Source organism: Homo sapiens, chromosome 2, assembly GCF_000001405.40.
Source record: "Homo sapiens chromosome 2, GRCh38.p14 Primary Assembly".
Lineage (NCBI taxonomy): Eukaryota > Metazoa > Chordata > Mammalia > Primates > Hominidae > Homo > Homo sapiens.
Genome location: NC_000002.12, coordinates 219,886,821 through 219,946,144, shown reverse-complemented (window position 1 = coordinate 219,946,144; position 59,324 = coordinate 219,886,821). Strand labels below are relative to the sequence as shown.

Sequence of the window (59,324 nt, the reverse complement as noted above, 5' to 3'; positions counted from 1 at the left end):
GACTTTCCACTCATTCGAAAAAAAAAAAAGGCATGAAGACCTTCTATTGAAGAAGTCTGGTCTGGGATATTCTTTTTTTTTTTCCTTTTCTTCTTTTTCTAGAGAAGGGCTTCACTCTGCCACTCAGCCTGGAGTGCAGTGGCACGATCATAGAACTCCTGAGCTGAGATATTCTGAAATGTACAAAGTGGTACCAGAGACATTTGAGATGAGTTTCCCTCACCAGCAGTATTTCCCAACTGAGAGCACAGTGGTTGGGCAGAAAGATGTTCTCAGAGAAGCAGTATAGGGTCGTAATTAAAGAGAACAGGCTCTGCAGTGAAACCTTGGTTTGAACCTTGTATCTTCCATTTCCCAGTTTAGAGATCTTAGGCAACTTAGCAACCTCCCTGAGCCTCTAGTTTCCCCATCTATAAAAGACAAAGAATAGCAGCTACCTCACCAGGCTAGTGTGAAGATTAAATGAGATAATGTAAGTATCTAGCACTATGCCTGGCACATAGTAACTCAAGTTAACTGTCATCTTTTTATATTTTGGTTGTATTAACTCTGCCTCATTTCAGTGGAGGATGTTTCTTCATCTTCATTCCAGGAGAGAAAAAAGGATGAGATGGGGGTCAAATTTGGGGCAGAAAATTCTAACACTGGTGAATTCCAAGGCCAGGAAAATCTAAAGGAATGACTCTAAGTCTGGGCACGAACAGAGAATGCAGCCAATTATACCTACTTTTCAGTACTTCAAGTATATATTTATAGCATATGTTTAGGTGTTTATGCTGTATATATAATTAGCCATTTTTCTTCAGCATATCCAGTAATTATTTTATCAAATGCACATCTGTTTTAATTAGGCATGTACACACTTTACTCTACTGTAAAATGTCAAATGCACTGTAAAATAGCTCAGAGTACATTAACACATAAAAACAAAAATTCATGTGACATATCACAAACAGCTGCAAGAAGCTCATAGACCCAACCAGCTGCTACTCGACAACTTCTAGCCAACGGCTGTTCTGTCAGGTCCTTTGGAGATTACTCCCATGCTGGAGCTGCAATTTCTGTTTTCAGTTCTCTTGCTTTGACATGATTGTCAGAAATGATGTGTGGTGACACATGTGTAACTTCGCTGATACCACGCATGCCAACCCATCTTCCATTTGCCAAGCCAGAGAATCTTAGTGCAGATAATAAGACCAAAAACCTCAAACCCAGGAGGGCTTCAGCTGCCAACTGGTACAACTCCCTTATTATACAGATGGGGACACTGAGAACCAGATGGAGGAACTGAGCTGGTGAATGAAGTAGGATCACCCTGTGTCATTCAATGCCCGATCCAGTGTTCCTTCTACCCCACTGGTTTCTAATCGTGACTGTGTCAAAATCATCAAGGGTACTTATATAAAATGCTGATTCCCAGAGCTCACCTTGACCAAGAATCTCATGCAGAAGATCTGAGGTAGAGCCAAGGAATAGATATTCTAACAAAGGTTGCAGTAATCCCAAAGCAGCCAGTTCAGGGTCCTGCATTGAGGGATTGCAGTGGCCACATCTCACTGTGTTTCTCCTGACATTTCTTCATACTCTGTTTCTGAGGTTCTCTCAATTACTAATTGGCAGTCACTGACAGGACTTTAATGGCCTATGACTGTTGACTTGCAGAAATATTGGAATTGACTAGCCCGGAAGGTCACAAAATCTTTTCTGAAGGGAATATTTAGTGGTAGATTATCAATGTTACCCCTTAGCTAAGCCATTTCTAATGGCATTGCACTCTGGCAAATGCTGTGTGAAGAAGCACATAGTTCCCATGTTCAGTTACTTTCCACAGAGAACTCACCAGAAATCCCTCAGCACTGCTGCTAAGCTATAATCTCTGACAGGTTTTCTGACTTGTTGATCAGCAATAGACCAGCCAATAAGTAACAAGTCAGAATAAAGAAAAATATCACCTGATTATCTAAATAAATACAGATTTGGCAGTTATGACACTCATAATTTTATATTTTTTAAAAAACTGCTCAGTAAACTTTGAGTAGAAGAAAAACCATGTAGTTGTATAAAGGGCATCTAGAAAATATAAACACAAACCTATAGCTAGCATCATATGTAATGGTAGAAGAGTAAATACTTTCTTCCTAAGATGGAAACAAATATGTCTGCTTTCATCAGTTCTATCAAACATTTAATACCTGGAGGTCTTAACCCAAGCAATAAAAACAGAAAATATGAGGATAAATATTAGAAAGAAATAGGTAGAACTACCTTTATTTGCAGAAAACATGATTGTCTATGTAGAAAATTCTAAGGAATCTACCAAAATTAAAACCTACTAGAACTAATAAGTGAATTTAACAGGGTTGTTCTACATAAAGTCAACGTTTAAAAAACTCAACTGTATTTCTACATACTTGCAGCAAGTATTTGAAAAATTGAAAATTTTTGAATAACATAATATCATCAAAAACATAAAATACTTCAGAATAAGTTTAACAAAAGATATGTAAGACCACTACACTGGAGACCATAAACATTGCAGGGAAAAATTAAAGAAGACTTAAATGGAGAAAGATACTATGTTCATGCATTGGAAAACTCAATATTGCTAAGACACCAGCTCTCTAAAATTGATCTATAGCTTTAATGCAATCCCAACCAAAATCCCAGATGAGTTTTTTTTTTTTTTTTTTTTTTTGCACACAACCTGTTTTCAAGACTTACTATAAAGCCACAATAATTAAGACAGTACGATATTGGTATAAGAATAAACAAAAAGGGAGGTAACACTCTTTTCAAATGCTCTTGGAATATTCTCTAGGATTGATCCTATGTTAGGCCACAAGTCTTAACAAATTTAAGATGAAAATCACATCAAGTGCGTTTTCCAACACAATGATATAAAACCAGGGGGAAAAAATGAGAAAAATTGGAAATTTCACAAATACATGGAAATTAAACAACAAACTCCTGAACAATAAATAACTCAGAGATCAAAAGGGAAATTAAAAATACATATATCCTGAGACAAACAAAATGTAAACAAAACATACTGAGATTTACAAAATGCAGCAAAAGCTATTCTAAGATGGAAATTTATAGGTATGAATGCCTACATTAAGAACAAAGAGATCTCAGATAAACAACCTAACTACAAACCTCAAGGAACCAGAAAAAGAACAAACTTCAGCCCAAAGTTAGCAGTAAGAAGGACATAATAAAAATCAGAGCAGAAATAAATAGTGATTTGAAAAAACAACAAAAAACATCAATGAAACTAAGAGCTGCTATTTTGAAAAGATAAACAAAATTGACATTTAGCTAGAATAACTAAAGTGAGAAGATTCAAATAAAATAAAAAAGAGGAAACATAATTAATACCACAGAAATACAAAAGACCATAAGAAACAACTATGAACAATTATTTACCAGCAAACTACATAACCTAGAAGTAATAGATAAATTTCTAGAAATACAATCTACCAAGATTGAATCTCGAGAAAGTAGAAAATCTGAACAGACCAATAACAAGGAAGGGAATTGAATCAGTAGTCAAAAACGTCTCAACAAAGAAAAGTGCAGGAGTTGATGGTTTCACTGGTGAATTCTACCAAACATTTAAAGAAGTCATGCCAATGCTTCTCAAATTCTGCCCAAAAATTAAAGAGGAGGAAATGTGTCCATATGCATTTTATGAGTGTAGTATTACCTGCATACCAAAGCCAGGTAGCCACATTACAAGAAAAGAAAATTATAGGGCCACTATCCATGATAAAGATAGATGTAAATAATCCTTTAAAAATACTAGCAAACCAAATTCAACAGCACATTAAAAGGATCACACACAATGATGAAGTGGGATTTATCCCTAGGACAGAAGAATGGTTCAATGTACACGAAGCAATAAATGTGATACTTCATGTTAACAGAATGAAGAATAAAAATCGTATGATTATCTCAATCAATGTGGAAAAAGAATTTGAAAAGTCAAAGTTCTTTCATAATAAAAACTCTCAACAAACTAGTTATAAAAAGAATGTGCCTCTGTGTATATCTATGTAACAAAAATGCACGTTCTGCACATGTAACCCAGAACTTAAAGTATAATAAAGAAATATGGTAGCATATGATGAAAAATTAATATGTAACTAGAAAATATAATTTTGAAGATAACATTTAAAATGGCAATTACAAAAATATAAACCACCTAAAACTAATCTAAAAAGTATATACCCTTTGGAGAAAATTACAAACTGTATTGAAAGACATTAAAAAAGAACTAAATTTTAAAAAATGTGCCTCGACACAATAAAGGCCATATATGAAAAGCCCACAGCTAACGTCATACTCAATGGTAAAATGCTGAAAGTTTTTTCTGTAAGATCAGGAATAAGACAAGGATGCCCATACTCACCTTTTTTATTCAGTATAGTAATGTCCTAGCAAAAACGATTAAGCAAGAAAAAGAAATAAAAGGCATGTAAGTTGGAAAGGAAGAAGTAAAATTGTCTGTTTGCAGATGATATAACCTTATGTCTAGAAATCCCTGAAGACTCCACCAAAAATCTCTCAGAATAAACAAATTTAATAAAATTTCACGGTACAAAAATCAACATACAAAAATTATTTGTGTATCTATATACTAACACTAACAAATGATCTGAAAAAGAAATTAAGAAAACAATGCCATTTACAATAGCATCAAAAAGAAAATCAAATACTTAGGAATAAATTTAACATAGGAGGTGAAGATCTATGTGCTGCAAGGGGAAGAAACTAGGAACCATAAAGGATAAATTGATACACTGGATTGCATCCAAATTAGAACCTTCTGATCATTAAAAGATTCTTTCAAGAAAATAAATGGGCAAGGCACAGACTGGGAGAAAATATGCTCAACACATATATCTGACAAAAAAATTTGTATGCAGAATAATGAATTCCTACAACTACATAATAAAAAAGATACAACCCAAAACTTAAGCATTCCAAAAAGAAAACCATAAAACTGGTCAATTAGCACATGAAATCACGTTCAACTCCATTAATCAACAAGAAAATGCACATTAAAAATCACAATGACATATTATTTCACATCCATGCAAATAGCTGAAATTAAAAACACTAACACCACCAAAAGTAGGTGAGAAAGTATAGCATCTGGAATGTTCATCCACTGTTGGTAGGAGCATAACATGGCACAGCCATTTTTGAAAGCTATTTAACAGTTTCTTATGAAGTTAAACATACATCTACCTATGGCCCATCAATTTAATCCCTAGATATTTCCCCATCTTCATCCATTTTGCACTGGTATAACAGAACACCTGGAACTAGGTAATTTACAAATAACAGAAATAGACTACTCACAGTTCTGAAGGCTAGGAAGTCCAAGAACAAGGCACTGGCAGGTTCGGTCGTCTGGTGAGGGCTGCATCCACAACAGTAGAGGAACATGGTGTCCTCACCTAGGAGAAAGAGGAAGGGCAAGCAAACCAAATGCTGCATGAAGCCTCTTCGATAAGGACCTTAATCCCATTCATGATAAAGGAAGCTTCATGGCCTAATTACCTTTTAAAGGCCCCACCTGTTAACACTATCACATTGGCAACACCTGAATTTTAGTGGGAACATATTTAAACCATAGCATTCTGCCCCTGGCCCTCCAAAATTCATGTCATTCTCACAGGCAAATTACATGCATTTTATCCCAATAGCCCCCCAAAAGTTTTAGCTTGTGCCAGAATCAACTCAAACGTCTAAAGTTTAGCATCTCATCTAGATATCATCTAAATCAGATGTGGGTGAGATTCAAAGGTGTGTTTCATCCTGAGGCAAATTGCCCTCCAGCTGCAAACTTGTGAAATCAAATAAATTACGTGCTTCCAAAATACAATGGTGGAACAGGCACAGGACAGACATCTCTGTTCCAAAAGGGAGAAATGGGCAAGAAGAAAGGGGTAATCAGTATCAAATTAAGTCCAAAACCCAACAAGCCAAACAAAATTAAATCTTACAGTTTGAGAATAATCTTTGACTCCAAGTCCCACCTTCCAGACACACTGGGGTGGAGGTTGGGTCCCCAAGATTCCAGGGGACCCTGCCCCCTGGCTTTGCTGGGAGCAGCTCATGCCTCACCTCTTACGGGCTGTAGTACAGTTCCTGCAGATCTCTCTGGCTGGTGTTACACACCAGTGGCTCTGCATGTCTGGGATCTCAGGAGTGGCCCCATTCCCACAACTCCACTAGGGATTGCCCTAATAAATACTCTCTATGGTGGCACCAGCCCCTTGGCTATACTGGGTATTGCCCTAGTGAGGACTCTATAGTGACTCTGCCCCTGCACCAGGTTTTTGCATAGGTCCTAAAGCTCTATGAGGCATCCTTTGAAATGTAAGTGGGGGAAGCCATACCTCCACAGTTCTTGCACTCTGTGTACCTGCAGAATTAGCACCATAGGGACACCACCAAGGCTCATTGCTTGTGCCCTCTGAAGTGGCTTGAGCTGCGTCTTGGTGTGCCTGAGCCACAGCTGGGGCAGCCACAGAGCATTGCACTGGAATGCAGGGAGCAGAGACATAAGGTGGCCAAGCAACAAGATCCAAGGTTCCACGGGTGCCCTGTACTCCTCTCTTGAAACCATTATGCCCTCAAGGCCCTGGCACTCTGAGCCTGTGATGGGCAGGACAGCCTCGAAGTTCTCTGAAAAGCTTTGGGGTCATTGTCCTGATGAAGAGTATCTGGCTTCCTTCTATCCATACTAATCCCCTTATCAAATGGTCACCTGGTCATACCACTGGTTTTCTCTCCTAAACATGCCTTTTTTACTCTTTACATGGCCAGGCTGAGAATTTTTCAAATTTTGTGTTCTACTTCCCTTTTGATTATCAATTCTGCCTTTAAGTCATTTCTGTTTTCTCACATCTTGCTGTAAGTAGTTAATAGAAGCTATGCAGCATCCTGAACACTTTGCTGCTTAGAGATTTCTTCTGCCAAATATCCTAGTTCACTGCTTATATCCAAATATCCTAGTTCATTGCTTTTTTAAAAGTCCTAGGATTTGGACATACTTCAGCCAAGTTCTCTGCCATCATAACAAGGGTGGCCTTTCCTCCAGTTTCCAATAACTTGTTCCTCACTTCCATCTGAGGCTTCATCAGGATAGTCGTTACTGCCCATGTTTCTATGAGCATTCTGGTCACAACCATTTAGGTGATCACTAAGAAGACAGAGCCTTCACCTCTCTTCAAGCCCTCACTAGAATTGCCGTTAATGCTCTGTTCACAACCGTACAGGCTTTTTCCAGCATTCACTTGAAAACAGTCTCAGCCTCTACCCACTACCCAGTTCCAAAGCCACTTTCATAATTTTAGGTTTTTGTTGTAGCAACACCCCCACTTATTTGGTACTGATTTCTGTCCTCATTCATTTTGTTGCCGCTACAACAGAATATCTGAGCCTGGTTAATTTATAAAGAATAGAAATTTCTTTCTTGCAGTGTTGGAGGCTGAGAAGTCTAAGATCAAAGCACCAGCAGGTGCAGCTGTCTGGCAAGGGCGGCATCCTGCAGAAGGAGGAATGCTGTGTCCTCACCTGGCAGAAGGTGAAAGGGCAAGTGAGCCAAAGACTGCGTGAAGCTTCTTCTATTTAATCCCATGCAACAGGGACGAGACCTTGTGATCTAATAACCTCTGTAAAGCCCTATCTCTTAATACTATCACATTGGCAACACCTAAAGTTTGGAGAGAATACATTCAAACCACAACATTCCTCAAAATAAATAAAGACAAATTCCCTCCCCCCCCCCAAAAAAAGGGTACAAGAATGTTCACAGCAGCTTTATTCATATTCTTCAGAAAACAGTGCAAATGGTTATCAACAAAACAATAGAAAAATAAATTATAATATATTAATACAATGGAATACTACTCAGCAATAAAAAGTAGCCACTGAAATATGCAAAGACATAATGAATCTCACTGACATGCCGAGTGAAAGAAGCGAAGCTGGATACAAAAGAATGCACACTATAGGATTCCATTTATGTACAGTTGTAGAGTGCGTGAAACCAAATTATGGGATTGAAGTCAGGATAATGATCACCTCTAGAGGATGACAGAATTGACTGGGAAGGAGTTTTCTGGGGTGATAGAAATGTTCTATACCTTAATAGGGGTATAAGTTACATGGATGTTTATATTTAAAAAATTCATCAAACTGTACAACTAAGATCTATGGTTTTCACAGCAAATAAATTAAACCTCAAATTTCTTTTTATTATTATTATTATTATTATTACTATTATTATTTTTTTTTAATTATACTTTAAGTTTTAGGGTACATGTGCACATTGTGCAGGTTAGTTACATGTGTATACATGTGCCATGCTGGTGCGCTGCACCCACTAACTCGTCATCTAGCATTAGGTATATCTCCCAATGCTAACCCTCCCCCCTCCCCCCTCCCCACAACAGTCCCCAGAGTGTGATATTCCCCTTCCTGTGTCCATGTGATCTCATTGTTCAATTCCCACCTATGAGCGAGAATATGCGGTGTTTGGTTTTTTGTTCTTGCGATAGTTTACTGAGAATCATGGTTTCCAATTTCATCCATGTCCCTACAAAGGACATGAACTCATCATTTTTTATGGCTGCATAGTATTCCATGGTGTATATGTGCCACATTTTCTTAATCCAGTCTATCATTGTTGGACATTTGGGTTGGTTCCAAGTCTTTGCTATTGTGAATAATGCCGCAATAAACATACGTGTGCATGTGTCTTTATAGCAGCATGATTTATAGTCATTTGGGTATATACCCAGTAATGGGATGGCTGGGTCAAATGGTATTTCTAGTTCTAGATCCCTGAGGAATTGCCACACTGACTTCCACAATGGTTGAACTAGTTTACAGTCCCACCAACAGTGTAAAAGTGTTCCTATTTCTCCACATCCTCTCCAGCACCTGTTGTTTCCTGACTTTTTAATGATTGCCATTCTAACTGGTGTGAGATGATATCTCATAGTGGTTTTGATTTGCATTTCTCTGATGGCCAGTGATGATGAGCATTTTTTCATGTGTTTTTTGGCTGCATAAATGTCTTCTTTTGAGAAGTGTCTGTTCATGTCCCTCACCCACTTTTTGATGGGGTTGTTTGTTTTTTTCTTGTAAATTTGTTTGAGTTCATTGTAGATTCTGGATATTAGCCCTTTGTCAGATGAGTAGGTTGCGAAAATTTTCTCCCATGTTGTAGGTTGCCTGTTCACTCTGATGGTAGTTTCTTTTGCTGTGCAGAAGCTCTTTAGTTTAATTAGATTCCATTTGTCAATTTTGGCTTTGGTTGCCATTGCTTTTGGTGTTTTGGACATGAAGTCCTTGCCCACGCCTATGTCCTGAATGGTAATGCCTAGGTTTTCTTCTAGAGTTTTTATGGTTTTAGGTCTAACGTTTAAATCTTTAATCCATCTTGAATTGATTTTTGTATAAGGTGTAAGGAAGGGATCCAGTTTCAGCTTTCTACATATGGCTAGCCAGTTTTCCCAGCACCAGTTCTTAAGTAGGGAATCCTTTCCCCATTGCTTGTTTTTCTCAGGTTTGTCAAAGATCAGATAGTTGTAGGTATGCGGCGTTATTTCTGAGGGCTCTGTTCTGTTCCATTGGTCTATATCTCTGTTTTGGTACCAGTACCATGCTGTTTTGGTTACTGTAGCCTTGTAGTATAGTTTGAAGTCAGGTAGTGTGATGCCTCCAGCTTTGTTCTTTTGGCTTAGGATTGACTTGGCGATGCGGGCTCTTTTTTGGTTCCATATGAACTTTAAAGTAGTTTTTTCCAATTCTGTGAAGAAAGTCATTGGTAGCTTGATGGGGATGGCATTGAATCTGTAAATTACCTTGGGCAGTATGGCCATTTTCACGATATTGATTCTTCCTACCCATGAGCATGGAATGTTCTTCCATTTGTTTGTATCCTCTTTTATTTCCTTGAGCAGTGGTTTGTAGTTCTCCTTGAAGAGGTCCTTCACATCCCTTGTAAGTTGGATTCCTAGGTATTTTATTCTCTTTGAAGCAATTGTGAATGGGAGTTCACTCATGATTTGGCTCTCTGTTTGTCTGTTGTTGGTGTATGGGAATGCTTGTGATTTTTGTACATTGATTTTGTATCCTGAGACTTTGCTGAACTTGCATATCAGCTTGAGGAGATTTGGGGCTGAGATGATGGGGTTTTCTAGATAAACAATCATGTCATCTGCAAACAGGGACAATTTGACTTTCTCTTTTCCTAATTCAATACCCTTTATTTCCTTCTCCTGCCTGATTGCCCTGGCAAGAACTTCCAACACTATGTTGAATAGGAGCGGTGAGAGAGGGCATCCCTGTCTTGTGCCAGTTTTCAAAGGGAATGCTTCCAGTTTTTGCCCATTCAGTATGATATTGGCTATGGGTTTGTCATAGATAGCTCTTATTACTTTGAAATACGTCCCATCAATACCTAATTTATTGAGAGTTTTTAGCATGAAGGGTTGTTGAATTTTGTCAAAGGCTTTTTCTGCATCTATTGAGATAATCATGTGGTTTTTGTCTTTGGCTCTGTTTATATGCTGGATTACATTTATTGATTTGCGTATATTGAACCAGCCTTGCATCCCAGGGATGAAGCCCACTTGATCATGGTGGATAAGCTTTTTGATGTGCTGCTGGATTCGGTTTGCCAGTATTTTATTGAGGATTTTTGCATCAATGTTCATCAAGGATATTGGTCTAAAATTCTCTTTTTTGGTTGTGTCTCTGTCCGGCTTTGGTATCAGGATGATGCTGGCCTCATAAAATGAGTTAGGGAGGATTCCCTCTTTTTCTATTGATTGGAATAGTTTCAGAAGGAATGGTACCAGTTCCTCCTTGTACCTCTGGTAGAATTCGGCTGTGAATCCATCTGGTCCTGGACTCTTTTTGGTTGGTAAACTATTGATTATTGCCACAATTTCAGCTCCTGTTATTGGTCTATTCAGAGATTCAACTTCTTCCTGGTTTAGTCTTGGGAGAGTGTATGTGTCAAGGAATTTATCCATTTCTTCTAGATTTTCTAGTTTATTTGCGTAGAGGTGTTTGTAGTATTCTCTGATGGTAGTTTGTATTTCTGTGGGATCGGTGGTGCTATCCCCTTTATCATTTTTTATTGTGTCTATTTGATTCTTCTCTCTTTTTTTCTTTATTAGTCTTGCTAGTGGTCTATCAATTTTGTTGATCCTTTCAAAAAACCAGCTCCTGGATTCAGTGATTTTTTGAAGGGTTTTTTGTGTCTCTATTTCCTTCAGTTCTGCTCTGATCTTAGTTATTTCTTGCCTTCTGCTAGCTTTTGAATGTGTTTGCTCTTGCTTTTCTAGTTCTTTTAATTGTGATGTTAGGGTGTCAATTTTGGATCTTTCCTGCTTTCTCTTGTGGGCATTTAGTGCTATAAATTTCCCTCTACACACTGCTTTGAATGCGTCCCAGAGATTCTGGTATGCTGTGTCTTTGTTCTCGTTGGTTTCAAGGAACATCTTTATTTCTGCCTTCATTTCGTATGTACCCAGTAGTCATTCAGGAGCAGGTTGTTCAGTTTCCATGTAGTTGAGCGGCTTTGAGTGAGATTCTTAATCCTGAGTTCTAGTTTGATTGCACTGTGGTCTGAGAGATTGTTATAATTTCTGTTCTTTTACATTTGCTGAGGAGAGCTTTACTTCCAACTATGTGGTCAATTTTGGAATAGGTGTGGTGTGGTGCTGAAAAAAATGTATATTCTGTTGATTTGGGGTGGAGAGTTCTGTAATGTCTATTAGGTCCGCTTGGTGCAGAGCTGAGTTCAATTCCTGGGTATCCTTGTTGACTTTCTGTCTCGTTGATCTGTCTGATGTTGACAGTGGGGTGTTAAAGTCTCCCATTATTAATGTGTGGGAGTCTAAGTCTCTTTGTAGGTCACTCAGGACTTGCTTTATGAATCTGGGTGCTCCTGTATTGGGTGCACATATATTTAGGATAGTAAGCTCCTCTTGTTGAATTGATCCCTTTACCATTATGTAATGGCCTTCTTTGTCTCTTTTGATCTTTGTTGGTTTAAAGTCTGTTTTATCAGAGACTAGGATTGCAACCCCTGCCTTTTTTTGTTTTCCATTTGCTTGGTAGATCTTCCTCCATCCTTTTATTTTGAGCCTATGTGTGTCTCTGCACGTGAGATGGATTTCCTGAATACAGCACACTGATGGGTCTTGACTCTTTATCCAACTTGCCAGTCTGTGTCTTTTAATTGGAGAATTTAGTCCATTTACATTGAAAGTTAAATTGTTATGTGTGAATTTTATCCTGTCATTATGACGTTAGCTGGTGATTTTGCTCGTTAGTTGATGCAGTTTCTTCCTAGTCTCGATGGTCTTTACATTTTGGCATGATTTTGCAGCTGCTGGTACTGGTTGTTCCTTTCCATGTTTAGCGCTTCCTTCAGGAGCTCTTTTAGGGCAGGCCTGGTGGTGACAAAATCTCTCAGCATTTGCTTGTCTGTAAAGTATTTTATTTCTCCTTCACTTATGAAGCTTAGTTTGGCTGGATATGAAATTCTGGGTTGAAAATTCTTTTCTTTAAGAATGTTGAATATTGGCCCCCACTCTCTTCTGGCTTGTAGGGTTTCTGCCGAGAGATCCGCTGTTAGTCTGATGGGCTTCCCTTTGAGGGTAACCCGACCTTTCTCTCTGGCTGCCCTTAACATTTTTTCCTTCATTTCAACTTTGGTGAATCTGACAATTATGTGTCTTGGAGTTGCTCTTCTTGAGGAGTATCTTTGCGACGTTCTCTGTATTTCCTGAATCTGAACGTTGGCCTGCCTTGCTAGATTGGGGAAGCTCTCCTGGATAATATCCTGCAGAGTGTTTTCCAACTTGGTTCCATTCTCCGCATCACTTTCAGGTACACCAATCAGACATAGATTTGGTCTTTTCACATAGTCCCATATTTCTTGGAGGCTTTGCTCATTTCTTTTTATTCTTTTTTCTCTAAACTTCCCTTCTCGCTTCATTTCATTCATTTCATCTTCCATTGCTGATACCCTTTCTTCCAGTTGATCGCATCGGCTCCTGAGGCTTCTGCATTCTTCACGTAGTTCTCGAGCCTTGGTTTTCAGCTCCATCAGCTCCTTTAAGCACTTCTCTGTATTGGTTATTCTAGTTATACATTCTTCTAAATTTTTTTCAAAGTTTTCAACTTCTTTGCCTTTGGTTTGAATGTCCTCCCGTAGCTCAGAGTAATTTGATCGTCTGAAGCCTTCCTCTCTCAGCTCGTCAAAATCATTCTCCATCCAGCTTTGTTCTGTTGCTGGTGAGGAACTGCGTTCCTTTGGAGGAGGAGAGGCGCTCTGCGTTTTAGAGTTTCCAGTTTTTCTGTTCTGTTTTTTCCCCATCTTTGTGGTTTTATCTACTTTTGGTCTTTGATGATGGTGATGTACAGATGGGTTTTCGGTGTGGATGTCCTTTCTGTTTGTTAGTTTTCCTTCTAACAGACAGGACCCTCAGCTGCAGGTCTGTTGGAATACCCTGCCGTGTGAGGTGTCAGTGTGCCCCTGCTGGGGGGTGCCTCCCAGTTAGGCTGCTCGGGGGTCAGGGGTCAGGGACCCACTTGAGGAGGCAGTCTGCCCGTTCTCAGATCTCCAGCTGCGTGCTGGGAGAACCACTGCTCTCTTCAAAGCTGTCAGACAGGGACATTTAAGTGTGCAGAGGTTACTGCTGTCTTTTTGTTTGTCTGTGCCCTGCCCCCAGAGGTGGAGCCTACAGAGGCAGGCAGGCCTCCTTGAGCTGTGGTGGGCTCCACCCAGTTGGAGCTTCCCGGCTGCTTTGTTTACCTAAGCAAGCCTGGGCAATGGCGGGCGCCCCTCCCCCAGCCTCGCTGCCGCCTTGCAGTTTGATCTCAGACTGCTGTGCTAGCCATCAGCGAGACTCCGTGGGCGTAGGACCCTCGGAGCCAGGTGTGGGATATAGTCTCCTGGTGCGCCGTTTTTTAAGCCGGTCTGAAAAGCGCAATATTCAGGTGGGAGTGACCCGATTTTCCAGGTGCGTCCGTCACCCCTTTCTTTGACTTGGAAAGGGAACTCCCTGACCCCTTGCGCTTCCCAGGTGAGGCAATGCCTCGCCCTGCTTCGGCTCGCGCACGGTGCGCGCACCCACTGGCCTGCGCCCACTGTCTGGCACTCCCTAGTGAGATGAACCCGGTACCTCAGATGGAAATGCAGAAATCACCCGTCTTCTGCGTCGCTCACGCTGGGAGCTGTAGACCGGAGCTGTTCCTATTCGGCCATCTTGGCTCCTCCCCCAAACCTCAAATTTCAAAGAATAAATATCAAGCAACACAGATACCCATTTTACTGAAATAGTGCCGCCTCCTCTTCTCTGATTCATTTCTTAACTTCCTTACCAGTGTTCCTGTCGCCTATCAAATAATTGACTTGCACTCAAATCCTTGTCTCAGGTACTGCTTTTGGGAAATCCTTTGCTACTAAGAGATGGAGCTGAGATCTGAAAACAGCTTTTTCTAATTCATCACACTGCCTTTGGCAGTCATTTACAAATAAAGACTTTATTATATCATTATCAATCTATGACAGGTCAAGTAATCAGAAAACAAGAGAAAAAATGATGCTTTTGAATCTATAAGGTTACACTGGCATGTGTGTGGGTGGGTGGGTGAGTGGGTATGGGTGTGTTCTCCCTCACTTACGGAGAAACACCTGCTCTGCTTTTAAGTATTGTACTAAAAATCCTCAATGCATTCTAAAAATTAGACGTGATCAGGCCACATTCTCTGAATGCAACACAATAAAACTGGAAATTAATAACAAATGTGATATGTTTGCATATTTGTCCCTTCCAAATATCATGTTGAAATGCAATTCCCAGTGTTGGAGGTGGAGCCTGGTGGGAGGTGTTTGGGTCATGGGGACAGATCCTTCATGAATGGCTTGGTGCCCTCCCCGTGGTAATGAGTGAGTTCTCACTCTGAGTTCACACAAGAGCTGGTTGTTTAAAAGAGCCTGGCATCACTCTTGCTGCCTCTCTTGCCATGTGATATGCCTGTTCCCACCTCACCTTCTGCCATGAATGGAAGCTCCCTGAGCTTCCTGAGGCCTCACCAGCAGATTTCTGCAATATTGTATAATATTTTTGTTTTTAAATTTATTTTTCTTCATACACACATATATATATACACACACACATATTTATAGGATATGGTTAAAACTGTGCTTTCATATAATATATAACCACATATATTTGCTACTATTTTAATAGAAGGTAAGATAATAAAGTTTTCAACTCAAGAAACTAAAGAAATGGCAAAATGGAACTCAAGCAGGGGAAGAAGATAATAAAGATAAATAAATACATAAATGAATTAAAAATAGAAAAGCAAAGTTGATAAATGATACCAAGAATTGGTTCCTTGAAAATTCAGTAAAATAGATAAATCTCTGAATAAGCTAATCAATAAACATAAAAAGCAAAATCATAAGTAAATGCATTTAGAAATGAAAGATGATAGTGGAATACGGAGAAGATTTTTAAATTATAAGTAAAAAACGTACCCGGTATGTAAACATATTAGTAAATTTCAATGAAATGGATAACTTTTGGCAATGGCAGATGAGGGTGAAGAATAACAAATTGAATCAAGAAGAAGTTGTTTTATTTTTAATTACTTCAATAAAAAATCAAGTGATCCTCTAGGTAAGTTATAAATTTTCAAGTATCCATTGTTTTCAGACTTTTTGAAACCAGTTATGTGGTGTTCAATCCAAGATTCTTAACCGTGAAGGCCTTTTAAACTCCCTGATTTTGCCCACATGCTGTGGACACCAGCATGAAAGTGATTTTCTGTAACGTAATTGCACCAGGGAGAAAGCCCAAGTGATGCCACACGATTTAGAACAACAGAGGTTTCCAATCCATAACCTTGGCATCTTCCTAAATCTTTTTATAATTGTCCTTGTCTTGCCTTGGAATACATATTCGGCTCCTCATGCATGGGGAGGCAGGCAGCATGTTTAATCATAGTATAACTGGTCAGAACTGCTTTGTAAATGTAAGTGTGAATCCCATTGTCTCTTCTTCTTCTAATCAATCATCCAAATCTCCACAGGCCTTATTAGCAGGGAGTCTAATGTCTCCCTTTTAAGACTCCTCTCACCCTTTGATAATCCACACCGGCTGTGACCTTTTCTCCGGGGCCGGTGGTTACACCTCTTTCTAGGAACATCAGCCATTCCCTCAGTACTCAGCTCCTCTGAGGGAGCCTCCTAACTGGGCCCCCCAAATCTAGCTCTAAGTGCTTTGGTTTCCATCCAGCTGTAAACCACGTGTAGTGACCACATCCAGCTGCCACATGAGCTTAGAGAGCTCAGTGAAGGAGGAACCAGGATCTACCAACACAGAGTCCGGGGGCTCCTTTCCTCCCCTAGGATCTATTGCCCAGACTTTCCCTTCTGAGCCCTAAAAATACAAAGAGCCTAACTAGATAACATCTCCCCCAAACAAAGGGGCTACTCTTCTAAACTGGTCCCCTGGCACCTTCTTCCTAACTAACGCTCTGAGACTTTCCAGGTGATTCCAGAGCCCAGGTGGTCACCTGCTCTTCTGAGGGCCACCTTCATGGGTTTTTTGGCATAGGAAAAGATGCAACCCGCAAGTGTACCTATGCCCCATTAAAAGTCACTCCACATCCCTATCCAGTCACACCTGCCATCTTATCCCCATGTATAGGTTAGTAATTTGAAGCTCAAAGACTTTTGCCTAAGGTCACTTGGCTAAGCTTCCTTTCCTAGATTTCTCTCTTCCTCACTAAGCCCTTGTCCTCTTATTTCCCTCCATCTCTTCTTTTCCCCAGTCAACTTCCTCTTCTCTATCTTTGCCTTCATCAACAAATTTATTGAGAACAAATACTAATCCAATATTGCAGCAGGACACAGATGGTAAAGGAATAAGACATTTATCCACGATCTCACAAAGTTTGTAATCTAGTTATAAAAACAAGATTAGCAAATGACATGAAGCAGCCTTAAATAATTGGATACTAATTTTATTTCTATGTCTCATTCTTTCTCCACCACAAACTCCACTCTTTCCCTTGTCTCTTGTGTTAGAAAAGGTTGACTCTTTTTTTATATTTCATTTTATATATATATATATATAGTGTGTGTGTGTGTGTGTGTGTGTAATCACAAAGGCTAAAATATACACTGCAGTTTATAGAACAATAATAAAATGACATCTATGTACTTTCCATTATACTTAAGCAGCAAAAACATTACCAGTCAATGATTGCCTCTTAGTAGGTAAGATAATTTATTTCTGTGGGTGTTTCAGAATAGACAGGATTTGGAAGACTGAGCATTGTCCCAATTAGAAGAGGTATACACACACAGACACACACACAAAAGAAAAGAAACAGTGCAGTCAAATCTATGTATAGCCCTTCAGTTCAGAGACAGGGTATGGAGCTGATGGCCAAGAGTAACAGGGCCTTGATCATAATATACTGTGAGAGTTCAAAGAATTTGAGGGCTAATAAAGAGAAAAATAACCCCCAGTGAGTTTTACTGGGAGACATTTGGACAAGGTTGCGTTAGAGGAGAAGCCCTTCATATCATGGGACTGTCCAGAAGGAACTACTGCTCTGAAGAGGAAGAGAACCAGGGAACTCTTGGGAGAGAGGGGGACCAGAAGGGGGAGCAAAGAGGAGGGTTGCGTCCAGGAGATGTTCCTCAGCAGGATGGTGGAGTGTGTCTAGGTCAGAGAACGTGGAAGGATGGGAGCTGCTTGGATCCTGTAAGCATAAGGCCCTGCCTTTCAAAGGCCAGCAGGTGGGAGGTGAGGTTTTGCAGGATATGCAAAGCAAGCAGGCCCTAAGTGGCTAAAAATCTGCTTGTTTGGGCTATTTTTAAAATAATTGGATGTGTGAAAAACTGAGTTTGGCACCAATAGGCTTTTGATCTAAGAAGTCTCAGCCGGAAGTGAAGAAATAAACAACCCAGGGGCCAATATCCAGAGACCATCTTTGGCCCATTTATGTAACACCTGCTGAGTATGTGCCCATCACCCCTCTTGGAAGAGGCCCCTATCACGTGCCCTTGGTTGCTGCCTCCATACTAACCCCTCTCCCACCCACAGAGCCCAGTCTATCAGCCACCAGATGATGCTGGGGCGAGAGGGGAACTCTTATTGAAGGGGGTAACAGCAGCAGACCTGCCCAACAGCTCCAAGGATGCCCTGTGTATCCAGGGCAGGACAGGACTCTCTCCCTGTCTCAGACCATCAGGGTTTGCTGACCATAGGTAAACTAATAGTCCTTCCAGGTATCTCTAAGAATCAAAAATAGACTCTTCTATTCACACACACACACACACACACACACACACACACACACACCTGTCTACAGACTCTTTTTGCAAACTATAGACAAATAAAGAGGCTAAACATCCAAAAACTAACAGTTAACAATAAGATTCTCCTCATATCATTCAAGGTTGAAATGTAGAAATAATGGTGAATTTTTCCAAAACTTTCTTTTGAAATAGGGCATTTATAAGCTGATGCTATCCGATGCTAATTGGTAAGGAAAAAAATTCAGCCATAAAGCATTTAATAGAATGCTTGGTAATCAGCATATTTCTTAAAAGAATGTTTCTTTTGACAGAATCAGATACAAGGAAATTTTTAAAATGAGAAGTATCAGTTCAGCCAGTAGCCCCGATGAGACAAGATTATTCCTCTAATGTACTTACTAGGAGTTAGCTGTCTAATGGAACTTCTGTGGCAACCCTTCGAAGAAAATTGCATGGTTTTACAGGGGATACTCTCAAATAGCTTATCCTGATAACGGCTTAAAAAGAGCCAACACCAGAGAAAGGCTAGACCTCCAAGGATGAGACCATCTCCCTGCAGAAAGTGAGCTAGAGAAGTGAGACAATTATCTGAATAATTTCATCTCACCTTTCCTCCCTCATCTTATCTCAGGAAAAACTTCAGAGAGCCCAGACAAAATATGTATTTTGTTTGTTTGGTTTTCCTTCTGTTTTTCACATTTGCTTAATTATCCAGGTAAATACATTATTTGCCACTTTACCCAGAGAAGGGCACAGGATCAAATAACATCATTACATCTTTACCAACTACAGAAGAAAAAAAAATCTTCTGTAGCCCTACACCCAGGTAATGTGACACATTTTTGTCAGTTTTCTTTTTCCCAGTGGGTGAAATTTAACCAATACTTTTGTTAGCGAAAGTCTAGTCGTTCCCCAGAGGAAAATTACAGGAGTGAAGATATAACCTCTGCCATACCACATGTGAGCTTAAAAGGATAGATTTCTAGGTCTAGCCACCGTTTTGAAATTAGGTTTTAAAAGGAATAGGTTTGTTGCTATGGATTTAAGGGGCAGAAGGGCTAACATTCACTTACTGTTCTCAAAAATAACAGTGAGTGAGAATATTTCCATCCTATTACAGCTCTGAAGGAGGATAATAATAATAAAAAAAAATCCCTGTTGGACAAAAGTGAAGCAATGATGGTGGCCAATGCTAACAACATTAACTTTGCATTATTGAGATTCACGCACTCGCTTCATTACTGAAGCATCCTCCAGATTAAAACAGACATAACTGGTAGCTTGCAACTAATCGTAAAGGGCTGCCTGGCCATCACTCTGTCAACTTCATCTCCATGACTATTTCCCCTGACAGTTTCTTCCAGGATATTTCAACCAACTGTAAAAGCTGCCTTCTCCTTCTTTTCTCCCTTTAAAGAAAAAGGCTGCCAGAGAAGTACGGTGCATTAGGGTAGACTTTATCAAACAGCTTAATCCATCTCTGCCTGCCTAGCATGGCCTAGGGAGTCCTAATTAATCAATAAGCATCTATTGAGCATTCTAATGTGCATAATAGTCCTGACTCAGGTGCTTCGGAGCCTTCAAGGATCTAGTTAGGAAAATGGAGCACATTGTCCCATAGAGAGTTTCCTGACAGTATGAGTTAGTGCATGGGGAACAGGAAGTCACATTTGCTGAGGGTTCTTAGCTACAAACACTGAGCTAGATGCCTACTATACATGATTATTTCATTTACTCCGTAGTAGTCTGCTAGGACTGCCATAACAAAGTCCTACAGACTGCATGGCTTTAAACAACATAAATTTATTTCTTCATAGTTGTAGAGGCCAAAAGTCCAAGATGAAGCTTTTGGTAGATCTGGTTTTATCCCGAGGCCTGTCTCCTTGGCTTGCATATGGCCACCTTCTCACTCTTCCCTTTCCTCTGTTTAGCACACATATCTGTGTCCAACTTTCTTCTTCTTACAAGGATCCCAGTCTATATTGGATTAGGGCCCACACTAAAGACCTAATTTTAATATAATTACCTCTTTAAATACCCTGTCTCCAAATACAGTCACATTTGGGGACTAGGGATTAGAACTTCATATGAAATTGGGGGGTAATATAGTTCAACCCATGACATAATCCTACCATGGGGGTGGGAGACTATGTCAGACAGGACCCTTTCTGTTTAAAAATAAACAAGCAAAGAAAACAAAAGCTGACTCAAACTATGGGTTCAGATGAGGTTCAGCTGTGAATAACAGAAAACAGTGACAGTCACTTAAATGTAATAGACATTTACTTCTCACTTTCAAATGATAAAAAATAGTCCAAAACTGGAATAGCGTTCATGGTGGCAGAAACCTAGGCATCTTCTATGGTTTCCATTCCCAAGGTCACCTCATGGTCCAAGATGGCCGCTGAAACTCCAACCATGAAGCCTATATTCTACTGTGTTGATTCTATTATCAGAAAGGCTCTCCCCTCACAGTTGTAAGATGGTTGCAGCATCCTCAGGCTTTATCTGCCCTAAGTTTCAAATCCAGTAGAAAAGAGCAAGAGCCTCTTTTTTAGAAATATTAGCAAAGTAATACTGTGTTTCATTGATCCTGATTGTGTCCAAGGCCCATTGCTATGGCCAGGGGAATGTGATAAAGTGGTGCCTTGGGCCTGGGCACCTACCCCCATGTTGGCTCAGAGCATGGCTGGGATGGGCCCCAGAGGGAAATTTCCCCTGATGTTGTACTAGAAGGACAAGTAGGCTAGGTGCGGTGGCTCACGCCTATAATCCCAGCACTTTGGGAGACTGAGGCGGGCCAATCATGAGGTCAGGAGTTCGAGACCAGCCTGGCCAGTATGGTGAAACCCCATCTCTACTAAAAATACAAAAAATTAGCCAGGCATGGTGGGGCGCACCTGTAATCTGAGCTTCTTGGGAGGCTGAGGCAGGAGAATTGCTTGAATTCAGGAGACGGAGGCTGCAGTGAGCCAAGATTGCGCCACTTCACTCCAGCCTGGGCTGACAGAGTGAGACACCGTCTCTAAAAAAAAAAAAAAAAAAATAAGGACAAGTAAATACTGCATGGTACAAACCCCAAATGCCCATGGAGTATTACCCACAAAGTATAGACAAACGCAATCAGACTCAGAGAGGCTGTGGCTTGACCAGGTACCCACACAGCTGGTGGAGCTAGGATTCAAACGTTGGCTGTCTGACTATGAAGTCCTTCCTCTTTTTACTCTGCTGCATTAACTGCTTTCAAGTCAGGGGCTATCACTATGGGATGGAGCAAGGTGGGAAGACTTCCTGAAAGAGGTGAATTAATGAAGGACAGGTAAGATTATATACCAACAAAACTGAGGTAAAAGCATCACAGACAAGGAGATTTTCTTTGTAGTGAGCTGGTGCCTAGAGGCAACCTGTGAGGTGGTTATCTTAGCAAAATACCAGGGTACACTGAGCATCAGCCGCTGCTGAGTGAGAGTTTGCAAATGCCTCCGATTGTTAATAAGCTTTCTGGGGTGGAGGGAGAGTGTTTCAGAGCCAAATGGCTTGCAAGAAACCTTTCCACATCCCCTTGGTGAGTCACAGTAAACATCAAAAAATAAAGTCCCTGAGAAGTCCTAGAAAAAGTTATTTCATTTGGCTTAAGTATAATAGTATATCCGAAACAACTTTTGTTTGTTTCCCGAAGATTTGTTTATTGGTTGATTTGTCTTGAACACCTATCAACATCTTTAATATTCTGAAAAATCAGTGTTCTTTTGGCTGCATTTCAGGGCATAAGAATTGCTGATTTAATCCAAAGCTTTATTTCCAGATGTGGAAGTTGAAGTTCAGGGACATTAAGGGATGTAGCCAATATTGTCCAACAGGTGAAGGGCTGCCCAGGGACTAGAACCCAAGCATCTACAGTCCCAACCTGTTGGTGCCTAACCCATTTGTAATAATTTGCATGTGTTGGTACTTTCCAAAATACTTTTATATTAAATTATTTTATTACTGTGAGCATGACTAAACTAAGTCTACCAATGTCCTCATTTGACATTTCAGTTTCTACCAAGTAGTAGCAGAGAGGATCACCTAAGCAGATGATCAGTTCTTGAATTTCCAAGAACTCTGTATGTATGTGTATGTCACTGCCTGTGTACGTGTATTTCCATGAGCTCTTGCACATACCCACACACCAAAGGCAAAGGCACTCAGAGTTAAATTACTTCCCTACCACCATTCAGTTAATATAGGGCTGGGTCTGTTTCTGTGCCCTCCATTTTCTCTATATAGGTTTTGAATAGATACATTAATCAATCAATCAGTGTTTATTGAGTGTTTACTATGCTCTCAGTACTGTTCCAGACCCTGCAGGGCACACAAAACAACTGCAAATCAATCCAATGATCATATATTGAATATTTACTATGTGTCAAGCCCTTATACTAAACATTATGGGAGGTACAAAGTTAAACAAGCTGTGGATCCTTTCCCAAGCAGCTTACTGTCTAATGAACGACATAAGTGCTCAAATAAATACAACGAAAGGCAAAACATGATCTGAGAGAAACATGGTTGTTTGTTTGTTTAACGGGCGTTTGAGCTGGGGTTGAAGCATCCAACCCGATCTCATTGGTTGGGTGGATGGCAGGACTATCCCTTCTGCAGATGAGAAAAGCAAAGTTCTAAAAGCTTCTGGGCTCCTGATTTTGCAGCTGAACACAGGAAAGCCTCTAACAGAGGTTCTTAACCCAGGCTGCAAATTGGAATCACCTGGGGAGACTTTAAAACACAGCTGTCTGTGGTTCCATCCCTGACTCTCTGAATCAAAATCTTGGGGCTTGGTGCTTTAGGACTGCATTATCTTGTTAAAACTTCCCCCAGGTGATTTTGGTGTGGCCAGCGTTGAAAGCTGCTGTCCTCGAGCTATTGCAGCAGGCCAGATGCCCAAGGAAGAAGGCCAAGGCAAGATGGGCTAATAGAAACAGCAAAGAAGCATTGGCGTGAAACATGGTAGAGAAAGACTCAAGGTCCTGATGAGAAACTACATACAGGGTGTAAAGAAGAAAGCATAAAGGTGGCTTCAAGAAACGAGCAATAAAGCCCTCGCACAGCCTTGGAGAATGTGCTGGGCGAAAAGGGCAAGGGTTAAAAAGAAAGGTCAAGAGTCCAGTTCAAGTGAAACTGTGGGCCAGGTCTACCCTAAGTTTTCTTTACCCAAGGTTTGTGAGGGAACATAGCCCAGAGATTTGGGCTTGGTTCCCCAGCTAGTTTTTAAAGCATCTTGAAGGCCACAGTTGCGCAGGGAATCCACAACCACTACTCTGCAAACCCTTTCTTAACACAGCTGAACACACCTGGGGAATCTTGAAATAACAGGTGCAAGAAGAGCTAAGAGCTAGGGTTTGCGATGTACCAGGTCCACACTAAAGCTTTGGCTATATTATCTCATCTAATCCTCACGACAATCCCAGCAAACAAGCCCAGTGGTTATCCTATTACAGAAGAGGAAACCAAAACACAAAGAAGTCAAGGAACTTGCTGAAGTTTCCAGAACTCATGAGCTAAAGGATTGAAATGTGAATTGATCAAATTAGTGCTTTAGTCTGCTTCATTTTCCTTTGTAAAAAAACGTATATTGTGTGTATGGCCTTCATGGCCTGATATTTGTTGGCTGAATTTTTGCTGGATTTCTATTAGTGCCAGAGACTGAGCTAAGTGGGATCCCAGATCCAGTCAGAGGGTATCTGGAAGTTGATGAGAAGGAAACAGGGAGCCCCAGAGGATTTCTGAATGGAAAAATAGGTATCATTTATTCTCACAACAAAGCTATGAGAAAACTGAACTACAGAAAGGTTAAGAATCTTGCCCAAGTACCGCTGGGAAAAGAGGCAAAGGTGGGATTTGAACCTAGGTTCATCTGAGTCTAAAACTGCATCTTTTTACATCATAGTCCTGTACTGCTGCCCAGTGTATCTGGGTCTAATCTAGCACCCTGACCTGTTTGATGGGCAATTGTTGGCAAATAATCCCGTTAATGTGTTTCTCTACCACCATCCCCAGACCCATCTTCCCACTCCGTCCTCTCTCACCTGCTCCACCACACAGAGGCAGAAATCTTGGCTCTGACCCTACCTACAAGACAATCCTCTCCTTAAAAGGCCTTACTGGCTTCAGGTGGCAATTAGGACAAACAGCCAATAGCCTCTAGTGGCCTGTGAAAAATGTGGTTGGAAACAAAAGCCTGAGAGAATTTTTTGGCAGCACTAGCAGCCAGTGGGAGCACAGGAGACATTTCACTTCAGTGAAATGCAGGAGGATTCAAATTCTGCAATCTCCACATGCCAGGTTGCCACTAACTAGTTTTGTTTTCTGGGGCAGAAAGCAGGGAGGTGGGACACCTTCCAGCTGCGTCCAGGCTGAGGCCAGCCAGGAAGGGTTCAGCCTGCCACTAGCTGCTCTGTCAAGCCACCTGGCTGCCAGACGAAGGGTTTGGCCAGAGCTCTCCTGGAAGTGGAAAAATAACCATCTCTTCTCACCAGATGCAAGGTTAGGCTACGAGCTGGGACAAGTGCAGGACCCCTCTGCTGAGGCATGCGGTGGGAGAAGGGTGCCTGGGAAAGTGACTGTTATGGTTACAACAGCATTTGCCAGTTGCTCATCAATTACATGAGCAGAGAGTACCAGCAAGATAATCTGGCCCCTTGCTCCTCCGAGTGCGGTACCCAGTTGTGATGGTTAGTTTTATGAGTCGGCTGGGTTACAGGGTGCCCAAATAGTTGGTCAAACATTATTCTGGATCCTTCTGTGAGTGGTTTTACATGAAGTTAACATTTAAATCAGCGGGCTTTGAGTAAAGCTGTTGCCCACCATATTGGACCTCTTTCAATCAGCTGAGGACCTGAATTGAACAAAAGACTGATCTCTCGCAAGCAAGAGGGAATTCTGCCACAGACAGCCATTGGACTCGAACAGCAGTAAAGGCTCTTTCCTGAGTTTTCAAGCTGATAGTTCACCCAGTATATTTTGGACTTGCCAGCCTCCATTACTGAGTGAGCCAATTCCTTAAATCTCTCTCTGTATATATATATCCTATTGGTTCTGTTTCTCTGGAGCACCTTAATGAATACACCAGCCCAGCAGCATCAGCGTCTTCTGGGAGCTGGTAAAAAATGCAGACTTTCACCCCCAACCCCAGACCTACCAAATCAGAATCTGCATTTTACCAAAATCTCCAGTTGAACATATGGACATTAAAGTCTGACGAGTGTTAATCTAGAGCACCTCTCTTGTTTTACAGATAAAGGAATAGCTCTAAAGAGGTCAAAAGGCTTTCCCCAAGGTACCAGCCCTAGACCTTGGCAGACCTCACACATGTACAGCACTTTTCTATTTAATCATTAAATCCTCACAGCAGCTGCACGAAGTGGGCAGAGCAGAAATATCCCCATGTTACTTATGAGAAAACTAAGAAAAAGAGATATTAAGTAACTTTCCCAAGGACATACAAAAATTAACAGAGCCAGGACTCCAGCCAGGGATGCTACCTCATTTTGTCCAGTGGTCTGGGACAGGGATCTGCAGGATTTTTCTGTTAAGAGCCAGATGGCAAATATTTTAGGCTCTGTGGACCATACAGTCTCTATTGCAACTATCCAGCTCTGCCATTGTCATAGGAAAGCAGCCACAGTCAATACATGAATGGGTATGATTGTGTTCCAATAAAACTTTATTTATAACAACAGAGGGCCAGATTTGGCCCCGAAGCTTTAGTTTGCCAAGCCCTCCATCTATCGCTCTATTCTTGAGAAGGTAATCCTTACACAGCCTTCCTACCCTATTCGAGAGTCATTGAAAGGAGGAAGGGACTGAATGGGGCTTTGTCCTCCCAAGGAAAAGCCTTCCCAAAATCTCATCTCGCACAGGATGTTTGTCCAGCAGACAGGGAGGCTTTTATCCTGGTCCAAAGGGGGTCTGAACAAAACAAGGTAGACATCACCAGGGATGCTGCATATGGTTGTGCAGGACTTTCCCTGAGGGGGCTGCAGTAAGGGCTAAATTCTTCCTACTCTGTGCTCACCACGCTAAGACCCTGGCTCACGATGCGCCAGCTGGAGAGATACATGCCCTTTGCTAATTGTTCTGCCCAAAGGGATTCCCTTCTGCAGGCTCCCTCCCAGAGGGGATGCCTTTTCTACTCTGCAGGAAAGAGCTGCATGCTAACAACAATCCTGGTAAGTCCATGTCCCACTACAGGCTGAGCTGTCCCACCCCAAAGACATCCCTGCAGTGAAGGCCACTGCAGCTGCTTGGTGAGTACGCTTGTGTTGCAGAAAGAGCACAAGGGACAAAAAGAGGAAAGAAATCCTAGTAAGCGATGTCTGACTCAGGAAACAAAGCTGGAGACCATCCTTTAATGTTTGCATTCATTAATGTTCCCGTCAATTTTAAACACGGGTAGAATTTCCAGACTTTGCAGATCATTTAAAAGCTTAAGGGATTATCAAACCAGTCATTTAAAATGACATTTTCACTGTGCAAATATTATTCTATTAAAGAGCATGCATGGCACAGGCCGAGATCAGCTTTGGCAGGGTTACAGGGCCTTCCTCCATTGCAAACCCCACTGTTTCCTCATAAAGCTGTCAAGCCCCCGCTTAATGAAACATATATAAATGCAATGATGTTAGCCATGTCACAGCAAGCTAATTCATTTTGGCTTTTTCCCATTGTGCTACCCTATTAAGGCTTTTATTATTGTATCCTCTTAGGATCACCCCCCCAGCAGGTCTGCCATTGGCCCAAAGAGATGAAATCCAAGAAAGTGTTTAATTTCCAAACAGGCCAAACATCTTAAATAAATAAATAACCAACAAACCTGGTTTGAGTGTTATGGTAACATGCATAAGGCAGACGATTGGGGTTTTATTAGGAAAGAGATACTATAAGATTAATAAACAATCCTGTTCTCTTCCCAAGTTCCTTTGACCTGATATAGCTGCTAACTTCGGTTCTTAGGGGGTAGGTTTCCTTCTTTAATGACTGAAAGAGAATTCACTTGGCATGATCAAGGCTTAGCAAAAACCTTTTTAAGCTCCATTTCCAGATTGTCTTTCAAAAAGTGTATCTTTATGGTTTTTCTGGCTCTGCCATTTCTGGAATGCTCTCCTTTTGCTCGTGAAGTCTGAGAGATATGGGGAGAGTTCTTTTGGTGTGGTTTTTCCCTTGTAGTCCAGCAAATAAAAATGATTTAGATGGAAGATGTGGAAGCCTTCACAGACCCAGAAACATCGAGTTCAAACCCTTTTAGGGAACAAGAAGGAAGGCTGCCAAAATGATGGACCTCATGAGGATTCATGAAGCTAGGGGTGATTATTCACTAACTGTATTCGAGGTTCCTGGACTACAGCCATCTGAAAGTTCCTGTCTTCTTTTTAAGGGAAATAGGGGGCAGGTCTTCTCAGGAAAACAACTGTTTCCATGACTTTCTTCTTGGCATAAAATTACCTCCCCAAGCTCACATCCCTGAGGAAAATTCACAAATTGGCCCAAATGACTGGATGTCACTATTTTCAGCTGCAGAAATCTGCTCACGTCAATGACAAGCTATACATACTGAGCCACTTGGGAATGACTTTTACAACAATTCCACCTATGACTAGGCTTTGACAATTGGGCCCAGGAAGGAAGATTCTTGGAGGAATCCACAAGTTTGGGTGTTCCTAAGAGGAGGGAGCAAGTTCTCATCTCTTCTTCCAACTTCCTCTTTTGTCCTCATTCCAACAACCAGCCCAAACACATAACACACACACACACACACACACACACACACACACCTGTGTAGTGTGCTGCCGGGTGCTGCATTTGAACCTGACTCCAGCCGCAGCTCCAGGACAGCCCAGCATCTTAGCAGACAATGCTATGGACCACAGGACTCTAGGGAAATGCTTGTTCAACCTCCATCTCAACGGGGGCCACTCCTGCAGTTTTAAAGAGAACAGTATTTCCCAGGATGCATCTGTGAAAAAAAAAGCCAGATAATTTGGGATTTGGAGCAAACTTTTTTTTTATTTTGGGGAGTCAAAGTACCACTTAGTAGGTGATTCAAAACTAATTTGCACATTGAAGGCTCTGGAAAGTCCTGCAGTAAACATACCTGTTAAAATTTGTGGGATCTAGCATTTGGCAATCTTATCTGACTACAGAAAATTGTATTCAAGTGACATCCATTACCAAGGAACAGTGTCTTGGAAAGTCTAGTAGAACATTGATTAAACACAAACTACCCCCGAAGAAAGAAGCTCTAAGGGCATTAAGTCTGTAATTCGAAAACAGTATATTTTCAAGCCAGCATGGGAGCTTCTAGGAAAGGGAGAAAGATGCCTGTATATAATAATTCTGATTCTTTCAAAAGCCAACAACCTACTCTCCCTCCACTGTACTGTTAACTAAAGCAAATACCACATGGTGTGTGCAGCTGTATACAACTGACACAAAGGCATTTGTGTACAGACCTTCCAAGCCATCAAGGGAAGAGAAAAATTTGTTGCTGGGAAAAAACCTAACTGTGCACTGCCAACACCAATAGTCTTCCTCCACAACAGACTTGGTGCCCGTGCCAAAAATCACTCTCGGTTCCCTTTTTAATTCTGCCCTCCTTTATCCACTAAGACTTGGAGAAGATTATTTTGATTGGAATTAGACAGCCACCTGCAGCTAGATCTTTAGCTGTTATTAGTGTTCTGTTTAAGCCCTTTCACAACAAGCTCATTGAAAAAGACAGTGGACTTTTGAAGTTGCCCAATACTATCTCTGGTGATTTTCTCAAGTTAACAACCTCCATACCAGCCAATTGTGCTAGCTGGGGGAGGTGATAATCTCCTCCCTGGGGTGGTGGTCAGGAATTAAAGGGTCTGGGATAAATTACAGCAGCAACCTCTGCCAAGAACTCTCTTCTCCTTGATCTCGCCCCATACTCATTTAATGTATTTTTGTTTTAACACAATGTTCAGGTGCTTTTCCACCATCCCTTTCCTAAATTCCTCCAGTAATTCAGGCCTTTTTGTCCTTTCCATGCATCACCCCCACTCAGAGTGAGCCTTGTAGGTGCCCAATTTCTAATTTGCCTCTAAACATTGCTTACTTAAAATGATTTCTATTCAGTTACCTACTATTTCTTTCCAATGGAGAACACAAACTGTTCCCCTTCCTTTTCAAAACCCAACACTCCAACCTTCAATACCCACTACACTTGTAACAATATGTCTTTGTATTTGCTTATCCATTTAGAGCTTACAAAGAGGCTTCAAATACAAATTCCCCGTTGTCATTCACACGGCACTGTCGCCATGGTTCGGGGACAAGCCCTGTGGGTGCTTATTATGCGACTCATTGAACAGGGAGCCAACTTGGGTTCCATTTTTCTGGATCAGTACCTAAAGGAATTCAACCAAGTCTGAGCTGGCCTCCATGATGAATGACGAAAAGAAAGACCAGTAACTTATCTCTAGTGGCTCAAGGCAGAGATGACAGAACCAAAGTTCCAAGACTCAGAAGAGCCACTTAATTCCTTGTAATGCTTAAGATGAAACTCATTGGGTGGCCACAGTGTCTTTGATCCCTCAAACTTTGTTCTCCCTTCTCTTGCCACAGCTGAGACCCATTCTACCAATATCCACATTGGGCTGCTTTTCTGAGAATACATAGCGGGATGGTGGGTTTCTGCTTCTTTCTTTTAAGAATTTTTTCTAACCAGTGAGTCCTCATCTTCTCCACTGTTAACACTTTTCTTTCCACAGGTAAAAGTAGAAATTAATATTAAAAGAGTTTTTTAAAAAATGGAAGAACTCAAAGAAAAATCTCCTAAAGCAAGAAGTAAATTCACCACGATTTAAGCCGTGGCTTTACCACTTACAGGCAGCGTTGCCTTGGACAAATTACTTAACTTCTTTGAGCTCTAATTTCCATGTCTGAAAAATGGAGATAATAATCATACCTCCCTCATAGGGTCATTGTGAGGACCAAAGGCATGAATAGACAGTTTCTAGCACCAGATAAGCACTAAATGGCATTTAATTAGTATTTCTTCTGTCTGAATTACTACAAAAATAATAATAAAAATCAATAAGTAATCTATTTTTAGTACAGTGAGCACCCACCCAAACCTGAGGGCTGTTGACAGCTATGCCATAGCCCTCCTCTGTCACAAAAGGTCCCTTCCTTCTCTTACAGAAGCTCCAGTTATTTCCAAACTTGTGCAAGATTAAATAGCCTATAAGTGACACAGGAGGGGTTTGAACCTAAATCCCACTGACTCCAAAAATCTATCCCCTTCCACTGGACCACCATCAAATGTATCAGAAAGAGGAAACTCACCAAAGAACATTATTGTACTTTGATCGATTGCTGAGAGAAAGCAAATGTCAGGTGACCCCAGAGACAGAGCTTTTAGTAGTACTTTTATGCAAAGTCACTAATCCCCAGACCCCTCCCCACTTCACCCCCAAAATCATTAAGCTAGAATCAGGACAGCTAACATGAAAAAGGGAGGAGGGAAATCAAGCTCACATAGAAGCATTCTGTAAGGCAAATTACACAAGCGAGAAAGATAGACTGTCTCTGCTAAACCTGCACCCTACAATGTTTCAGAAACTTCTAGAATACTGAAAGATCCATGCTGGCTCTCATAAGCCAGGACAGTGGTAGTAATGAAGCCCAGAGCTGAGCAACAGCCAGCATGGGGCCTGGGTTTGTTTTTTATTTTGTGGGGTTTTTTTTGTTGTTAACCCTGCAAATGACAGGCAAATAAATCTGCTTGCTATGCCTAAGAAAATGCTGAAAATATCTTCCCTTCAACAATCTGCAGATGCCCAAGAGCACATCATCATGGAATAGTGCAGTCCTAACTGAGGCTCCTCAAAGGCCAGGACAGGGCCTTGAAACTGGGACACTGAGAAGGGAGCCATAAGATCTGTCTGTCTGTCCTCGCTGGTGCTGGCTTCTGTCGTGCCCCACACCAGCTACTCATACGAGAGCTGAAATGAAGACAGCCTGGACAAGCCAGCAGGTGGGTGGCTCTGTAGACGGTTTCAGGGGTGTCAGCTGTCAGCCCCACTCTGCGCTTCCACAAAGAGCTGCACACTCAGCACCTTGAAGTTCAGGGCAGTGAGGAGGGCTCAGCCCTCAGAACCAGGCAGATATGGCATTGGATCTTGGCTTGGCCAAGCTGCATAGGGTATAAGCTAGTACTTGATTTTGACGGATAAGGCCACTGAGTCAAGCTCAGTCAGAGAGTGAGTTTGTCAAGGCTAGTACTGCAACCCGGGTCTCATGGCTGCACCACACAATAATGCCTCCCCAGGCAATGGTGCCCCGAGGCAGGAAGGTAACCCACAGTGGGCAAAGGTAGGGCTGGCAGCCACGTAAAGACACAAATTGAGACATACAGCCAGCCACTGCAGACGCACTCTCAGAGAAGGAGCCATAAAGCGGCTCTGCTTCCTGCATCCCACTTTCCCACAGCGCATCCTCCCTGGGAACAATGTAAGCCCAGCCAGAGGGCATAACGTGGAGAAAGGATGCCCTCCTCTTCCTGCCTCAGACCATTCTTCAGTTCCTGGGCCTCTCAGCCTTGAGAATCCAGAGTCATTAACAAAAGGGCCAGAATCATCAACTGCGGGGCAGAGTGGAGGCCGGTGCAGGACTGTGGTGGTGTGGGCTTCATTCTCCTGCCTGGGTCTGCTTAAAGTCAGGGATGGGCAGGAAACTTCTAGGGGACCCTCAAGGAATGGGCAGTCTCACTGGAGAAAAATAAAATGCACAGACAATAGCTGAAGAAAGTTACATGCCAAAATGAAGTACCGTGCCAAACTCGAGCTTGTCAAAGGTTCTGAAATGAGATGAAGCCCTACCGTGATCACTGGGGAGGGTGTTGTGACCATTCTGATGATTGGGCTGCACTCAGAAGTTCATGATGCAGCACAGAATTTTAAACAGAGCCGCCTCTGAACCCCTTTAATATGGTTCGGCTGTGTCCCCACCCAAATCTCATCTTGAATTGTAGCTCCCATAATTCCCACGTGGAAGGGACCCAGTGGGAGATCATTGAATCATGGGGGCAGTTCCCCCATACTGTTCTCATGGTAGTGAATAAGTCTCATGAGATCTGGCGATTTTATAAGGGAACAACTCTTTTGCCTGGCTCTCATTCTCTCTTTGCTGCCACCACGTAAGGCGTGCCTTTCACATTCCACCATGAATGTGAGGCCTCCCCAGCCACTTGGAACTGTGAGTCCATTAAACCTCTTTTTCTTTATAAATTACCCAGACTCAGGTATGTCTTTATTAGCAGCATGAAAACGGACTAATACACCCTTCAACACCACACCTCATCTTAGGACGAGGCTACTGTCCTCTCTACAAATCTCTCTGCAATGTCTCCCTTCTGAATCTCCTGTCCCAGATAACGTGTCACACACTGTGTGGTTGGAGAACAAGGCATGCTGGTCCCATGCAGCCAGATAACTCCCAGCATTGCCCTGGTTCCCCCAACCCTGGGAGCCAGCCTCAGGTCTAAGCCCTGGTGCGGATTTATAGACCAGGTGCCCGGTGTGATCAGACAGACAGGGCCTTGCCACACAAGGGCCTGGCACTGTTTTACTCCTGTTTCAAATTAACATAAGCATTTCTCAAGGCACACCTTGTATTAAATTGGAAAATAAAATCAAAAGGAATCTACCTTCTAGCCAATAAAATGTGAGGCACCTTCATCCAAAGTCAGCCTCTTTCTGCACCCAGTTTTATTTTGTAAAGTTTCTTCGGGGGCAGACAAAAAAGATGCTATGTCCTCCCTATGAAGTGCTGTGAGTAATAAGTGCGAGAGGAAAAGCACATAATTGTTTCTCCCTTGCAAACACAGTGACCTCATTTAGAGCATTGCTCTTCTCTGGCGGCTGGAATGTGAGCTTGATTTCTGGCTGGGAAAACGGAGCCCAACTTCTAACAACAACCCAGGCCTCGGCAACTCCTTTCCCTTTGTTCACCTGGCAAGGATACTGGACACAGAGCCCTTGGGTCTTGCTGCAAGTCTCATCTACTGCAGTTTGCAGGATGAACATAAAGTGAGAGCTGCCCCAAAGGGCTGAATGTCACGGTACAGGAGACGAGATTTATAGAGTGTTTTCCAACAGCTCCATCAGCTCCAGTGCAGGAAAAAATACATGTGTCCCAGTGGCAAATTCTAGTTGTTTTTCCCTTCTGAAGAGATGTATGAGATGGCGAGCAAACACTGAACACAGAGCCAGCACTGGTAAGAGTGAATAATTCCTGCTTCTATTGCTTACAAGTTCTTAGACTTTAACTGTTCATCGCCCTAAGTCGTATTTTTATGCCTGAGACACTCCGCCCCTAGCAAGGCGATTGGGTGGAGAATCATATTTTAAGGAATCTATCTAAATGCTCCCAGGGCTTCCAGATATTTCTGGGTCACTTTTATCCCTGGTAGATGGGACCAGCGTGTGAGCCATCATCCTGATTTATCCGCAACCTGGAATTTGGACAAGCTGAACAGAACAAATTAAGTTAAAATATTAGCTGTAAAACAAAGCCGTGGTTTCATTCCATGTCTCCCGGCTGAACTTTGAGAAGGGTAGCCTCTGAATCCAGCATCTCTAAAGATATCCTTTCTCATACACATTGAGGATATCACCACTTCTGAGGGATGTATCTTGGACAAGTGGCTTAATGGAAAGAGCTCTGGATTTGAAGGCATGGGCTGGTGACCACGACCTTGGGCATACCACTTTAAGCATTTGGGCACTAATTTAATCAAATTGAAAGCAACTAAAAATGGTAGACTCAGTCAGAGGTTTCCCAAATTATACCTCACTGATTTGTCTACCTCACTGGTTTCTATTAGCTTGGTGCAAAAGTGATTGCACCATTGAAAATAATGGCAAAAACCGCAATCACTTTTGCACCAAGCTTATCTATGGGAGACTATGCAAAAATCTTAGTAGAGACAGGAGTCAGGAGAACCACATCCTTTTCCCTCAAAGGCCAGCATAGTCTAAAACACGTGTGGAGAACAGCCTGCCAGCTGAGCGTGCTGGGCTGCTTCCCTCACTCAAGAGAGCTATTCATTGCTCTGTTGAAGAAGGAACTCACATTTCTCGAAGGTCAACCAGGCACCTCACACACATCCTCCTACACAGAAATCCTATGAGACTGGCACCATTATCATCCATCTTTATTTTGCAAATGAGGAGCTAGAGGTTTCACTGTGCTAAGCAATTGTGAAGGTCACTCACCTAGAGGTCGTAGGGTCTGAGGTCTGCTTGTTCCTAAAGGAGATGCCGTCTCAGATTGTAACACTATCAAGTGCTATTACATTTATTAAAGGACTTTGTAAACTGAGAGATGCAATGCAAATCTAAGAGACTGTGACCTGAGAGTTATTTCACAACAGCTACAAATTCAGTAAGAGTAGTTCACTCAATTTCAGAAGTTCCCTTTTGACAGTCCTCTCTCTAGTTGATGTTAAGTGTTGCTAATATAGTAGATACTGACTAAACTATACAAGAAGTCAGATGTGCCTTCAGTAGCAGCTCCATGTTTATGAACTGAAATTTTAAAAAACTGGCCCAAGAGCATTGCCCGGTAGACCCTTGATCTTATGGCGGGCCTGGCTTGGTGGGATGAGGACACCCGACCTGAAGTGTAGTCTCTGCCCGACCATTATGTACAAGATTTTGCACTGGACCAGCACTCTGGGACCTTCTTGGGATAGGGACCCTGCTTTAATTATTCATGTATCTCTAGGGCCTATCAGAGTACCTGTCACATAGCGGACCCTTAATACATGTTTGCTTGTTGAATGAATGAGCACATGGAGAAATTCTGATTATAAAGGAGGCATTGTGTGGAATGGAAAACACTGGACTAGCATTCTGAAGACCTGTGTTCAAGTTCTGGCTCCGCTAATTAACCAGCTCAGTGCCTCTGCAAGTCAGTGAACTTCCTCTGAGTCTATGTCCTCATCTATCAAAATGGGGTAAAAATTTTTCTCTATCCATCTCATAGAGATGCTGTATCAAATGAAGGAATATTTGCAGATGAACTTAGTTTAAGTCTATTCAAACATAAGTTACACCATTTTATTATATAGAGTCAAGAAACTGCAGCATGTCACAACCAAAGCCATTGCTTTTTGCAAATGGGAAATCTGATGCCCAAAGAGAAGAAGAGCAGATCCCAGGCCTTTTGCTCACTGCTCTGCCTTACTAATGCCATATTGGCTAACCTCATGAGTGCCCTTGCCAGAGCTGGTAGGTCTTCTTCAGGCTAAACCCAAGGCACCCACTTCACTGGGTGGCCCATAAGCTTTTACAAGATATCTGGGGATACACTTCAGAAGCAGATTGGGCATAAGGCTCTTCATGTGTGACTGCCTCTGTCTTCTGAAGGTTTTTGGGGATGTTGAATGGAGTTTTTTCCAGAATATGGGAAATACGGTTGAAGCCCAGCCATTCAGTTTTCCAGTATGCTTGGGTAGCTCCACAATCTGGCCCCAGTTTCTTTCCAAAGTGTCAGTCTTCATCACTCCCCAGTTCATTCCTCTGTCCCTACCAGGCTGGCTCCTCACCAGTCTCTAATCTGCTTCAGTCAGTCTCTGTGACCCCAGCCATATAATTCTTCCCTTTTTCCCCTTCCACCCTCCTTGGAGTCCAGCCCACCCCTTCTCCATCCAAATACCACATATTCTTGATAAAGAGCTCAAGTCCCATCATGCCAAGATGTCATCCATGACTATCCCAGTTCATAGGGTCCTTCTATCCAGCCAGCCTGCACATTAACATCTGCTGTGGCATGAGTTGTGTCTCCCAAGAAGATATGCTGAAGTCCTAAACCCCGTACCTATGAATGTGATCTTAGTTGGAAATAGGGTCTCTGCAGATATAATTAAGATGAAGTCATACTGGATCAGAGTGGGCCCTAAATCCAAAAACGTGTGTCCCTCTATGGAGAGAGATTTGAAGACACAGAGAAAATTGGAGTTATGCTGGCATAAGCCAAGGAACACCGAGGATTGCTGGAAACTACCAGAAGCCAGAAAAGGCAAGGAAAGATTCTTCCCTAGAGCCTTTAGAGAGAATCTGGCCCTGCTGACACTTTGAATTGGGACTTCCAACCTCCAAAACTATGAGAGAATAAATTTCCATTGTTTAAGCACCCAGTTTGGGGTACTTTGTTATACCAGCCCTAGGAGACCAGTACAACATTTTGGGTCACTGGTTGGGCTTATAGGCACCTGACTCACCATATACTACTGGTCACCTTCTCATGAGAATATTATAGGTCAATGAACTGCCTGAGGATAGAAACTGTCCGCCAAACTTCCTTGCAGCCTCCCTAGAGCCTGGTGCCTAGTGACTTGATTGATTTAACCTCAAGCATGAGGATTCAGCTTCAACATTCCATCAGGAATGGGGCTGCTTTAGAAAAGGCACTTACTTTCTTCTCAGACTCAACAAGTAATGCCAAATTAAAAGTAATGGCAAAAGTCACAATTACTTTTGTGCCAACCTAAAAGCAACATGATGAAGTAGAATGTGGGTGACTAATTCTCAGAGAACACATCTCCACTTCTTAGCTGCAATCCAGTAGCCCCAATGCATTGAAACAAGCTTACCCGAAACTTTTCCTTATACCCTACTGCCACCAAACCCTACACCAAATGCAGTCCAAACACCAATCCTTCACTCTCTGTCCCCAGCAGGGCTGGCCTGTCCAACATCCTGACCTTCCAACACTGCCCCCACCTCCACAGACATATTCTCACCCACAGTGACTTGACTCTGTATTTTGGTCCCTATCTCAGTCTTCATAATCAAATTCTATGTGAAGTTAACCTTTGAAGTTCACAGCCCCATCATAACTAGACAGAGAGATGAGCCCACATGAAACAGTGCTGGCCACTGGGCCAGTCATCCCACTCCACGCACTTGGGCCCCAGAGTGAGCATGAGATTGGAAAGGAGAGCCTGCACTGCCCTCACCAGGCCTTAATTTGATCAGGCCTCTGATGGTGTCAGCATCTCACCGCACTGAATGTGCATCTAGTGTTTAAAGACCTGCATTTTTCATACAGTGTGGCCTTAAAGTCAAGGTATGGACTTCACCTGGTACAAGAGCCATGAAGTGGTAATAAGGGAAACTTCTATAAGTGATCTTCCCTTGACCTCTGAGTAGCATGAGACTTATAGGGATTGCTTCTTCCTTTTGCTTCCCCTGCCCTCATCTTCTCCTTCACCTGGGTCATGCCTTGTCCTCCCTCTCTGTGAATCTAAATCCTACCCAAACTTCAGTGTCCAACTCAAATATGGTCTTCTCCAATAAACTTTCTTTCATTCCCCAAGTAATGACTCCAGACTCTTAACTCCCATTAAAACCTCTCCTTTGGCATATAGTTAGAATATCTTATTTCATGGATATTTGAATATGTCTTTTATCTACTATTTAATCACAGACTGGAAGGCTTTTGAGAGCAAAGATCTTATCTTATAATCTTTCCCCTTCAAGGTTTCGGGAATTAAATGAGAAAATGTAATCCAATGGCCTCTGTGATGTCTGGCATATAGTATATTCTCAATAAATGTCAATTCCTTTCCCTTTTACACATCTTTGCATCCCCAAGAGCATTTTGCAAAGTCTTTTGAATCATCTAGCTGCCTAATAAATGTTAAATATATGAATCAATGCACAGAAATGGTAATATTTCAACTGTTTTCCTAAGGTCAATGAGTACAGTTCAGACATTTCCACTTTTCTCCCACAACTCCTGAATTTGTGGGCTCATAAAGATTATTTCTGTTCCACACCTCTGAAGCTGAAAGCAATATTATGAGGCAGGAGGTAAGCAGTGGAAGGCTGACAGCGTCACCCAGCAGTGAGTCCAGAAGCAATCATCTAGGGCCTCCAGAACTGGCTGGACAAAATCAGGCAGCAGCCCAACCAACCTTTAAGCTATTTAACTAATTTAGTCTTTGTAAAGAAATAGTGTGCAATTAATCCTTATTTTGCACTCATCTCATACTTTTTCATTAATTTCTAATATTTTCATGTTCTTAGGTAGGTGAGGCATCGTATATAGCACCACTTTTCTTAAGCAAATTTAAATCCTCAGAGGTGAAACCCAACCAGCATGCCAGTAAGTTCGAATAGAGTTGGCACCATTTGATGCTGTCAGTTATTAGGAGCTGAACAAATTCTAGATGTTCCTGAGATGAAGTGGCAGGGAACAGATACAAGAAGACTCCTCCTTCATCCCTACTCTTAACACCATGGGACCTATTTATGCATTCCTCTTGAAAGGGAGAATGAAGAGTCCAGAAACTCCACAGGCTGGCTGGTCACTCCAGAGTCTCTCAGCTAAACCTTTGGATGGAGCAGGCCTTGCCCTCAGCATTGGGTTACCTTTGTTTATGTTCACAGAAAGAAAAGCCAGCCCAGAGCCCGAGACCCCCCAGCAGAGGCCTGATTTCACACACATTTTCCCCAGATTCCTATTGGCTTGGCTGGAAACCACATATTAAAACCCACCAATCTTTCCACTTGAGCCTGATGAAAGCTTCACCAGAAACAGCTGCACTTCACATGTGGTTTAAGTTAATATCTTATCCCGACGGTTTAACTCTAACTGGCTGGGCTGCTTTTTAATATTCACAATCCTCTTTTGTTTCACATTAAGAATATGTCTTTCATTACTCGCCAGAGCTGGGGGACACAATGAAGCTGGTAGCACTTCATTTTTGAAATGTCTGGAATAATTGTTTGTATTGTGTGTTACTCAAGGACCACTCCAGGTTGGCTATCTGAGATGCATATGAAAGTGTTAAAAACCCTAACGTGAACGTTGCTAGACCTATGTGGAATGTTTTCCTATTAAAAAAGTAAAGCCACATACTAATGGCTCAGATTTAGTTTCTAAATCCCAGAGCTCGTTGAGTCAAGCAACATGATAAGTTCATTGCTTTGTTTCTTCCAACGGCTCTCTAAACCACCCCATCCCTTCAGCATATAGGAAAGTTTAATCAATATGTGGCTAATTTCACACACAGGCATGCCATACACATATGCACACTCTTGCTTTGTATCTGTACTGGACATGATTAACTTTCAAGTTCATAGAAATCGTGCAACTCTGGTTTCCCTGGCAAAATGCACATCAGGTTCTAGAGGTTTTGCCCTAGCGGCTCCTCCTCTCAGGATGTGATGTCACCTGGGGGCATCTTCACTGTGTGACATCATTTGTTATGCAATGGTGAGTTTGAGGTGCTGGGAATATTCTGCAGATTTCCACTTGTCTAGCACTTGTATAAAAAAGGTCAAGATTGGGAAGATTTCAACAAGCCCCTTTTGTACTCATTAGTCATTAAGATATGGCTAGACTTTTTGATGACTCTTGAATTTTTTTCCCTTATTTTATTTCTGTGTTTGTATGAAGTATTGTCATCATCCCTGTTTTATAGGAGAAGCTGAAGCACAGAAAAATTAAATAACAAGATAACATGGATAATAAGTTATTATAGCAGAGACTAGTTATCCCCAATATCGTTTTCCCATTCTTCTCCAGTCATAGAACTACAGAAATCAGAATTGTATTGATTACTATTGGCTGGGCATATAGCCACCCAAATAAAGATTATGAAGTAGGAAGAATTCTAAATGGTCCCCAAGATTCCTACCCCCTGGTGTATATAGCCTTTAAACCCCCTTTTCTTGAGTACAAGTAGGACTGGTAATAGGATGAAATGATTGCTCCTTTAGATTAGGCTGTATTATATGATAGCAGTAAAGGGATTTTACAGATGGAGCTAAGGTCCCACATCAGTTGTCTCTGAGTCAGTCAAAAGGGAGATGACTCTGGGTGGGCCTGGCCTAATCAGGTGAGCCCTTAAAAGAAACTGGGCCTTTGCTAAAGAGAAAGAGTCAGAGGAATGCTCTTGCTGGCCTTGAAGGTGCAATGCCTTATTGTGGAAAGGGCCACATGGCAGAGACTAGCAGCCAGCCTCTAGGAGCTGGGAACGGACTCACTGACAGCCAGCAAGGAAGTGGGACCTCAGTCCTGCGATTGCAAGGAACTAAATCCTGCCCATAACCAGTAACTTTGGACAAGCATCCTGAGTCTCAGATGGGATCACAGTCTTGGATGACACTTTGATTGCAGCCTGATGAGACCCTGAGCAAAGGACGAGCACTCCTGATCCCCAGAAACTGAGAGATAATAAAGTTGTGTCGTTTAAGCCACTGAGTCTGTGCTCATTTGTCATACAGCAATACAAAACTAATGCAGGTTACACTTCCCAAATGCCTTTGCAGTTGGTGTTGCCATGTGACTAAGTTCTGGCCAATAGGTTTTAGCTGCAGTGATGTGAGTAGCTTCCCTCTGTACCTTCCCTTCATCTCTCCCCTCTTCTTCTGGCAGGATTATGGATGTTGTGGAAAGCCACCTAAAGCACAGGGGTGAGAGAAACACCCTGAAGATGGTGAAGCAACAAGATAAGAGCCTGCATCCCTCAAATTTTAGGATTGCCATATCAGTCCTGAACTGCTTACACCCACACTGTTAAGTGATCATGAAATAAACACCCATCTTGCTTGGTGAAGGCATTCTTACCTGGTGTTTGTGCTACAGGGGTTGAACCTACCCCGACCTAACAGGCAGAGCTCAAAATGGACCCAGGTGGTGTGATCCCAGAGCCCATTTACTTAGCTCCTTCACCACCCTGCCTCCCAGGCACCATATTACATCACAGTAGAATTGGAATCTCACACTGTTAGAGCTTGATGAAATTGTACTGGTCAAGTCAGTCAAACCAGTCAAGCGGACAAGAAAGAGGGACTCAGATCACCTGGAATTATGGCAATGTCTTGCAAGGATACTTCTGAAAATCGGGTGTCACGGGAAGCTGAACTTTGCATCCCAGTTCTGAAACATACAGCAACCTCATGGAGACAGATGCATCACTCGGCATTTTGGGGCGGTAGCGAGTTCAGTGACCTGCCAGATTTCTTAGCATTAACTTGAAAGAGAAGACACTTATTTGATTTGATTTGATTTCTACTAGTCAAGTGGGCACCTGGATTAAGCAGACTCTCCCCCAGGCACCCCGGAGGCCTCTGACATCCCTTATGTCCAGCCCAGACATGGCCTTTCTGTGGCCTCAGCGTATCTGCCCAGTCCAATCGGCTATAGCCAGAATAAAAAGGTTGGTTTCCCTCCACCCATGAGCCATGCCATACATGACATGCATGTGAATAATGATCTGAGCTGTGTTATCTGGCAGAGGTGATGCTCACGGCTCTGCTCCATGTTCTGGGACATGACTGGACTCTCATTTTAGGGAGGAAGATCCAAGAGAGGGAAGGAGGCTTTCCCAGCTACTTTCCTGCTAACCAGGGCAGAGGCTGGTCTACATCCCCCTATCCAGGTGGCCCCTGCAGTCATGGCTTTTCTGCTTCTAGAAGCCATCCCTGAGGTCAGCTGAATTTAGACCTATGGTATCTCCAGTACAGCACTTTGTCATCTGTTTGTGATAATAGTTTTCCAATTCTTGTCACTTCCGCCAGAACATCATTGCAGAACTCAAAATACATTGCATCATACAAAATGAAGTGGAGAATTAAGGTAATTATCCAATTATTAAAAACCATTTCTTATTCGTTAGCTAAATAACTCTTCAAGTCTCCATTTTACATGTGTTCCTCTGATGTGAATTTGACCCTGGCCTATTTGTTTTTCAGTAAAGTCCAAAATCCAAAATAGCCCAACAGAAAGACCCCCTCCCAGTATTCCACAGCATCAGTAATAAAGCTCCTTATCAGATCTAATTTAAATCTTTCTTGAAACAACTTAAGTCCTTCTGCACCATCCTCTGCAAGTGCAGAACAGCCAGAGTGCAGGTTGCAGGATGTGGGGGGATTATTACAGTGAAATCGGCACACGGATCTCAAGATGAAAGTTTGCTGTTTCTCCAGACCGTCTAGGTGACTGCCTTTTGAAATTGCACACGGCTTATACTGCCATTCGTGTAGTTTAAGAAAAAAATTAAAGTATAAAAGGAAACCAGCAGTGTTTTAAGAGATTTCATTTCTGCTTGATGCTTGTACTCATTTGCAGGGAGGCAGGAGGAGCGCTTGTACTATATAGGGTCTCTGGAAACACTTAAAGTTCAGAAAGACCCACGACCCCAATCCAAGCTTCTAGACAGAAGAGAGAGGGTGCAAAGGTAAAACCCTCCCCTTACTTTATTCCACATCACATTGGGGTAAGTGGTTTGCCCCTCGATGTCCACCCTTTACCATTCTGTGCCTCAGAGGCTGACACACCCCCACAGCATCCAGATTCCCCTGCCCTCTGGCTTCTGACTGAGATCGACCGAGAGGCAGTGTGATCATTAATTTTAACGTGTCAGCTTGGTTGGACATGGTACACAAATACACGGTCGAACATTATTCTAGATGTTTCTATGAAGGTGTTTTGTGGATGAGAATAACATTTAAATCAGTGGACTTGAAGCAGAATACCCTACATAAGGTGGGTGGGCTTTATCCAATGAAGGTGGAAGGCCTTCATAGAACAAAGACTGACCTCCCCCTGAGTGAGAAGGAATTCTGCCAGCAGACAGCCTTTGAACTCCCTGAGTCTCCAGCCTCACAGCCTACCCCATCAGTCTTCGGACTCACCACGCCTCCACAATCACATGAGACAGCTCCTTAAATAAACGAATGAATCTCTCTCTTTTTCTCTCTCTGTCTCTCTCTCTCTGTCCCTCTGTCTGTCACACACACACACACACACACACACACACCAGTGGTTCTGCTTCTCTGGAGAACCCTGACTAGTACAGGCAGCAACGCTAGGAAATCAGACCAGATGGAGGAAGGGAAGCAAGTATTTATCCCCTAGCTCCTCCCCTGTGGGGTCTGCACACAGCCCCAGCCATCTCAGGGTAGGGGAGCCATGCCCCCCCCTCACACCCTCAGGCCTGCAGGTGATACCTGCACTCTCTTTTCTTAAATCCAAGGACTGCACTAACCTTGAACAATTTCCCCACACCATGCTCACTCCTTTACAAATGATCCTCTAATTAACTGCTCAATTTATCCTACTATGAGCCTGCTGAAACCTTGACTAACACCAGTGTCACCAGAATGTGGGGGCCATGGCAAACTTGATGTGGCATTCAGGGCCTTCCTTGTCTGACCTCAACCTCCCCTTCGAGGGTCTTTTTCTGCCATGTTCATTCACTCCAAAGACACACAAAAACACACAGTAACATACTCAGTATTGTCACCAGACTGCGGCTCTCCCCCACATAGCAGCCCCACTCCAACACCTCTGTCACTCTCTCTGGATGTCAGCACCCCACAGTGTCCTATGCGCATTACCAAACAACCACACACTAGTAACTTATAAATGAATAAGAGGGCGGGGGGGGTGGCTCACACCTGTAATCCCAGCACTTTGGGAAGCCAAGGCGGGTGGATCACCTGAGGTCAGAAGTTCGAGACCAGCCTGACCAACATGGTGAAACCCTGTCTCTACTAAAAATACAAAAATTAGCCAGGCATGGTGGTGGGCACCTGTAATCCCAGCTACTTGGGAGGCTGAGGCAGGATAATTCCTTTAACCCAGGAGGCAGGGGTTGCAGTAAGCTGAGATTGCACCACTGCGCTCCAGCCTGGGCAACAGAGCGAGACTCTGTCTCAAAAAAAACAAAAAAAAGAAAGAAAGAAAATGAATAAGAGCTGGGAACCACTGCCCGTTGTGGCTATTTGCTACTTCATCACATCCCCCAACTTTGGTTCTGCAATCATGTATCCTCCATCTCGTCAACCAGTTAGTGGGGTCGGTTGGTTTGTTTGTTGTTGTCTTGTTCAACCCAAGTCCCCTTTGCCCCCTGTAGTCATATTTGTAGCCAAGTTGTTAGGGTATTTAGCAAGGTATGGGAATCTGCTGGAGTAAGCGATTGCTTCATTTTGTTTTCACACCACGTGCTCAAGAATGTCTGAGCAGGTATGACAGTTTTTGTTTTGTTTTTTGTGTGTTTAAATTGCTTAAGATGCTCCAAAGGCTTTGTTTTAAAAATAAATAATAAATATCACAGGGAAAAATGAAGAACTGTATAGGTTTTAGTAAAAATCATGCTTATGTCTTCTTTTCTTCTGGATTTTCCTACATTGTGTTAAAAATAGGAACACACGTTTTTCAGCCTGACACTGTGTCTACCACAGAAATAACGAAAAGCAACGAAAAATGGAAATGAGCAACATGACAAAACCAGTTCCCCTGAGGTTTCAGCTAAAAGAGAAAAAAGGAACAAATAGAACCAAGGCTGTAGCAGCACCTACAATTAGCATAAGCTGCGTCAATGAGGTGTCAAGGTTGCAGAATTAATAAGCCCCAGGTCAGCCACCCAGGTGATGGCCACGTAGACCAACGAAACAAGAAAGTCCCACAGAAGGGAGGCTTGTGGTCAGACAAGATTCTGAGATTCTAAGCAGTGAGACAACTGAAAGTTAGACTGCACATAAACATATTCAAATACAAGCATATCGTGTTTTTTGCGCGTTACTTTATTGCACTTCTCATATATTGCATTTTTTTACAAACTGAAGGTTTTGGGCAATCCTGCTTTGAGCAAGTCGCTCGGCACCATTTTTTCCAACAGCATGTGCTCACTTCCTGTCTCTGTGTCACATTTTGATAAATCTCACAATATTTCAAATGATTTGTTATTATTATAACTGTTATGGTGATCTGCAATCAGTGATCTTTGATGTTTCTATTGTAATTTTTTGAGGGGTGCCATGAACTGTGCTCATACAAGATGGAGAGCTTAATAAATGTGTACGTTCTGACTGCTCCACTGACTGGCCATTCCCCTGTCTCTCCCATTCTCCTCGGGCCTCCCTAACCCCTGAGACACAACAACACTGAAAGTAGGATAATTAATTACCCTATAATGACCTCTAAGTGTTCAAGTGAAAGGAAGTATCTCACATCTCTCCCTTTAAATCAAAAGTTAGAAATGGTTACGATTAGTGAGCAGGGCATGTCGAAAGCTGAGATAGGCCTTTCGCACCAAACGGTCAAGTCATGAATGCAAAGGAAAAGTTCTTGAAGAAAATTAAAAGCGGTACTCCAGTGAACACATGAATGATAAGAAAGCCAACAGCTTTATTGCTGATACAGAGAAAGTTTTAGTGATCTGGATAGAAGATCAAACCAGCCACAACATTCCTTTAAGTCAAAGGAAGCAATCCTCCCAAGCAAGGCCCTAACTGTCTTCAATTTGATGAAGGCTGAAAGAGGTGAGGAACCTACAGAAGAAAAGTTAGAAGGTAGCAGAGGTTCATGAGGTTAAAGGAAAGAAGCCATTTCCTTAACATAAAGGTGCAAGGTGAAGCAGCAAGTGCTGATGGAGAAGCTGCAGCAAGTTATCCAGGGGATCTAGCTCAGATCACTGATGAAGGCAGCTACACTAAACAAAAGATTTTCAAGGAAGATGGAACAGCCTTCTATTGGAAGAAGATCTTATTAGGACTTTCGTACCTCAAGAGAAGAAGTCAATGCCTGGCCTCAAAGCATCAAATGACAGGCTATTCTTTTGTTAGGGGCTAATGCAGCTGGTGACCTTAAGTTGAAGCCAATGTTCATTTACCATTCCTAGGAACCTTAAGAATTATGCTAAATCTACTCTGTGCTCTACAAAAGGAACGACACATTCCATTTGTATGCTGGGTGACATCTGTTGACAGCACGGTTTACTAAATATTTTAAGCCCACTGTTGAGACCTGTTCGGAAGAAAACGTTCCTTTTAAGATGTTATTGCTCATTGACAATACACCTGGTCACCCAACATCTCTGCTGGAGATGTTAAAGGAGATTAATCTTGTTTCCATGCCTTCTAACACCACATCCATTCTGCAGGCCCTGAAGCAAGGAGTAATTTCTACTTCAAGTGTAATGATTTAATAAATAAATTATGTAAGGCTATACCTGCCATAGATAGTGATTCCTTAGGTGGATCCGGACAAAGTAAATTGAAAACTGGAAAGGATTCACCATTGTAGGTGCCATTAAGGACAGTTGTGATTCATGGAAAGAAGTCAAAATATCAATATGAACAGGAGTGAGAGAAATTTATTCCAACCCTCATGAATGACGTTGAGGGATTCAAGACTTCAGTAGGGGAAGTCACTGCCAATGTGATAGAAATACCAAGAGAACCAGAATTAGAAGTGGGGCCTGAAGATGTTGCTGCAATCTCATGGTAAAACTTGAATGGATGAAGAGTAGCTTCTTATGGATGAGCAAAGAAAGTGGCTTCTTGAGATGGAATCTACTCCTGGTGAAGATGCTGTGAACATTGTGGAAACGAATACAAAGGATTTAGAATATTATATAACCTTCATTGATAAAGCAATGGCAGGATTTGGGAGAAATGACTCCTATTTTGAAAGAAATTTTACTCTAAGTAAAATGCTATCAAACAGCATTACATGCTACAAAGAAATCTTTTGTGAAAGGAAAAGTCGATTCATGTGGCAAACTTTATTATTGTTTTAAGAAATTACCTGAGCCTTCAGCAACCACCACCCTGATCAATCAGCAGCCATCAACATCAAGGTAAGAGCTTCCATAAAAGCAAAAAGATTACAACTCACTGAAGGCTCAGATGATCATTAGCATTTTTTAGCATTAGAGTATTTTTAAATTGAGGTACATACATTGTTTTTCTAGGCATAATGCTATCACACACTGAATAGACTACAGTGTAGAAAAAAACATTACCTTTATGTATGCCCTGGGAAACCAAAAAATTGGGGTGGCTTTCTTCATTGTGATATTCATGATATTCCTGAGGTATGCTTGTAGTTAATACCAGGTAATTGGGCTTTTGAAAACTAGTGCACAGTCCTAGTCTGGACTAGTCCTAAGAAAATCAGTGAAATTTACTTCAGATGATAAAAGGAAAGTTAAGAATCCTTTCCTCAATGGCTCCCACTTAGGCAACTCTGTCTGATGTCCTCCCCTCCACCCCCCCACTGCTGTGGTCTTTGAAGGATTCCCACAAAGCCCTGATCTCAGCAAAGGACTAATTCAAGATGCAATTGCTCTAATCACATAAGCCTAACTGCATATCCCTTATTACAAAAAAAGGCTGACCCTGTGACATAGTGTTCTGGGTTCTTTAAAGATACATCTCAAACACTCATGCAAGTGTGTGCTGTGTTACACTGCATCTGGGCTAATTTTAATATGGAAAGAATACTATGCATTTCTTTTTTTTTTTTTTTTTTTTTTTTTGAGATGGAGTCTCGCTCTGTTGCCCAGGCTGGAGTGCAGTGGTGTGGTCTCAGCTCACTGCAAGCTCCACCTCCCGGGTTCACGCCATTCTCCTCCCTCAGCCTCCCAAGTAGCTGGGACTACAAGTGCCTGCCACCACACCTGGCTAATTTTTTGTATTTTTAGTAGAGACGGGGTTTCACCGTGTTAGCCAGGATGGTCTCAGTCTCCTGACCTCGTGATCTGCCCACCTCAGCCTCCCAAAGTGCTGGGATTACAGGCGTGAGCCACCATGCCCGGCTGTGCATTTCTTACTAGGCAAATGGCAACCTCTGCTGGGGCAGGCGACTGTGTTACCTTTATCACATGGTCTTCTCCATCCCCGTTTATACCACTGCATGTGTCAATTGGAGAGACACAGATTTAAAATATCAGTTTTTGAAGGTAGTTGCATTTCAGTAGAAGACTCCTGAGGTTGGGAAAAACTGGAAGTGTCAAAGGAATGCATCTCTAATAGCGGAAAGATAGGCATCGGGCTGGTGCTTTTGGTGCTATTTCCCCTGTTTGCTCCTCTCTACCTCCCACAGTGATGTGGCCTCTGGGCCAATCCTAGTCCTGTAGTATCTTTCTGAAAATAAATCTATTTCCCTCCTTCAAGCTCAGGAGAGATAAGCAATGAATTGCCAGTTGACATAGTTCGGGCACTTGTCCTCTCCAAATCTCATGTTGAAATCTGATGCCTAACATTGGAGGTGGGGCCTGGTGGGAGATGTTTGAGTCATGGGGGTGCATCCCTCATGAACAGCTTGAAGCCATTCTTGCAGGATTGCATGTGTTTTCACCGTTAGTTCCCACAAGCTCTGGTTGTTAAAAAGAGTCTGGCACCTCCATCCCCTCTCTTTCTTGCTTTCTTTCTTGCCATGTGATGCACTGGCTCCCGTTCCCCTTATGCCATGATTGGAAGTTCCCTGAGACCCTCATCAGAAGCAGATGTTAGTGTCATGCTTCTTGTACAGCCTGAAGAACCATGAGGCCAATATACCACTTTTCTTTACAAATTGCTCAGCCTCAGATATTCCTTTACAGCAACACAAAATAGACTACTCTACTCTTCTTCATACAGGGGAAGCCAGGAGTGCCCCCAGACTGTCTTCCAACCTGCCCTGGGTTCCTCTGTGGCCTGGAATAAGACAGATGCTGGCAGACTGCCTCCAGATGCTCTCCTGATTGACACAAACATCAGCAACCATCTCCTCCATTTTGGTTCAAGGCTAACTGCCTCATGCCTCAACAAAACCAAAATGCACAATCAAGCAAAGGATTTGGGGCCTGGCCAGCAGGAGTCATTTCTTAGAAGCACAGGCCATCCCATGCAGCTCAGTGGTTGGCAGGGGAGCCCTAATGCCAATTTATCTGCCCACACCCTCATCGTAGCATCTTTGTCCTCAACCTGTAACCATCCATGCATGTTTCCATCAATCTGTCTCCCTGTTTGCTCCCTCTAGTGAGGGTAGTATAAAATAAAGTTTTTTTGAAAGAGGGAAGTATTGTGGATGAGCCCAGAATTTCTAGTTTAAACCTGAAGAAGACTGATACCATAAATAAACACCCTCCCCACCTATACAAGCACATAAGTCTCCTTTTAGGGTTGATTAATAGAAAACAGACTAAGAGAGATTTCTCACCTACTCTGTGTTCTCTAAACCATGGGCAAGAAAAGGGTCCCACCCAGTGCCTGGCAGCAGAAATTGAATATAATTTCATGGTCAGTGAATGCAAATAGGCACTTGTGAAGGGTGGCTTTATAAAAGTCTAATCCCAACCATGAGAGTCTTCTCCCAGGACCCTCTCCAGCTCTGTCACAAGATTGTCTATAGGGTCTCTCATGGTCAGCCTGTGACAACACCTGTGGATTAGTTCATTCTTACATTGCTATAAAGAGCTACCTGAGACTGCATAATTTATAAAGAAAAGAGGTTTAATTGGCTCACAGTTCTGCAAGCTGTACAGAAAGCAGGGCTTAGGAGGCCGCAGGAAACTTACAATCATGACAGAAAGCAAAGAAGGAGGAGGCACACCTTACTTGACCAGAGCAGGAGAAAGAGGGTAAAAGGGGAGGTGCTACACACTTACAAGCAACCAGATCTCATGGCAACTTGTTCACTATCACATGACCAACAAAGGGGAAGTTCATCCCCATGATCCAATCACCTATCACCAGGCCCCTCCTCCAACACTGGGGATTACAATTCAACATGAAATTTGGGCAGGGACCCAAATCTAAACCACATCAACCTGCATCAGTCTCAACCAAGCTGTGGTTCAGGAGTGGAGTCCACCAAGACAACTGCTCCCTGGGCAATGCAGGCCGTGTCCTAATCCTTGTCAACCCTTCTACTACCACATGACCCCCAGGTTTTAGGGTCAACTTTTTAAAAAGTTCCATTATCCCTTTGCCTCTGGCACTAGAGACCCATGTCTAGAATCTGTGAGGGCTGCCACATGGGCCTGAGATCAAAAACCTTAGTTCTTCCTCCGCTTGAGGGCACACGCAGTCACTGGCTTAGTCTGGTTTGCGTTTACTTGCTTAGGTGTTTGACATTCAAAGTATTCATTTGTTAAATGCAAGCATTGAAATCTACTACAGTTTTTGTCTTTACTTCCGTTTGTAACCTATTGAAACCCCTATAACTGGAAATAACTCTGACCTCTTCATCTTATGAAGACCCCATTTCCTTACTGAACATGTAAAGGGACCCACATCTGCCATGTTCATAGCTACACAGTACCAGGCTGGTGGTAGGTGATCAGGAAACACCCTTGATTCAACATCTCTCAGATGGCAACCAAGTCCCCATTATTTCTGGGCTCAAATACCAACTAGCAGGTTCTTTCTTCATTAATTCACTCCAACACACTCAATCCTAAATTATCTCTCTCCTTCTTAGTGAAAGACTAATTTCACTCACACACACCCCTCCCAGATCCTCATTCTCTGATCCACCACTGGCATTCTCCTGTCTTTGTACATGACTGTCTTCTCTGCCAACTTTGCAGAGTTGCCATGGCAAAATGGCAAATTGTCAGTCTTGCCTGATGATGAAAAACATAAAGAGCCAAATAGCACCCCATAACCCACAAGGAAGCACTGAACTCTTTGCAGATAGAGGTTAAGTTCTAAGACTACCCTTTATATCTAAAAAGGGGGAGTTGCCTACAAATTCACAAATCCTTCTTTCCCAATTTACCAAGTGTGATGCTTGTCTCCAAAGACAGCCACCGTCAATTCCTTTCCTCTTCCCATCAAGAAGTGAAGACTAGGTCTATTACTCCCTTCAATCTGTGCGGCTGTGAGGAATCGAATGGGGTGATGGAGATACAGTACCAGCTCTGGGCACAGCCCTTAAAAGGGTTGGCACTTTCTGCTTTCTCCCTCTTGGAGCCCTAAGCCACCATGTAAGGCCAGGTTATGCCGATAGACAGAGGCCATGTGGGGACATCACTGAAGTGCCATATGTGAATCAAGAAACCACCTTGAATGTCCTGGCCTCCGTCCACTCCAGTCCTCCCATCTGAGGCCCCAAACATTCTGAAACAGAGATGAGCTGTCTTCTCTGTGGCTCTTCCAAATTTCTTACCCATAGAAACATGAAAAATAATAAAATAGATGTAAGGCACTAGGTTTTAGGGATAGTTTGTTATACAGCAATAGATAGCCAGAACACCAATAAAGGATTCACATTAAGGAAATATTTCAATTTCTGGGCTAAGAATTGTATTTGTAGGCCAGACACAGTGGCTCGCTCCTGTAATCCCAGCACTTTGGGAGGCTTAGGTAGGCAGATTACTTGAGGTCAGGAGTTCGAGACCAGACTGGCCAACACAGTGAAACCCTGTCTCTATTAAAAATGCAAAAAAAAATTAGCCAGGTATGGTGGTGGGTGCCTGTAATCCCAGACGCTTGGGAGGCTGAGGTGGGAGGATCGCTTGGACCCAGGAGGCAGAGGTTGCAGTGAGCTGAGATCATGCCATGGCACTCCAGTCTGGGTGATAGAGTGAGACCCTGTCTCAAAAACAAAAAACAAAAAAAACTCACAAAGAATTTCATTTCTATGCCAATATCAAAAACAAGGAAACACTGCCTTAAACATATCAGAGTTTTATTTTCTCTCACATAACATGAAGGCAAGGCCTCCCAGCATTACCTTGGCAGCCTAGAGCCCAGGTCTCCACAATTCTCTTGTTTTTCCTCATGCATCCAGCTCCAGCCACCAGTATTCCAGGAATCAGGAAGGAAGAAGAAGTGGTGCCTTTATCAGAAAAGCATAACTTTCCTAGAAATGCCCAGCACGGGTTCCTATTTATATCTCATTGGCCAGAACTATTTTGCACAGCCACCCCACACAAAAGGGACAGAGAAATACAAGGCTTTAACTGGCAATGGCCACACTGAACAAAACTGGGGTTTGGTTAGAGGAAAGAATGATACTGGAGAGGCAACTAGCTGTCTCTGCCATATTCAATAAGGAAATAGATTACATTAGCCAAAGTTCAGAAACAGAGCTGGCTTCTGGGTCAATCCATTGATGTCATCAAAAACCCAGGAATTTCCCATTTCCCCACTCCGCTGTTTGCAGCATTTGCTTCAGCCTAAGGCCAGCTTTCCTCCATGTTATGGCTAGCTGCCAGTAGCAATCGGGCTACATGCCTCCTGTTCATATCCAGCAGGAGAGTCTGGCTTCCCCTCCATCTCTTTTAAGAGCTAGGAAGTAAGGGGACACTTTTAAGCATAGACATTAAACTGTGCCTGATACATACTGAAGACCATTCCTTATTCCTCAGTCAACAGGGATCTCATTGCCAACAAAAGACTTTCATTCACAAGTTTTGGTTAGGTTAAAAGTGAGGGGTCTGCAGTCAGTTGGCCTAGGTTTATATCCATCCTATCGCTTTTTGAGCTATGTGATCTTGAGCAAGTTACTTAGGCTTTCTGAGTAAAAGACTACCTTCTTTGTGTGTAGACAGAGAAGAGCTTATAGTTTCTACTGGTTTAGGTTTCATGCAAGGAATAAATAAGACAATACACGTAAAGTACTTAGCATGGTACCTGGAAACCAGTGAACATTAAATAGATTTTGGTGATTACGATTATGCAGAATGTTTCCCACGAAGCCCCGTGTGAGTTTTGCCAAGAGAGAAATAAATGTAAATCAGCGATGCACAACTCTTCCTTCTCTTTCCTTTGCAGTTTAATGATATCAACTTCTGCATCCTGAAAGACTCAGATATTTTGTTTTTACAAGTCTTTCTTCAGAAATGACCTGTTCCATCTCTCATGCTGCTACAGGTAAACTTGAAATTTAAACCGTTCATCTGACACCTGGACTTATCTGAAAATTTACTACCAAACAATCCATTGGAGGACCCCATAATTAATCCAGTTCCATCATTACCACATCTCTACTAAACATATCATTAAACAGCTGAAACAATGCTTTCAAGGGTATTTGTTCACAATTCATTTCAACAAGAATTTAAGCACCTAATAACCAAATTAGATTATCTAGACAGGAACTCCACCAATTGTACCATAGTCAGCACATATAATTACCCCAAAAACTAAATCAACAATATTTTTTCAGTTTGACTAAACAGTATTAAACAGATCATAAAACACAGGAAAGGAAACTAATTGCTAGTAGTTATTATTAACAATAACAGTTGGTATCACCATAATGTACTAGCTCAGGCACCATGCTAAATGCTCACTAACATTGTAGAGACTTACTATTATGATTCCCATTTTACAGATGAGGAAACTGAGAATCTAAGAAGTTGAGATCAGAGTTCCCAAGTAGCAGAATCAGAATTAGAAAATCTAGGTCCATTCTGACTCTAGAGCACAAGCTCTTAAACAGCAAACACACCAGTAGATGATTGAGCTCTTTAGAGAAACCTCTGGAAGGCACTGAAATTTTATCTCCTGGTAGAACAGTAGGTGCAGAAACCAAAGGTTTTGGAGTCAGACAAATGTGAATCTTGATTCACTGTGTCATGTAGTCTTAGTTAGTCTTGACCTTGGTCAAGATGTGTAAACTTTCTGAGGCTTGGTTTTCCCATCTCACAGGCAAGGCAAGGAGATAGCAATGCAAGCATGAGCCAGTGCCCAGGCTAGCGCCTGCCACAACATCAGCCCCCAGAAGCATTAGCTTCCCCTCCTCATTTTCCTTCCTCTTCCTGTCTAATTATCATACTCCCGTGTGAAAAAAGTCAATAATTTTTTTTTTTTTTTGAGACGGAGTCTCGCTCTGTCGCCCAGGCTGGAGTGCAGTGGCTCGATCTCAGCTCACTGCAAGCTCCGCCTCGCGGGTTCACGCCATTCTCCTGCCTCAGCCTTCCGAATAGCTGGGACTACAGGCGCCCACCACCACGCCCAGCTAATTTTTTTTTGTATTTTTATTAGAGATGGGGTTTCTACTAAAACCTAAAAAACTATTTTTAGATTGAGACCTTGTTAGCCAGGATGGTCTCAATCTCCTGACCTCGTAATCCGCCCGCCTCAGCCTCCCAAAGTGCTGGGATTACAGGCGTGAGCCACCGCGTCGGGCCAGAAAGTCAATAATTTAAGCAAGATTTATCACTGGCTCAGGCCTTGGTCCAATTCTAAGAGTCAGTATTCACAATGTTTTTTGAATTATTAAATGTTAATAAACAGTACATGCCTACACAATCAGTGTGTTTCTTCTAAACAATGCCTTATTAAGAACTCTCATTTTAATTATTCAAAAGTGAAATTCATCATCAGACTCCAGTCCTGTACAGTTTCTGTGCTGCATCCACTCAGGGCAACATGGGTCACAAGGCCAACCTCAATCCCTCTCTGGCCATGCACCTTTGAGACTGGAAGCAGGAAGGGGTCCCTCTAGCAGATCAGTAGCCCAGGAGAGGTCTGGGGATAAGAATGGGAGATGCAATCAGTCAACTCAGGAGAAAGCCAATTAGAGTGAACATGTGTCACTCCTTTGACCCACCCAACACCTTTGAATGTCTTCTCTCTAGTGGGGAATTCTCCACCCTATGAATTCCTGTCTTCCCTTGTGGAAAACACTGATTGTTAGCAGCATGACCACAATAATCCTCTTATCCCCATTTGCTGTCCCTTTGCAATGTGATTTTGCTTTTCCTCCCATCAGGAGCTGGTATCTATTACCTGACCCCTTGAGTCTGGGTATAGGTAATGTTTTGTGACTTTGAAACCTAGGCCTCAAGAGATGTTGCAATTTCCATTATCACCCTCTGAGAACTCAGTGCTGCCATGAGAGGGAACTTAGGATAGTCTCCTTGAAGATGAAAGCCAATGCAGAAAGAGAAGCCCAGACAACAAGACCAACCACCAGTCATGGAAGTGAGGCCACCATAGACCATCCAGGCCTGGGAGAGTGGCCAGGTGGTGCAGCCACATGAGTGACTCCAGGCAAGAAACGTGAACGAACTGTCCGGCTAAGCCCAGCACAACCTGCTACTCATTAATCATGAGCAAATAAAATAGTTGTTACAAGCAACTTCACTTGGGGGCAGTTTACTACACAGCAATAAATGACTGAAACACTTACATCCCAATCTTCCTTACAGCTATAAAGGAAGTGTAAATGTGATGTGATCTAGGTCCCACCAATTAGACACTCGTCTTCAATCACTGTAGGCTTTTGCCAGAAGCTAACGGATTAAAGAAGCACCTGTCAAGAGTAGAGGCAACTATATCTGGTTTCCACAGGCAGTGACAGAACTTCTAGCAGTAATGTTTAGTGCCCAGGATCAGTAGTGACATCTCTGTGGCCAATGGGGGTGGCAGCAGTGTCCACACCCAGCTCTGTGGACAACGTGGGCCATCATTTCTGGCTATGTGGCCACCAGCCTGATTTTCTGGCCCCTCTAAGGACTCTCTGAGCTAACTGTCTCAATTTGAGTTCCCTCAAAAGCAGAGCCTAAGGCTCAAATACGGGTGCAAGTAATTTATTTGGTGATCCCAGGAATCAGGAGTAAAGGAAAGAGGAGAGTAAAACAGAAAAGGAAGAAAAGTTAATGAGTTGCTGGGGCTCAGTCCTAGTGGGGACCCACCGAAGAATCATGCAGAATGAAATGCAAAATTCTCCCTCCAAAGGATAAATGTCTGAAGCGTCTATCCCCTGGCTTCCAACCCCATTTGTTGAGGTTGCACTTGGCAGTGTTGACTCCCCAGTACTGCCAGGCTGCCCTCTGTAAGAACTGGGCAAACTTCATGGCCTCAGGAGAAGCCCTGAGTCAGAGAAGAGCATGCAGACAGAGAACACGGGGTGAGATGCAATTTGTGGGCAGCTGAACTAACTACCACAGCCACAGCTAACATCAGACAGAGGTCAACCAAGGGGACATGACATGAGCACAGGAAGCATTTGTTATGCTACTGAACATCTGGCTATGGGTGCTAATGCTTAACAACTGGCTTTCCTGGGGCAAGATGAGGAAGAGGGCTCTGAATTGTATTGTTTGCCAATTTCCATGGTGTAAATACCCCTACCATGGCTGATTTCAAGCTAACAATGTGACACCAACCAGTTTACAAAGCTCCTGGAATTGTAACAATTTAAGTCCACCCATCTGAGGCTCTGGAGCTTATACTGGCTCCAGCCCAGCACTGCTTACAATCTTCTAATAAATTCCTATTCTGGTTAAGCTCACTTAATGTTTCAAACTAAAAACCTGGGTAACTATAATCAATTGCAAGAGGGAAGATTACAAAGGTTGGGAATCAGAAATTGGGCAAAGACCAATAGGTATGCCTTCTGGCATCTTTTCCCTGGTCAAAATGACACCAAGCCTTCCACTACATCTCAGGGCATAATTCCTGATCCCATCCATACCTAGGGAGTGGAAATCACCCACAAATGTCATTGCAGTATAGGCAAAAAATGTGAGGCAAAGGGCTGGGTAGACAATAACAGAAAGTCTTCCAGTGATAAACTATTCTCAGTGTCAGGAAATTCTTCTTTGCCTGAAAACCAAATCCCCCACACAGCAGTTTAAATGTTTTTCCACCAGTTTTATTCTTGGTAGGGGCAGTACAATTATCTACAACCTCTGTAGGATAACCTTTCAGGTACTTGAAGGCTTTTCTTTTCCAAAGGAAATAGTCCAACATTGGCCTTTTGTCAGAAATTCAATTTTCTGATGCTTTAACCTTCTCTGGGGCTTTCTTTCTAATCTTGTTCAAGTTCAGCATGTGCTTATTAGCTGTAGAACCCAGACCTGGACCCAGGCTTCTTGCTGAGTTTTGACTGGAGAGAGAAAAGGGAGGAAAGGGGGACCTCTTAGGGACTGGCCATCCCATGTTTATTTATAGATTCCACCATCACTGAGTTCTTTTTCCAATCCAGCAAATAGCCAAAACAGGGCAAGGAGGCAATTGTAGGGACAGAAGTGGTCACTTTTCTGATGGTGACCATCTCCCCTTTATCAGAGCAGAGGTCCCTGAGCAGGAGTAACAGCTAGTCCTCTCTCGCACCTTCCCAGGATAAAGCCTGCCTTTCACAGCCCGCCCTACCGCTACTTGGGCTCCCTGCAAAGCCTACTTGCATCAAGCACCAGGATGCTGGAATATGTTTAACTTTTCAAAAGATATCCCCAAGGGAGAGAATTTAGTAAGTCTTAGAAGAGACAGTAAACTCAAGAATGCATCACAAAATTTCAAGGCATTCTCACCTATTTCCTTCACACTAATTTATGGATGTCCAGATTTAGACCAAAATGGTGGCCTGAAACAGCACCAGCCAATGGAAATAGTTGAGTTAATAGGACACCCAGTTAAATTACAAATGTGTAATTTACATTTGTGTAATTTTACATTTTCTAGTAGCCATATTTTTTTAAAAAAAGAGAAACAGGTAAAATTAATTTTAATAATATATCTTACTTAACCCAGTATATCCAAGATATCTTTTTAATGTGTAGTCAAAATGATAATATTTTAAAATTACTATGGAGATACTATACATTCTTTTCTCATACTACACCTTCAAAACCTGGTGTGTTTTTACATGGCATATCTTAATTCAGACTAACCATATTTCAAGAACTAGCGGCCACCGTATTTGATAGCACAAGTTTAAACCAAAATGCCCCAAATGTGGTGCCCAGACCAGCCACATCCGCATCAACTGGGAACTTGTTAGAAACACAAAATTCCCAGCCCCACACCAGAACTACTGAGTCAGAAACTCAGCATGCAGCTCAGCGATTTGTGTTTTCACAAGCCCTCCAGGTAAATGTGATGTACACTTATTGGTCTATGTGCCGCCAAATCAGAAATGATTAATCTGCTTTTACTTCATGGCATCACTAATATCTAAGGGGGGATATGAATCATTAAGAAACCAACTCTTCCTGTTTTACTGTTGCTAGGAAGCCTAAAATAGCAAATTTGGTTCCCATGAGCTATGTTTATTTTTATTTTGTGCCAATTAAGTGAGTTTTTCGTGGGTGTGCTCCTCTTTTTCAAATAATCCATTGGAACCTTCTTTCCCCCTTGGGTTTGGATTTTATCCCTTCATCCTCTTGGCTTTTTTACAGTAATCCCAACTACACTTATCCTTTCATATCATACACACCTAGGGTTACCAGATTTAGCAAATAAAAATACAGGATACCCAGTTAAATTTGAATTTCAGATAATTGATGAATAATGTTTTAGTATAAGTATGTACCATGCAATTCTTCCCAGAAATTGCAAGGGTCATACCTATGCTAAAAAGTATTGGGCAAATATTGCATGAGATACGCTAGAGATTATTTGTTTTTTTTTGGAATTCAAATTTAACTGGGCATCTTGTATTTTACTTGGTGAATCTATTCACACCCTCCTACATCCTTCTGACTCCAGATTCCTCCAGTGATTGGATCACAAAGGCCTCTTGGTCAACTGGGGTGAGAGCTGCAGAGGAGACTGCAGACCTGGTGTCTCATTCCCCAACAACTTAAACTAGAACAAAATAATTTTGGACAAAACCAGCTGCCCAGATGTATTCCTGGGCTTTTCAAAGATGAGTCCTCTGGCTTCCAGCGAGTGCCAGCTGCCTCTTGGGATCAAGCTCTCATTAAAAAAAAAAAAAAAAAAAAAAAAAAAATCAAATCAACAAAGAGAACACTGTCAGTCAATCAGAGCTGAGCAAATGCACCCACTTAGCTCGCAGCTCAAATTGGGTCTACAGATTTGCGCTATTGAAAAGGAAATTGGCCTCACTTGCTGCGAAACAGCCCCAAAGTGGGGAAATTAATACAGAAGACACCAAGTCATAATGAAATCTGGCAACAGCAGTGGATTGTGTGGCATCATCCAATTACAGCAAACATGGACACTGCCCAGGGGAGAAGCCAGTCTGGACACCAAGCAAAATTAGAACCCTACACAGTAATTACTAGTGCAGACAGGAAATTTGTTGGGATGTTACAAAAATCAGAAAGTTTGATAAATCCGAACACTCCAACAAATGCACAGAATCACTACTCCACACAGCTCCAAAATAACTGTTCCTAATACCTACCAGACCGTGAGCTCCTCCTATGGGCAAAGCC

The 59,324-nt window shown here is 42.4% G+C and overlaps 2 long non-coding RNA genes and 1 other non-coding gene across 4 annotated transcripts, besides 4 other annotated features; 2 read left to right on the top strand and 1 right to left on the bottom strand.

The window, feature by feature from the left end:
* Nucleotides 1–5,372: 5,372 nt before the first annotated feature.
* LOC105373890 (uncharacterized) lies at nucleotides 5,373–41,145 on the bottom strand. 2 transcript variants are annotated; one of them, XR_923927.3, is made up of 3 exons: nucleotides 41,039–41,134; nucleotides 28,201–28,382; nucleotides 5,373–5,465 (listed from the first exon to the last, which is right to left on the bottom strand). It is a non-coding gene; the product is annotated as an uncharacterized LOC105373890 (long non-coding RNA). The 2 variants fall into 2 exon arrangements; XR_001739233.2 differs by lacking the exon at nucleotides 5,373–5,465 and adding an exon at nucleotides 21,289–21,413 and having other exon boundaries at nucleotides 41,039–41,145.
* Nucleotides 13,266–13,966: an enhancer, noted in NCBI's record as "H3K27ac-H3K4me1 hESC enhancer chr2:220796900-220797600 (GRCh37/hg19 assembly coordinates)". NCBI's record gives its function as "activates a minimal SCP1, AML or CMV promoter by ChIP-STARR-seq in primed H9 embryonic stem cells {active_cell/tissue: H9 hESC(primed)}" and the evidence as "EXISTENCE:reporter gene assay evidence [ECO:0000049][PMID:30033119]".
* Nucleotides 13,967–14,668: an enhancer, noted in NCBI's record as "H3K27ac-H3K4me1 hESC enhancer chr2:220796198-220796899 (GRCh37/hg19 assembly coordinates)". NCBI's record gives its function as "activates a minimal SCP1, AML or CMV promoter by ChIP-STARR-seq in primed H9 embryonic stem cells {active_cell/tissue: H9 hESC(primed)}" and the evidence as "EXISTENCE:reporter gene assay evidence [ECO:0000049][PMID:30033119]".
* Nucleotides 37,587–39,781: an enhancer, noted in NCBI's record as "VISTA enhancer hs1635". NCBI's record gives its function as "enhancer in: limb[5/5] | facial mesenchyme[5/5]" and the evidence as "EXISTENCE:transgenic organism evidence [ECO:0001131][PMID:17130149]".
* Nucleotides 39,580–39,643, top strand: MIR4268 (microRNA 4268). The gene has a single exon (NR_036228.1). It is a non-coding gene; the product is annotated as a microRNA 4268 (primary transcript).
* Nucleotides 41,146–41,255: 110 nt separating the features above from the next.
* On the top strand, nucleotides 41,256–42,094 carry LINC01803 (long intergenic non-protein coding RNA 1803). The gene is made up of 3 exons (NR_146975.1): nucleotides 41,256–41,630; nucleotides 41,766–41,900; nucleotides 41,992–42,094. It is a non-coding gene; the product is annotated as a long intergenic non-protein coding RNA 1803 (long non-coding RNA).
* Nucleotides 44,899–44,968: a silencer, noted in NCBI's record as "silent region_12363". NCBI's record gives its function as "represses an Ori minimal core promoter by ATAC-STARR-seq in GM12878 lymphoblastoid cells {active_cell/tissue: GM12878}" and the evidence as "EXISTENCE:reporter gene assay evidence [ECO:0000049][PMID:35858748]".